We start from the raw sequence: 72,089 nt of genomic DNA on the forward strand, positions 1-72,089 counted from the left end.
TTACTTGGCTCCGTGTGTGCGACAGTCAACCGTGGATTGTCTGCAGTGTTGTTGCAGTTGTGTTGGCTCCGGGATGGGAGAGACAAGGTGGCTGAGCTAATATCTTTTATTGGACCAACTTGTGTTGGTGCAAGAGACAAGCTTTCAAACTCCACAGAGCTCTTCTTCAGGTCTGTCAGAAATGGTATTTGTGTCGGCAATGGGGTTGTTTTCATTTACAATAAACTGCTCTCACCTTCTTTTCTTAGCTGTCCTACCCCTTGCATTTTTTTACCTCCTCCCCCCCTCTCAATTTTATCATAACCCCTTGTCATCATTCTGGGTTACTCTGTATTGGGGGTTTTGTAACTGATGGCCTCTCCTGCCCTGTTTTCTCTTAGGGCTTGTCTACACAAGGAAGTTAATTAAAGATTAAAGTAGGATATGAATTCAAAGAGGAATTTTAATCCACTTCCAAAGTGGATTAAACTAATTCAGAATAAAGCACTCTTATTCTGGAATAAGAGCACCCAGACAGAGAGTTAATCAGAAATAGCCCTTACAAACATATACCACAGAGAGAGAGAAGTGGGAAGAAACAGTCTTCAATTTTATTTCAAGTGCCATAGAGCCATTTCCTATAGTACAGAGGGAATGAGAGCTTACTACAGTAGCACACAGGACATAGATATAAAACATGCAGTGTATCAGTTTCGCCAATTACACTTCCAGATAACATGTTAATGAGACTTTTCTCATGAGTTAGTTGACATTTTACAGATCAGGGGAATGTTGGGTGATATGATGATGGAATTTTCACATGACCCAAAGTTTCATTGCATCATATAGTTAGTATATAGGCTTTCACTGAGGACTTTGTTTAACATATTAATCATGAACAGCTGGTTGCATTGCAGCCCTCTGTGTCAGAATGGATGTAGTCAAAATATGATGTTAGTCTAGTCTAAAACATCATTACATTTTTTGTAGATTGGCCAACATATATTGAAAGAATGAGCAAAACAAGGAGATGACATTGCAATAGTGGAAATAAAATGTCAAACATAATGAGAGTCTGAACAACATGTAGAAGAAATATTGGCATGAAAGGTGTTAGAAGGATTTCTCTTCGTTAAGGAATATAGGTTATAAACACATCCAGTTTCCAAGACTGTGTTGCAACCTAACGTAACTTGAATGAAGCTAAGAGTTATATATGCAATATTGTTCACATCATTGCTCTGATCATTCTGGTTTGACTTGCCTGAAAAGACCATCGTTAAAAAGTGCCAGGTATTAGCTACTTCCTATCTCTGTGAATTTAGTGGGGATACTCAGCCATTCCTGAAACAGATTGATAGAGCCAGAAGAGTTCCCAGAAGTCACCTACTACAGGACAGGCCTAACAAAGAAAATAACAGAACGCCACTAGCCGTCACCTTCAGCCCCCAACTAAAACCCCTCCAACGCATTATTAAGGATCTACAACCTATCCTGAAGGATGACCCAACACTCTCACAAATCTTGGGAGACAGGCCAGTCCTTGCCTACAGACAGCCCCGCAACCTGAAGCAAATACTCACCAACAACCACATACCACACAACAGAACCACTAACCCAGGAACCTATCCTTGCAACAAAGCCCGTTGCCAACTGTGCCCACATATCTATTCAGGGGACACCATCACAGGGCCTAATAACATCAGCCACACTATCAGAGGCTCGTTCACCTGCACATCCACCAATGTGATATATGCCATCATGTGCCAGCAATGCCCCTCTGCCATTTACATTGGTCAAACTGGACAGTCTCTACGTAAAAGAATAAATGGACACAAATCAGATGTCAAGAATTATAACATTCATAAACCGGTCGGAGAACACTTCAATCTCTCTGGTCACGCAATTACAGACATGAAGGTCGCTATCTTACAACAAAAAAACTTCAAATCCAGACTCCAGCGAGAAACTGCTGAATTGGAATTCATTTGCAAATTGGATACTATTAATTTAGGCTTAAATAGAGACTGGGAGTGGCTAAGTCATTATGCAAGGTAGCCTGTTTCCCCCTGTTTTTTCCTACCCCCTCCCCCCCAGACGTTCTGGTTAAACTTGGATTTAAACTTAGAGAGTGGTCAGTTTGGATGAGCTATTGCCAGCAGGAGAGTGAGTTTGTTTGTGTGTGTGTGTGTGTGTTTCCGGGGGGGTGGGGTGAGAAAACCTGGATTTGTGCTGGAAATGGCCCACCTTGATTATCATGCACATTGCAGGGAGAGTGGTCACTTTGGATAAGCTATTACCAGCAGGAGAGTGAGTTTGTGTGTGTGTGTGTATGGGGGTGGGGGTGGGGGTGGGGGTGGGGGTGAGAAAACCTGGATTTGTGCTGAAAATGACCCACCTTGATTATCATGCACATTGTAGGGAGAGTGGTCACTTTGGATAAGCTATTACCAGCAGGAGAGTGAGTTTGTGTGTGTGGTTTTTGGAGGGGGGTGAGGGGGTGAGAGAACCTGGATTTGTGCAGGAAATGGCCCACCTTGATTATCATACACATTGTGAAGAGAGTGGTCACTTTGGATGGGCTATTACCAGCAGGAGAGTGAGTTTGTGTGTGTGGGGGGGGGGGAGGTGGAGGGTGAGAAAACCTGGATTTGTGCTGGAAATGGCCCAACTTGATGATCACTTTAGATAAGCTATTACCAGCAGGAGAGTGGGGTGGGAGGAGGTATTGTTTCATGGTCTCTGTGTGTATATAATGTCTTCTGCAGTTTCCACGGTATGCATCCGATGAAGTGAGCTGTAGCTCACGAAAGCTCATGCTCAAATAAATTGGTTAGTCTCTAAGGTGCCACAAGTACTCCTTTTCTTTTTACTACATGTGGACTCGTTACACAAGCTCCACCCTCCCCCCAAACACATCTATGAAAATATCTTGCTCCCTTAGTGAGATCTCTGGTCCTCCGTCACCAGTTTTGACTTGTATAACAATGGTGAGTCTAGAATCACTTGCCATCTGACATTATTCAATGTATACAAGAAGAAGCTTCATTTTAGAATGTGTGGTTGTAAGTGGTTAGCGTAAAGGATCCATCAGTCCTGTCATTGTCATTGGTTTGTTGTGTCTCTTTGAGTAAGCATCTTAGGGTACATTTACACTGCAATCAGGATGTGTGTGGGATGTTACACCCCCATATTCTTCATAGAAATAATATGATATGAATATAACATAACTAAGTTGTATTTAATGCAATATGGGTCTTGTGAGATATCATTGGAAAGGTTATGATTTACTGAATGTGATTATCCTATTTGTATGCATGTATCATTTCTGTATCTGAAGTTAGGAATATTGACTATGTAACAATTACAACTGGGTGTGTATCTCGGGGAATGCCCACCAGACAATCAGCCTGAATGGGCCATTTAAGAAGGACAATAGAATTTTGATGATACTAATCTCCCACTTCCCTGGGATGTTGCTTTGACAGGACAGGGTCAAGTGATGATGTCACCTGGTACAGAATACCACCTTGGACACTGCTGGTATTTTTCCACTGGAAACAAAGGATTCCTGCCTTATGTAAATTCTATTTAAGGCTGGGATGTAAGTCAATCAGGGCTCTTCTCCATTGCCTCCCCACCCAAGAAGGAAGACTGCTAAAAACACCTGAAGAAACAAAGGAACTAAGCAGGAGAAAGGCAAGGACTGAGTACAGGCTGAGACAAGGGTCTAGCCTGTAAAGAGACGTAACTGGAACTCTGAGCTGCAAAAACTCTGCAACCTGCCTAAAACAACATTAAGGCTTTGTCTACACCACACAGCTTTTAGCGACATGGCTGAGTCACCACAACCGTGCTGCTAAAAGTTGTGCAGTGTCAGCTCTCCTGCTGACAAAAAATGTCCACCCCCAAAGACAGCTTTGTCGACAACACACTGTTCTCACTGGCACTTGTCACGGCAAAACTTTTGTTTTCCGGAGGGAGGGGGGATGTGAACACCTCTGAAAGACAAATGTTTTGTTGTTCAATTGCCAGTGTAGACATAGCCTTAGGGTGAGAAATTAAACTCAAGAAACAGATTACAAATAGTATTAAGCTTAGTTTCTGTGGTTTATTTGCTCAGTAATCAGCATTGTTCTATTAGCTATCCCTTATAATCACTTAAGTTTAACTACAAAAAGGTAAATTTTATTTCTTGTTTATTCCAAAACCCAGTTTGTGCAATTCATATCTGGGGGGGCAAAAAGCTGTGCATATCTCCCTCCACACTGAGGGAGAGGGTGATTTTCAGGAGCTTACGCTATATGGATTTCTATACAGCGTAAGACCTTATAATTTTGGGTTTACACTCCAGAGGGGGTGTGCCTAGGAGTGCTGGCCTATTCCCCTAGCTGAGTCCTCCCACAGAGAGCTGATCACAGACTGTGTGTGAGTCTACACTTGGGTACGTCCCTAGTTGTGTGTGTGCTGGAAAGGGGCTTGAGAGCCAGTCACAGCAACACAGAAGGAGGGAAACCCAGGCTGGTGAGATGGGCAGGCTCAGATGGCACCCCAGAAGGGGGGATCCAGCCCATCACAGTGATTGCAGCATGCGTAGACATACCTGAGCTAGTTTAAGTGCCAGTAGTAATGAAGCCGCAGCAACATGGGCTTCAGCGCAGGCTGTACGACGCCACCCAGGACACATACCCAAGCCGCTGGTTTGCTCTGAAGTCCATGCTGCTGAGGCTTCATTGTACTTGTACTAGCTAGATTAAATCTAGTGTAGGTGTGTCTACCCATGATTGCAGTACAGATATATCCTTAACCTTTCTAACCTCTGATTATCGAGTAATAAGATGAATTTAAGCACTATTTACCTATGAATTTTATAGGAGGGATATAATTCTCTAATACATTCTATCGGATGATTTACTAATTTCTCTTCAAAAGTTCTCATTCTCTGTTAAATTCTGCAGGAATATATAATATTACACAAATTAGAGATGGGGGAGGGAACTTTAAGGTCATCCCCTGCCAATTCAGGTTATTCCATAGTGCTTAATCCGTGTATGTTTAAAGGTCCTAATTGATCTGGGCTTTTCCTACTTCCCATAGAAGACTATCCTCTGAACTAACAGAGAACATTAGCAGGAAACTTTTCTTGATGGTCAGCCTAAATTTTCCCTTAATTTCATCCTGTTGCACTTATGCCCTTGTAAGCACCCAAAATAATATTTTTTTTTCTTGTGATGGTAACTGTCTACATACAAGTATTGGAAAGACGTACTCTTCCTCCTTGTCATTCAGCTTAACTATATTCAGATCTTCTAACCTTAATAAAACATTGTCAGATAATCTGATGAAAGGTGCTCTATAAGCCCCAATGGTGAAAGACAAATAACAAGTTGCCATGCACTGTCAGTTTCAGAAGAAAAAGTACTGAAATTAAAAAATCCACAATGTTCAGTTGTATGTTAGAATTAGAAATAGCAGTGAATAGTGTTTTCTGGGAATTTCCCCCCATGACTCTTTTGCTGGATGATGACAGTTTGGGATAAATGCTGCCTTCGCTCCACTGAAAAAACTGGCTGTCTTCAGAGACTGACAATGTATCTATTATCTACTGTATTTGACCTAGAGACTGGGCACTGAGTGCTGTTAAGATTGTAGTTTTATTAGGCAAAATTTCCTGAAAATAGCACTAACTCCACACGGCATTGTACCACTAACTGGCAAGTGTTGGCTTAGAAGCAGACTGTGAAATGTAAAGCATTAAAGTCCCGTCTGCTTTCACCTGGAAAACCACATTCACCCCTTTCAAGCAAGAGCTAATTGAAACACAAAGCTATGCTTAAGCCCCATTTTGCCAAGAGGTGCTAAAACGGTTTCTTTAGCTACTGTAGACATGACCAGAGTCTGTGCTGAGGAACATGTGGTGGTATATTTGGTGTGTGCTTTCCAGCTGATGGAAGAGACAGAGAGAGAACCACAGATGGAGACTGTTAAAGAGAAAGGAAAAGGAAACAAAACATAAAATATAGGATTAAGTGTGCTGGGCATCTTGATTGGAATGAGTGACTTCAAACAACAGCAGTGTGGTGTTTTTATGTTGGCTCAGATAACATAAAAGGGAGAGACTGAGGACACAAGTATAATAAAAGGTTTTCTGCCTTCAAAAGAATTGATGGCTATTTATTATAGCTTTTTCTTAGTAAGGAATGCTGCAGTTCGTAACAGAGAAACAATTGTGATAAAGACCATTTTCAAATCCTCAAACTTTCTGACAAATTCTCCTTTTGAGATGCCTGGTCTCCATCCAAAGAGTGGTGGAGTTTTTTTGTTTTTTTTTTTAGGGAAAGTTTGGGCAAAATAGCTGAAGCTGATTGTGAATTGGGAAGAGACTTTTTCTTTCTTTAGTGAAGATAGCCACCCACTCTTCTACACAGATAACTAAAAGCAGCAAAAGTTTGGAACTTGGTATGGATGTGGTCACTAGGGATTAAGTTTTAATTAAAAATTGGTTAGAAGTTATAAATCCTTGAAATACATAAGGATTTGTATGTAATACAAACTCTGTTCTGAGTTTGGATATGTATTTTGTGCATACATCTTCCCCAAAGTGTACACTTATTACTGTAGGTCTCTAAGCACCAGTCAGCCTTCCGGACTTGAACCGGCTTAAAAGCTTATACAGATTTCACTGTTTTTTTCCCACTATGAAGTGGCTTTGGCATGTTTTGCCTATATGGGATAAACAAAAATCCCACTCACAAGCCTTTTGGTTCTTTAAAGAAATTTCTAGCAAATAAGGTGGGTAAGAATGTGTTAATTCAATGTTGCAGTTGCTTAATAAGAATAAAAAGGCCAAGAAATGCAAAATTAGGTTTAATCAAAATAACATAGCCCCATTGAACATATGTATTTTCTATCCCTACTTTGCTTGTTAAAGGAATAGCTTAATACATTGCTGTCTAAAAACATGCATCATAAAACACGTCTACTGCCACTGGAACCTTAACTTTTGTAGTTCCTGATAGTTTGATTTTTTTTTTTAACTGTGCCACCTTAACATTGTATTAAATCCCAATTCAGCAAAACACTTAAGCAAACACACACTTAAACGCTTTGCTAAGTACGGAGGGACTTAAGCATGTGCAAGAGTGACTTGTTGAGTCAAGTAAGACCGTATTTTCTCTCTCTCTGATGTATTTGAGTAACATACCTAATCAGTACAGTACTTATCACTCCAATCCTTAGTGTTCTGGCATTTAGCAAGTGTTCTGATAACTAGCTGAGCCCTCACATCTACTGGAAAGATGTTCAGAAGTTACAGCTGTAATGCTAACATTCCACTTTACAAGCAAAACATTTCATAAAACAGAACATGTGTGAATCGTAAGCCTTCTACTTCCATCGTAGCTTTTCTCCCCAGACTCCAGAACCTTAACTTATTTTGAAAAGGGGATGCCACATGAATAAACTGTGGCAGATCTCTTAATTATTTGTAAACATTACACATTTCATCACTGAAAGAGCTGTACCAAATCTTTATACAGGATATTGAACTTAGTACTGCTAAGGGAAAATGATCCATCTTCCCTATACAGAAGGCATTACATCACAGAAGGGATGGAAACAGAGAGCTCTGAGGGACTGGGATAGGCAAACTTTCCTCCTTTTACAGGAAATGGGTGAAGCCTTGCTTGAAATTATTACTCAGACGTTTTGTGCTGTGAAGGAAATGTCTCCTGATAGCACAAGCTATTGGTTTCCTGTTGTGAACTAACAGTTTTTGGCATAACCAGGAATGGACAGGAAGGGCAGATGATGGGGGGTCACTTGGAGATCCTTGTTTTAATGACAAGTAAGTTGGAAGAAATTTGGGCAGCAGAGACACTAAAATGAAAAGAGGAGGATCAATTGCTGATTAGTAGGACGTTGCTGTGGAAACAGACAATACATCAAGTGCTACCAGGCTTGTCAGAGAAGCAGGTGTGACACTATTGTTTAAAAGGAAGTATACTGTGGGAGAAATCCCTTTGTATGCTCCATAATTAAGAGCCTGATTCAACAAAATATACATCTGGTTTCCACACAGAGGCAATTTTTGGAAGTTTCCACAGATGCTGGATTTTTTTCTTCTTTCAGTGGGACCCTACAACTGAGGCACTTGCAAATGCAATTTTCCAATTGTAATATAACTAGCACTGCTAATTGCTCCCTCCTCACTTGATCACCTTACTTATTGTCTTACGAGGCTGGAGAAAGCGGTTGTGCATGGCCTTTCTTTTGCCTAGGATCAGCTAGTTCTGGATGGCTACTTGGGAGCTCATCACAGGGACAGAAGGGAGGAGCTGATACTGTGGACTAGTTCAGCCTCCGGTGCTTGTTTAAGGCATCTCTGAAGGCTGTCCTAACTTTTACCTAAGGTACCCTAGCCCCATGGGCAATGCAGCAGCCTCCTGAACTGAACTAAGGGTCCTGTGTGAAGGGAGGAATGCACAGCTGGCTATGAACCTGCCAGAGAGGCACCCTCTGTCAGGGGTATACTCCAGAGCCTTATTAACCCTGTTGCAGCAAAATAGCTAGTACAAAATAGCCTCAGTACAGGGGCCATTTCTCCCTTTCGGGACTAGTCTTGTAAGGTGCTAAGCACCCTCTGGAGCCATTGGAATCCTGCTTATCGGAATGAGAGCTGAGGCCTCTCAAAGGACTGCACTTTAATTAAACTATGAGTAAGGGACATAAAATCAGGAAAAATTGTCTCAAAGTACATCTTTAAACAAAACTTTTTTTTTAAAATAAGTGAGCAGATTCTCTGACATAAAATAATTGGTGGTCATATTTGGTGGTCACAAATTTCATCCTTGTGAAAGCATTATTTTGATTGTGTGGAAATTCAGTTATAGAAAACTGCCTCTTTCACAGAACTAAAATGAATTATAAAAGTGAATCCATGTTTGCTGACACTGAAACAAACTTTCCAGAAGTATTGTTTGTTTTTATGGTGCCAAACGCGCAACAGTTTGTAAAAATGTGCCTTCGCTTTCCTTTTGGATTTACTAAAGACAGATCTACAAAATCCATGTACAACAACATTTCTGCTTTCTGCTCTAAAAAAAACACAAACTTCAGTCATCTTTGAATCATGCTCTTTTTTTAAAAACATCTCCTTTTAAATATTTTTGTTTCCATTTCAGACTGCCAGCATTTCCATGGAAACCCCCAAAAATAAAGACTTTCCCAGCCTTGTGAGAACACACCTGCAAGAACCAGAACCACATTTAGCCTTTGGCCTGTCAAAAATGACTCTCCTTCATTTTGGTGTCACCTAAGGACATTTATTTGTACACTATGTATGGAAATGTTCTCTCAAAATTTGCGGGAGTATATATTAATTTAAAATTGCTATCATTTGAACTCTTGCCATTGAATAGTAACAAATGTGTTTTGCTATCCAACAACTCTCTCTTTAAAATGTTACTTCATTCTCTTTTTAAGGGAAAATAAACAAACAAAAGGAACTGCTCTAAAGACCGTAGAGCTGAGGTTTACAGTCCTGAGACAACAGAACTAAGAATCTTTAGAAATAAGAATTGTGTTTAGATCTTTTTAAATTGCTAATCTTGTACAGATAAGTTTTTAGATAACAAGCCAAATTTTCAGCATCCCAGTTTCAAATTTTTCATGCCCAACCAGTTGTACCAGGTAACTGCCCCATACTTAAAGAAAACATGAATTGGCATGTGCAAAATGACTGCACACCATTCCCCCGCGCCGCCCCCCCCCCCCCCCCCCCCCGCGCCACATGTCTACATTTTTCCAAACACAGTCAGTTGCAGATGCAAAGCTGGATTCACAAAATTGGAAACTGGCTAAAACAATTGCCCCTTGGTGGTTTTGTTTGCTATGTAGCAAAGCTGTTGATTTTCACATATTTCTAAAGGTACTCTGTCAGTACTACAGCACTAAGGAGCAACCTTACATCAACCAAACTTGCAAATGAACACTAAAGGAAAGTGGGGAGATTTTTTGCTAAGGAAATCTTCTCCGAGGATCCCTTACACAGTGAGTGAAAAAAGGAACGTTTTAGATAAGACAATCTCCAGGTGTCTTTCTTAAATTAATTCAGTAGTGGCAAAGTAAATACTTTCAGAATCATTTCCATGAATATTTGGTCAAATAAAACAGCTGAACTGAACTCAGCCTTGTCCACACCCCAATTTGTTTGCTTTTCACAAATATTCTAACAAGTGAGTTCAGTGGCAAGATTATCTGAGGTTACCTTTACTCACATTGAATAGTGAATCCATGAATAATCGTACTGAAGGTAATTGGCTGTTTTGTGAAGTAAGGCACTACTCAACATAAGTAAGGATATCAACAGCTGCCTCTACATTAATATTAAAGAATATTCACGGAAACCAAATTTTGATCTCAAACACTTCCAAACTGTATCAATGCAACTACATAGAATTAAAGAGTACAACTGAAATTTTGAACAGCAGATGTAGCGAATGGCTGACAAGCAATCTGCAGACTCAGAATTATTTGCACAAATTATATGGTGAATAATTTCAAATAATGAATAGACTAGAGAAAATCTTACGGTGCTTGTGGGACAATCCACAAGCAGAAAAAGATGCTCAATTCAAATGTTATTTATGCACTCAGCTATACTTTGATAACCAAGAGTTACTCTCTGATAACAACTCGCTTCATCGGATGCATCCGATCAAGTGAGCTGTAGCTCACGAAAGCTTATGCTCAAATAAATTTGTTAGTCTCTAAGGTGCCACAAGTACTCCTTTTCTTTCTCTGATAATGTTTGATCTGGTTGAGTGTATTTTGAACATAAATTTATATATAGACTGAGCCCTAATTGTGATACATCTATATATAGCTTACTGTTATGCATAAGAGAGACAAGGTGGGTGAGGTAGTATCTTTTAGTGGACCAATTTCTGTTGGTGGAAGGGACAAGCTTTGGAGCATGGAACAAGAATGTCCAAGTTAAATACAAGGTGGGACAGACTGTTTAAGAATAGGGGGTTCATACACATTGTCGGAGACCACTTAAAACGAAGTGGGCAATTAACATCTTTGCAGTCATAGGACAATGAAGGGTTTAAATAACAGGGTGTGTTGCAAATTGTTGTAATGGGACATAAAACCGGCGTCTCTGTTAAGTCCATTGTTTTTACTTCCAGCAGAGTTATGAATTGAAATTCCCAGGCTTGTCTCTTGAAGATGTTGTGCAGGTTTCCTTTGAAGATGAGGACTGAGAGGATAGATATGAAGTTATTGCTTTGTAAGAAGTGTTTGCTCCTGGGTGATACGGTGTTTTTGTCATTTATAATTTTTTACAACACACCTTTCAAGATCCATAAGTCCTACACATGCCTATCACAATAAGTGGTGTATCTCATCCAATGCATCAAATGCCCCAACAACAACTATATGGGTGAAACCAATCACTATGCTCTCAAATGAACTCTCAGAAAAAAATGAAAAACGCCATGTTTTGTCTATCACCCATGCGAGAACACTTTTCACAAAGCGATCACTCCCTATCTGACCTCTCAGTCTTCATCCTCACAGGAAGCCTGTGCAACACCTTCAAGAGATGAGCATGGGAACTTAGGCCTGATCTACACTAGATAATTAAGTTAGCTTAACTACATCGCCCAGGGGTGTGAAAAAAATCTACACCCCTGAACAGACCAGTTAAACTGACCTAACTCCCAGGTGTAGACAGCACTGGCTCTACAGAAGAATTCTCCTAGCTACTGCCTCTCTGGCAGGTGGATTACCTATACTGATGGGAGAATCCCTCCTGTCAGCATTGGTAGTGTCTATATTGAAGTGCTAGAGCAGTGTAGCTATGCCACTATAGCAGGGGTTCTCAAACTGGGGGTCTGGACCCCTCAGGGGGTCATGAGGTTATTACATGGGGGGTCACGAGCTGTCTGCCTCCACCCCAAACCCTGCTTTGCCTCCAGCATCTAAAATGGTGTTAAATATATAAAACAGTGTTTTTAATTTATTGGGGGGGGGGGGTCACACTCAGAGGCTTGCTATGTGAAAGGGGTCACCAGTACAAAACTGCACTATAGCATTTCAAATGTAGACAAGCCCTTAAATTCATAATTGCTGGACACTAAAAAACCATGGACTTGAGACACTGATTTTATGGCCCATTTCAACAATCTGTAACATACCCTGCTACCTCCACTGTCTAACCCTCCCACTACTACCTTTCCATTTTCCTAGGAGTGCAGGGTGTTACTTGCCCACTTCATTTGAAGTGGTCTCCTACAACTGTGAACCCGTTATGTTTAACAATCTGTCCCCCCCTTGTATTTCGCTTGGCCACCTCCAGTACCTTCTCCAGACCTGAGGAAGAGTTCTGTGAAGCCTGAAAGCTTGTCCCTTCTACCAACAGAAGCTGGTCCAATAAAAGATATTACCTCACCTGCCTTGTCTCTCTTATATCTGTCAATATAGCTACAACGCTACCACAACCAACCAGTCACTCTCAAGTGTGCTGTACCATCTCAGACTGATTGCATCAGGGCTGGACTTGTCTGATACTCATATAAGAGATCTTCATGAAAAATACAGGTGGATGCACAAAATGGTGTCGACAATTTTGGATAAGACAAATCTCAAGGTCCTGAATACTTGCAGTCCTTAAAGTTCTTAAGTCATTTTCTGCAATAACAGGAATGTAATCCAACATCCTGGCCAAACTCCAGATCATGCAATTATACATTCTATTTGCTGAAAGTCCCCATACGGTTTCAGTATGCTTCACTTCCTGTCCTAAGTAGCTACTTATTTAGTGTTGCTACATGGTGTTTAATTTCTGTTGCTCACCGTCGAGGTTGGTTGCATTTCAGTGGTAGGTCAAGTAATTCCTGTATATGTATTCGTACATAAAATGACAATTTCAAAGTTGTTCTGATGTATGTTTATTGCAGTACTCCTAAAGATTGATTAGTAAATATGGTAAAACTTGATCATCAATGTAGATGACAGGTGTGGTTTTACAACAAAAGTATAAGAATAAACCATACAGTGTTTGAGTATGGTTTTTAGTTATTCAGTTGGAGCAGATGAAGTAAAATCCACATGCAGAAAATAAATTCACATGGGCTAAATCTTTTTTTTTTTTTTTGGGCGGGGGGGGGGAGTGAGGGCAGGAAATAAGTTTTATAAAAATGTTGTAAAGTTAGTGTTGATTTAAACTCCATTATAGTAAAATTGCAGTAGGCTACATTAGCTGTATAGTCTTCCTTCGAATGTATTAAAATCAGTCCTTTCATTTGTGCGTGCTTGTTGTAGCTGAGGAGATTAAACAGCAGCACAATACAGCTCCAGCTCAATAGTGAGAGACTTCAGCTGAAAAGCATTCATTTATATGTTGTGATTCACTCTGTTTTCAGTGTCACGTCACTTGGATTTTGAATAGGAGGTTTGTGTTCCTTTTAACAGTTTACTTAAACAGGAGGAACAGCAAGAACTGTATCTGGCCACCTTTATGTTAATAATATAACCGGCATATGCTACGTTTTCGGTTCTGAGGTATTGTACAAGGATATGTGAGAGGTTCGATTGCTACAATGGGTGCCATTAAAAAGAAACCCTAGCTTTTGCCATCAGTCACCACAAGAGTGGTATTTGAGAACAGATAATAATAATAGAATAGAGTGGTAACATAGAACAGGAAATAAGCATACAGAAAAACTCTGGTGTCTGTGGGTAAATGTTAATGTTTTAATAGCCACCGTTCAAAACAAATCAAAGTCACTTTGGTGACTTTCAGTAAAATAACCTCAAAATTAAAATTGTTATAAAAGTGAAAGAAAGCCAACAAAATTTTTCTAGCCATTCATGTACTGCTCTGCCTTTTAAGCTCAAACTGGGTTTGGTTTTGTATAACTCTACATTTCTTTGGCTGGTTTGTATCCCAGTGTGAACTAGAATGACGAACTGCAGCCTAAAACAAAAGGCCTCTTCTACTGACCTTTACATTAGGCCTTGAATGGCATTTATAACTAGTTTAGCTTTCAGTCCTATTTGAGCTGTACCTGGAAAGGCGGCTGTTCCTGTGTGAGCCTGGACAGTCTCATCTCACAAGAGGACTTCAAAGCCAAAACTTCAGGCACTTTGCCTTCCATTTCTAATGCTGTCTTGAGGGAGAGAATTTTTGATAGAAAGCTGCAGATCCTAGAGCTTGATGTATGAGAACAGCTCAGTGCTCCATCTACTCCCATTTCCTGTCTCTGATATTGACTAATGCCACATGCTGTAAAGGAGGCGTACCTTGCCAACCCCTCCAAGCCTTACAGCATGTGAAATATTGTATCCTTAGGGATGGGCCATTTCTTCTTGACCCCAGCTGGTCAGTAGTTTATGCCCTGATGCACAGGGAGCAACAGCCCTTTATTTTATTATTGCTAGTGATAATGTTCAGATGCCTCTAGTCTTATTCACATAAAGGTCAAATCCTTTGAATATTACTACAAGTATTCGTTGCAATAATATTCTGCGGCACGTTATGGTGCAAGGAAAGCTACGTGAGCCAGTAATAAGTTTTCAGATGGGCTTCCTGAGGAGAAAGTCCCTGACTTCCGATTCCCTCCTCACATTTGGCCAGAGGAGGGAATCCTCTGCATGTGCAGCATACCACAGGGATGGCGTTCATGGCCTTTGCTATTTAAATGGCACCATGCAACAGCTGCACATAGGGCTCAGTTGTGCCTGATGGACACAATAACGGGATGTGCAGAGCTGCCGATCATCCTCTGAGAAGGACTATCCTCGTGAGGCTCAATACTCAGAATGCCTATGAAAATGCAGTATGCTACTCCCTGTATATCCACCCGGGAGACCTGGATCCTCTGGGACAGCTAGTGCCTTCAGGGGCACTATTAGCTAGACAACTGTATGGATTACCTCTAGGTGTTGCCATTTGGCTCCTCTGCGTGTACTGTTGCTGTCACCCTTATTTTTCATCTAGATGGCATAATTATTGTGGCAATGACTCTGGCAGCTCCTGTTTGCTCTTCTAACAATTTCCATTCTCCTAGTCCATTACTAGCTCTTACTGTCAGAGACTTTTTTTGCGTCATGATGTCAAGTATTGATTTATAAAACTATAACCCCCTTCCTTCTTCGTGGCTGTTTCTCATCTGCTTTTAGTAGTTTTAAATATAACAATTATCCCTTTTGATCATACTTTTGACAAAGTCACTCACCCAATTCCTCTTTAAGTAACCCTCCTTCCCCCCCCAGCCAACAAGGAAACAAGTGTTCATGGTCCATTTGCTGGACGGTACATGCAAACTAAGCATAGGTGCGCGCACACACAGTCACCTAGGGAAGGCAAAGTATTTGTTAGGAGAGTTATGTGTAAAACACTACCCATCTCTTCCCCAGGAGACGGTGTGCACTGGGACGGTTTCCATTCTATCTTATTGTTATGGCTGTAACTCTGATATTTTGTCAGGCATCTACAACTGGGGACAGCCTTCTTCTTGTATATTTTATATTAAAAGAAGAATCCATAAGCAAGCGCTGCTAGATTCTATATAACTATCCAGAAAAGGCTGGTACCATGGAATAAGTAAGCACTTTTGAGGCTTTGTTAGTCTTGTTCTCTCAAATCTTCCCATGTCTACTTCTGATCCCAGCCCTCTTGGAAGTGGGAGGAGGGAAGGAGGAGTTCCCCAATGTGCCTGAAATATTGAACTACTCCCAAGGGACAAAACCTAAACAAACAGTATCCTGCTGCTGGTCACACCCAATCCTTCCCTAACCTAAAGAGCCACTGACCCGCTTATCGCCCTCAGTCAACAACTTTGTGAAGGTTTTATTGTGAGAGGGGAAAGCCTTTTACTGCTTTCACTGGTTTTATTGCTATCTCTGTACATTGCATGCCTTAAACAGCCAGCTGTGTGTGCTTGCCATTTAGAAAGCTAGGCATGCACAGAAACGGATGCCAAATTAGTCAGTTACTGCAATAGTCTTAGGACATCCTGTGCTGAAGTGGGGGGGAGGGGGAGAGAAATCATGACAGAGAGCAACCTTTGATTGACATACTTCCCCTTCTTGGGACATCCTGTCCGTTCAAATATTAGAGTCAGGATTAAACCCCTCCTCTATTTTGAACTGATCCGTTGAGCTTTTCATAGGCAACCAATCACTAATGCGTCCTTTGGCTCCTGCAAGGTATCCACATCACAATGAAAACAAACCATGCACCTCTAATTCCAACTGCTAACTCACCACAAAAGTAAACAGGGATTGGCAGCCTTGATATGAGATGCCACAAGAATTCAGGACTAGCTGAAAAAAAATTATGATCACTTAACACAAAACATAAAGCTCTTGAGATCAGATGTCAAATCCTTGAATGCCATCTCCAACAGTCCCATGTCAGTCTTTTAAGAAGTGCACCAGCCCCTTCCCCATCACACAGCTATATTGAACCTATGGCATTTAACTTCAGTTCAGAGCTATTTCCAAGGTGATAAGAACTTTTTCTACCCTACCGTCAAGCAGACGTTCTTAGCATTGTATAAAGCCCTTTTCACCGATGGCTCTTAAAGCACTTCATAAAAGATGGATTAGTGTCGGCAAGTCTCTGGCTGAGCCAGTCTCAAGACTCCAAGTCCTATGCCCAATCCACTAAACCATGCATTGCAGACACAGCAAAATATGCATCAGGTGTGAACAGTTTAATAGTAAATGCAAATACATATTTTAAATTTCGTATCAATCCAATGGACCAAAAGTGGAAAGTACTGCCATACTAGATAATTAGCAGTTACTTTTTAAAATGTGTGTATAATATATAATGTCCAACTACCTTTGTAAAGTGCTTTGAGATCTGTGGACAAAAAGCACTATTTAGTATACATGTGCAAGAATAAGAACATCAGGAGAGAAGAGGGAAAGCAATTCACCCAATACAGATGGAGTGCACAAGGCCCTAAATCCACATAGCTCCCACTTAAACCCTTAATGAAGAGTTTACATGGGGTGCGGTCCCTCTACACTGATGTAAATTTCATCCTTACATTATTTTTATGGTCTAGACTGAAGTGTGAATAAAGTAGTAATATAACAAAAGTTTACTGTTCCTTCGGCATAAGGAACTGAACTTGGAACAAACTCGGTTAAATGCATGTAACTGTAAAAGGGCTGCTTGCCAATTCTTGGAGAGGAAAGATTTTTAAAAGGCCACTGCACTACAGCTCTGGCCTACAGAGCAAATAGGGTAGGCTGAATTTACTATGATTTTCAGGTCTGAGTGCACAGTAAATGGAATTCATGCGCCTTTCCAAGTCACCTCCTGTGCCCTGAACAGACAGCCCCGAAGTGATGTGATGTATAGAACAATTTCCCGCGCAACCCCTTAAAGTAGTGCAAACCCATGCTCTTAGCAGTAGCTAAAGGAGAAAAACACCTACCTCCACTTCACTGCAATTGAGGAAAGAATGGAAATGAGAAACTGGTAAGTTGCTGAGCTAATTTTGCATACAAAGCAACTTCCAACTCTCTTCACTGATGATTTTTAAGAGCAAAATTTTTTACTTGTATTCCATTAAAAAAACTTGGCCCACAACTACTCGCTATATACACGGATGAAAGCAGCAAAATGCCTTAAATGACTTCAGCAGGAAACTACTGGGAAGTGGAGTGGTGTGTTGTCTGACAGACCCATTGCACGTTTCTAGGAAAAACTTTTCAAGCTCTGTGTCCTGAAATGAAACAGAATTTTACAGGACTGTCTCACTACAGAGGTTTTTCTACAACACTCCTTCCCTGGATCCCAGGCTATACTGCCCTAGATGAACTCCTTTAAAACACACCCCAGCATCAGTGGCTCTGAAAAAAGAGATAGGAAGAAAGCTATAAAGACAGCAAGTTTAAAATCTGCACCAACAGGACCAAAACCTGTCTCTGATAAAATGCATATTTTGTTCTGCTCACATTCATAAACCCTTCTCTCACCTGCCATACACACGCATACCCTCATATAAAGTGCTCAATGCTCAGAATCTACCCACATAGTAGTGATGACAAAGCATGAGACGACTGCAGTCTCCATGATGGAGAAGCTGAGTAATAACTGACTCCAGCCAACTAGATCACTGGAGTGTAAGGTCATCCTCGAACTCTATTTCCATGATTTCTTCTGGGTAAATTGCTCCGGGAACAATCCTCTTTTCTAGCATAACGTAATCAAGAACTAGAAAGTCACTGCCACTTACCACAGGGTTGCAATTCCTGGCCTGACGGGCCGTGCTGGGAATTTAAATGATGTCTCCACCCTAGCAGCATGTGGAACCAATGTAATGGCTAACACAAATCAGACTTAAAATGGAGTGATGCTGCAGTTCCTGCTCTTTTTGTAAGCCAGCAAGAATGATTTTTGGACAAAACGGTAAGCATTAAAAAGAACCAAAAAAAAAAAAAAAAAAATCAGCAGAAGTGAGGAATGGCTTCTAATCTAACAACACACACCAAGGAACATCCTAGTGACCAAAAACAAGACACAATGCAACCCACCCTCATTGGGATGTATTACATACTACCATGCTCAGGAGCAAGTCAATGAAAAGAATGCATTTTTTTCACCTAGCCTCGATTATTTTGTAGGAGAGAGATGTACATTTCTTTACCTGAATTTTAAACAATGCTCAGAACCCTTTACCTCTGAAAAGGATAAGACATGTGGCCTAAGGGTGAACAGAATCTACATGATAGTCTTGTACTCATTGAGGTCAATGCAAAACTTTCATTTGTTTTCAGTGAGACTGGATCTAGCCCAGATGTCCCCAAACAGTTTGGGGACATCTGGGCTAGATCCAGTCTCACTGAAAACAAATGAAAGGTTTGCATTGACCTCAATGGGTACAAGACTATCATGTGGCTCACCAGTGAAACTTTCACTCCAGTAAGTGAGGTAGTTTCTTGACTCTAAGCTAGGTTTGGCTAAAAGTGTTGTTAACCAACATTAACAGAGCTCTACAGTACAGTTCCCTTGCTCAGCTGTGGGCCACATTTCCCTGTTCAACATATGCCAGATCCCAGCATTTAGCGTACCATCTTGATCCAAGCTAACACTGGAAGAGCACTGAGTCTCCAATTTACATCTCTAGATCACACAATGAGTCACAAGAGTTAACACACAAATTAATTCTGCCCATGAAGAAATTAGCATAGATGTTGCCTTTCTCCTAACAGCCAGAGACCGTCTTTCTTTGTTACGGTTGAAGTCTCTGGCAGGACATGTTGAGAAAGACCATACATTTTATTACCAGAGTTGCCTCTTCAAAACTCTCTGCCTATGCACAGAAGTCCTCAGTCTACTGCTAATGTAAAGCCATACTTTTAGCATGTCATAGTTTCCCCATTGTCTCCCTTCTTCCTGGGCGTCCTTTAGCACAGTTCTCCCACTCATGGGTAACTGAGTAGACTGCCACAAGGGCTGCCTGCCTGATACAGAACCCTGCCTTGCAGTTGTTGGATCTTTTGGATCTCATGGAGGAGACGTGATTTCTGGGCTTTGGAATGAGTGACAGTTCTCTCCAAGTATGTTGAATGAAAGGAAAGGCTATCACAAAACACGTTAGATTAAGTACTGCTGAAGGGGTTAAACTCCCTTTGACAAATAGATCTCCAGGTCTACATTAATCCATCTTAAAATTACATGTTTCTCACACGTTCCAGGAGCAATTCTCAAGGGTCTATTTAATTGTATAATGGGGGATTATGAAAAGTCCTACCAATTTTACCTGGCTCTCTCTACTCTGTCTTTTTAAGAAACATTTTCAATGGACAACTTGACCAATCTCAGGCTTCCTGCCCAGCCAAGGTCCCTATCCCTCCTGCCTAGGATCTGCTATTCCCCAGGGAGAAGGTACCCTTTTGGGGTCACAAAGGTGTGGGGAGTGAAGCTTTAATCACACGCCACAGGAAGGACCACAACACCCCAGCAGCCCAAAATGTTCCTGACTAGATTCCTCCATGTCCCTTCTGCAGGAATATCTTCAGACCATGTCCCATGCCAGTTAAGTGGAACCCCTGCCTATACGCTGCTTGCTGGGATCGTAGGCAAAGCCAATCATTTTCAAAGCTCATCCTCCATCTCAACATCACCAGTAAGGACTGAAGGTCAGTGGTGAAAACTATGGGCGAGATCACTGGTCCTCAAACTTGTCAGGGTTGCGCCCCCCTCATCCTGTCCGCACGGAGCCATGGCTTGGAAGTGAGGATGCAGACAGGGGTAAAGAGGCCTAGGATGGGGCTGCAACTGGGGGTGGGGCTGGTGCTGGGAGTAGGAATGGAGCTGCAGACAGGGGCTGAGGCTGGGGGCAGAGCGGGGCTGGGTGGCACTCCCTCCCTGTCCCCCATGGGGTCTGGCCCAGGCCCAGCCATGCCTCCCTCGAACAGTCCTCTGTGCCCCTCAAGAGGGGGGGCACACCCCACAGTTTGGGGACATCTGGGCTAGATCCAGTCTCACTGAAAACAAATGAAAGTTTTGCATTGACTTCAATGGGTACAAGACTATCATGTAGGCACAAGGCAGTTAATTTTTGTTTAGGTAATGCCAAGGGTTAACAAGGGGACGTGACTGGCCTTGACAATATACACCCCCACTCAAAAAGCTCCCAGGAGCATTTTATAATTCCACAAACAGATGGGGAAGGGTAAGGAGGTTGAGAGAACTCTTACAAGCATAGGAGTCTGGAATTCTTTGGGACACATGGAATTTTTCAATCAATCTCAATAAGATGCAGAATGCCTTATCCAACATTAAACACAAACACTACACACACTAAATCTGTCCAAAACAGAATAACTCTAGGTAGAAACCACTGCAAACTAGATCAGAATGACTTGTTTGTTTGTTTTTTACTGAATATACTCCACTAAACATTAATTCCTAAATAGCTGGAGAGTGGGGGATGAGACAGTGATGCACTCTCAGGAGGTTGTGGCAAAAGGAAATAGTTTAAAAATAATTTGCTTCAGGCTTGAAAAAATCCTAAAACAAGCTTCTACAAATGCAACTACCATTACAATTATTAAGCTAAACCTCTCATCTTCTGACCTGGGCAATTTTCCCCTCCAGAATTAATCTTAATAAAAATGATTAGGTAGGGTGTTATTTTGTTGTGAGTAAAGAGGATTCAGATAGGATGTGACTGAAGTATTTAAACTAGGTAAGACTTTTTAGAAAATGAAGCCAGGTGATCTATTTGATGTCAGCAGACAGACTGGAACTAGGGGACAGATATAAGTGAAGGGGGAATGTATGGAAAATGACTTTAAGGAAGTATTATCTTACTGAGTGCAATAAGTAAGTGGAGTTAAGCTGTAAGTATATGGCCTCTAGTATGTGAAAGGGGTATTAATTACATTTGAACCCTTTGCTCTTTCTGAGGGATCAGGAGGGAGTGTCTCACTGATCATGCTTCCCCACTACAACTGGCAATGGGTTTTCTTCCAACTTCTGGCACCAAAAAAATAAATAAAGAGAAAACATGAAAATTTTTATTTAAAAATATGTCTGGACTAGAGATGGTAATGAAACAGCCCTTCAGCTCATTTCTTACTTCTGATCCTACATAATCACACTATATGGAAAAAGCTGCATTTATTTTTTAAAAAGATTGGATGAATCCAGGTCTTACCATATTTTAAACTTAATTATTCTGTAGGAGTAAAAAGGTATTCTATATAAATAAAATAAACATCTGAACTGGGGCATCTGAAAGAGTCTCTTTTAGACTTGTCCTAAAATATTTTTGATGTTTTATTCCCTGTCTATATTTGTTTGTACCGTGGTACCATGAATTATTAGATTCATTTTAAAAACAGTGCAAACAACCAGAACACCAAAGGCTCCCATGAGAGCAGAGGATATTCAGCACCTTGCAGGGTAGGGCCCTGAGTGAGTTATTTAAAAGGGATATAATGTGAGCCAATGATTACAATGGATAAATCTTCCTTAAGTAAAACAAACTCTTACTATAACAGTCTCTCGGGGAGGGAAATATCAAACATAGTTTAAGTTAAATGAGCACAACAAAGAAGCGATCGCTAAAATAATATTCCTGGAGAGGCTTTGAAAAATCCACTACTGGCAACTCATATTTTTATTAGATGGGTATATTGGTTTAAAAAAAAAAAACTACTTCTACTCAGCAAACCACTCAGCCCCATGTTGTGCTACACTGTAAAGCATATTTATCCCCCAAAGAGCCATTCACAGACTGCATTGTCATTTTCCAAATAAAAGGAAAAGACAAAGGATTTCAGAGATATTTGAGTGGGTTATTTCATTCCATCACTACAGAGCAAGTGTAGCACGTGCACAGCACAGAATACAAGATGTAATTAAAACATTTCCTTTATCAAATGAGCGAGATCTTATAAAACAATTAGCAGATAATTCAGGCTTGAGCCTTCTTGCCTTATTCAAGGAAAACTTTCAACTAAAGTCAATGAAGAATTTTGTCTGTGTAAAGCATGCAGGATCAGATCCGTGGATGGAAGTTCTCAGTATTACAAGTACATACAATTGCATCTGCACAGGAAGACCCATTGTGTCCACACAGAAAACCCACTGAAGTCACAACACACTTTTGCAGATTATAATACTAGCCTCACATAAATCAATCCAAGCAGCCCATCTGAGTTTTAGTTGTGTCATGCAAATAAACTAAATCCTGTATAGTAAATAACATGCACTTTTCCCCTTCATATCCAAACAATAGATATGTTAAACAAACAAACACCCTACACAACCTTCACGCAGGGCTTTTGAAAATTAAAATGAAAAGGAAGTGTTTTGGGGCTATTTATGATGATAGTGTCCTTTAAAGACTGGTAGGGAAATGGATAATTACACAAAGCACTTTTTTCCTAATTGGAAAAAAATGAAGACAATCTTGAAAAACTACTCTAGAAATCCCATGAGATGACGACAAAGGCAGGAGCTAAGAATTTTTGCTCCTGTAAGATTTAGAACAAAACCAAACTCAAAGCAAGCAGATTTCGAGCCCAACATAGAGATCTATTAGGAGATGCAGCAATAAACAGAAACTGTTGTTAGACTTTACAAGGTGGTGTGGATCCAGGCACTGGTTCTCTATTACTAAATCTAAAGTTCAGAATCAAGCCAAGACAAAAAGCTTTTCGGGATACCCAGCCACTTAAAAATGTGTGTGTACAGTTATAGTTAAACAGACAAAACAAAAAAACTAAATGCTACACAGTTTGAACATTTGCACTTGAAGCTTCAACATCAACAACCTTAATTTAGTCACTAACACCCGTTTTCTCTCCACCTGCAGGCTAGAGAGCCAATCCCAAACAACCTCCTCTGCAAAACAGATGAGCCAACACCAAAAAAGTTGCCACATAAAAGAAATGTAAGTCTGCTTTGTGTATTGGAATTGCATTGTTATTGGCTGTTGACATACTACGGAAAGCACACATCTAGGGTGGTATACTGACTACAGGAGAATTTCTATCCTGCATTGTAGAAGGATGCATGAGGTGGAATCTGGAACCAGTACATATGGAGCAGAGGTATACTTCCAGCCTGATCTAGATGGTGTAGTGTCAGACCTTAATTTGCAGGGGAAATGAAGTACCCTGGAGCATACAATATAGGGAGAGTGCATGGAGTACAGTGTTCCACATCAGGGTGTTGTACTGGGCATGAAAGATGGAGGAGGTAAAGCCTCCGGCTCATAAATGAATGTAATATGCAAGGTGCTGGCACGTGAACCATGAGAAGCAAGTTGGGTGGAACAGTCAGCCAGAAACACAGCACAGGCAGGGGCAGTGCCACTGACCCATATTGGAAAGGCAGGATAGGGGGCAGGAATTCAAGGGTAGTTTACAATGGAACCTTAATTGCACTTGCAACACAACCTTGTAGTGTTTTATTTTTACCACAACAGTCTGTTAGCTTTTGTTTTTAAAACCCACATACCGTCAAACTTACCACAGAATTCAGAGTTTTTCTTCCTTAATAGTCACATCACATTCCCATGCCCACCGATCTCAAACAACTTCATCTTAATCTTGCTTGTTAAGATTTTTTCAGACCTGTCTTTCATTACGAGAGCGGACGAATGTTACAGACTCCAGTGACGCAGCCAGCAGAACTTAAATTGGTGTCATTTCAAATGCGATTCTCGTGATTTCACAAAACCTCACGGGCCAGTCCTCTGGAGCTTGTACCACTCTTCAGGCCTCTCTGAGTGTTTCTACACTGCAGCTGAGAGTGAGCCTCCCAACCTGGCTAGACAGACTCCTGCTAGCAGGGCTTGAGCTAGTGCACAAAACCCAACAGTGTGGATGCTGTCGCACCAATGGAGGCTCAGTCTAACCACCCAAGCTCGGCCCCACTGGGTCAGAGCTCGGGTGGCTAGACTGAGACTCTAGCAGCGCAGCAGTGTCCACACTGCTGTTCTGAGTGTACTAGCTCAAGCCATGCTGGTGAAAGTCTTTCTGACCAGGCTGGGACGCTCACTCCCAGCTGCAGTGTAGACATAGCCCACGAAGTCACAAGCTCCACAGGCAGAGACTGTTGGGAGAAGCTCCTCTAACACGGCGTTCACAGGATTTATTTACCAGGTTTCTGATAGAAGTTACAATACATCCCTGTATAAGTGCCTGACAGAATCCCCAACATTAAAGGACTCTGAACATGTGTACCTTTAGTATACTGGTCCAGTGCACAAGTTTTCTTTAAGGACTTATGCGTAAGGCCAATTTCAATTTTACAAAGTAACCATTTTTTTAAAAACTACAAGAAACAATAGTTCACTTTCCCATCAAAAACACACCCCTATTTTTCTGTGTCCCATAATTCAGAAGTGATTGGTCCAATTAACTTCCAACTTAAAAATAAAAAAGGGCTCACACTTTTTTTTTTTTTTTGGCCAGGCACATAGCAAGAGAAGTTTCATTCTTACAGGTGTCTCAAGACAGCAAAAAGGAGTCAAAAGTATGGCCTAAAATTAAAACTTTCAGTTTTAATTATGGAGTTGCTACTGTGACTAATATTGTAAAGTCATATTTATTCTGTGGTAAATTTTTTAATGAGATCAATTTTAACATCAAGGTTACAGATTCAAGAACACAACAGGCAGTATATGCAAAAGTTAAGCTTCCCATAGTAATCTTAACTTCCCACCCTGCACATGCAGCTCTGTGCAACTCTTCTAAAAGGCAATCCGGTAGTGCATGTTCAGAGTGCAAAACTGAGCCCCAGACACATTAAGGTTACATTGGCTAGTACAGTGGTTCTCAGACTTCTGTACTGGTGACCCCTTTCACACAGGAAGCCTCTGATGGCGACCCCCCCCCCTTATGCATTAAAAACACTTTTTTATATATTTAACACCATTATAAAATGCTGGAGGTAAAGCGGGATTTGGGGTGGAGGCTGACAGTTCACGATCCCCTGAGGGGTCCCAACCCCCAGTTTGAGAACCACTGGACTAGTAATTCAAGGGAGAGTCCATGTGTAATGTGGACAAATTAAAATCCTAGCATACTGAGAAAAGTCTTTATGGGAAATGGCAGGTTTTTACTTGATGCATCTGCAGCTGCTCTACAAACATGATCCCAGGGACCCACGTACCTGCTGCAACACCTATGAGATGATTCATGGCCAATGGATCGACATCATAATGGATCCAGTGGTCATCCTCTTATAACTTTCCCTAGCACCTTCTAAACAACTTTCAGGGATGGTCTTGGTATACATGGTCCTGGCTCAGCGTGGGAGGATGGACTAGATGGCCTCTCGAGGTCCCTTCCAGCCCTACGTTTCTATGTGGGGATCCTAGTTCCACTGTTTGGGGGCAGGGAGTCCCACAGTACATCCACTCCACAGCCATCTAACTCCCTTCAACAGACCCACTCAGGTCTTGCTGCTTTAGGAACCATCAGCACCCCTTTACTAATGAATGAATATTAACCAAACAGAAACCAAGCTAACAATGCCCATATAAAGAAAAAGGTACCGTCCACTAAAAGCTAAACAAAGGCAAATTAACACTGGTCTGACATTATTGCTGCTGATCCACTGCACTAGTGTACCCTGTGGTCCTGAATGACTGATCATTGCAAAAAATAAGCATTTGAAAAAGTGTAGGAGGTAAAGGTGGTTTCCATTCCCTTGATTTTAGGGCTGTCTAGACACTGGTCTGTTCTCTAGTGTAAATTACACTCACTACAAATGGCCTCCAGGGGCGATTCTGGTACCTGGGAATCTTGGGGAATGGGGGTGCCCAGGCTATGCCTTCTTTATAATGGCCATAACCCAAACCTTCAGCCAGGAAGGTGGAAGACACAGGACCTGCCATGGAGGTTCTAAATCACCCAATATGGCTAATTAAGCTAATTCAGGACTATTCTGTGATGCTGGAGCTGCACATGCAGCTTAACATACCAATGTATCAGGCCCTATGAATTATTTAGAGCGATACCAGCAGCCACTATAGTCCAGACTGTACTGGAGTTTCCATTTTAAGCCCTGATCCTGCAACAGGATCTGCGCTGGGAAATCTCTGAGCCTGTGCAGAGTCCCATTGACTTCAGTGGAACTCTGTATGGGCACAGGGGTCCAGTCATGTGGATCTTGTTGCAGGACTGTTCCTGATCTGTGCTTTTTAGGATTCTGTATATTTATTGACTAGACCAGTGTTAGGAAGTGCCGTTTCCCTGCCTTCCAAACAAACATACCTGAAAGACAACTATGAAATATTTGAGTATAAACAAAAACCCAGGAAAAAAACAACTACTTTGAGACATCCTTGGTTTCAATCACTTCACCTCAAACTAATTCAATTTTAAAATAAAACTAAGCAAGTTGTTAGTAATAATCACTTTTGATAGTCTGGAAAAAAAACCTTCAAAATATTTAGCTTTCAAAAGCATTTAACAACACAAACCAAAAGAGCCGCATCTGGCAACCAAGCAGGATTTCAAAATATATTAAATGGTATTTACATAAAAGTGAGGCTTTCGATACAGTACGACAATCACAACTTTTACAGCCAGGAGAAACCTTTAACATAAAAGAGAAATGATAAAAATTAAATTAGAACAGTATCAAGGGGCTGGCAAACCACCAAAAAGCCAGGAAATTCTGAGTTAATGCTGACACTCCTTTCTTGACTGTGCCTAAATATAGTACCATGTAGTGTATTGTATGGTAAAAATTATTTACTGCTCAGAGAACTTTGCAATTGTGTGATAGACTACAGCATGTTGTTAATGTGAGTCTGAATCTGTGTCCATACATTTCCGAGTTGGCAATATAAGTCAGAATCTTGATGTTATTTTAACATAGTTTGTGAAAACAACATTATTTTATTAAGAATATCAATGGACATTGACTTCAATGGGCTACGGATCAGGCCCTTAATACCCATAGGAAGCCTTTCAAAAGCATTTATAATTATGCTAATTATTAGGCCAATGTATACAAATTCAAAAAGGTCTTATAGAATAACTCTTTACACAATCTTTTTAGAGTCAACAACTTCCTACAAATAAATCATAGAAATTTGGGGGGGGTGGGGGTGTCTGATTTCTTAAGGGATCTATAATGGAAGAAAAAGCCGTTCACTTAGTAGTTGGCCAGTTTGATTTTTGGCCAAGAGTGGGAGTTACCCAAAAATATAGATGTTTGGTGGCCTACATAAAATGAATGGATGGTCTCAGTCCAGTTTCCAATAGACAGCTGTCCATGTCACCACTGAGAGTCTTTGCTGGCTTCTCAGCAGTGAGCCAAAGGATTTAACTGAATGGACCGGAGACCAATCTAGGAGGTCTATGGTTTGGTATCACTGTTCTGTGGAAGGGGACTTTTGTCTTCCTAGCCGTAAATCTGGCATTTTTCACAGGCATGAAGATAACATAAAATTTTAAAGAAATCTACGACACAGGCCCTTCTCATACCCTTCCACTTCTAAAGCCCTGAGAGCTAAAGGTAGGCTAGCAAAGACTACAATTTCTAACAAATCGTCCTGTCAAGGTAACAGTGTTTGCCACCCTCACAAACTTGTGGATATCCTGAGACAAATTCCACAAATGCCTCACGGCTACTCTACAGGCCCCTTGTTCCCTATGGCAGCACAGATTCCAATAGCAGCCAGGATGTACCTAATCCAAGACTTCCATACAGAGAGCAATCGGATAGCTTGGAAAGGGCATCCGTATCATTTACTGGATCAGTCCCAGCATTAGCTAGCATAGTGAAATTCCTGGTGGTTTACAAGAGATATTACCCCTGTGGAGCATTTCCTCTTTCTTGGCTCCACCCCCTCTCTAATCAGGCATACCCCCTAACACTACAGAGCTCCAGACACCATGACGGCTCAACCCCTTCTTCTCCGTCTGACAGAAGTCTGGATAAGAGCAGGTTTTCTGCCACTTTGATCATTTCCTGTAGCAAAATGTGAAGGGGATGGTAAGACCCATTCCTCCCCCCCAGTTTTTCAAATAGCAAGGATAGCCTTAAATAGTCAACCTTACTTACTTTTCATTTATACTTTTGTGACTAGTTTACAGGTTCTCCTGCAATTTTTACATTTGTTGAAAACAACAAGCGAATTGCTCTTAACTTCTAAGCCCTTTCAGTTACTTATTTAGTCAAACTGCATTATAATGGCGAAACAAACAAGGTAATTGTCAACCTACAGACAATACGAAAGCACTTTTTCCCCCGTTAAAAAACCCTCTATTTTTTAAAATAAATTGAATCTTCATCTGGTGGCGATAGCGTTCTTTTTGGCTGACATGATATTCCTTGCACAGTGAGCTTCAAAAAAATGGGTTAACCCTTTTACTCAACATACTAGTAGAATAGATCTGCTATAAATGGGACACAAACTGCCTGAAAAATTAAGTTTGCTGCTGTCAAATAACATTAAGGCCCTGATCCAGCAAACACTCTCACACACCTGACTTGACGATGAAATCAACAGCACTACTTGTTTGCATAGAGCTAAGCACACGAGTAAGTATTTGGACGACTGGGGCCTAAAGTATGAAATGCAAAAGCAGGAGATAATCAAAGACCCTCTATAATGGCTCTCTACCTACAAAGGTGAAAGGAAAAAAACCCAAACTAAATCACCCTCACCACACAGACACACACACACCCATATAGAAATACTTCCTTCTATGACTCATTTTCTCTGACTTGGAAAATCCAAAGGGTATCAACAACGTAAATACATTGCTGGAATACTTCCTCCTATACCACACTTGACTATTCCATGATAATTATCACAATATATGTTAATTTTTTTTATAAACATGAGACTAAATCTTTTTTTTTTTTGCTTTGTAATTAAATCATGCTTTTTCCAGCTGAAAAGCTGCTGTTTTTTTGGTTCCTCATTAACTCCATACACAAAAATATCTGTTTGTATCAGTTCATATCAAAAGTCTCCCGCTCCCCCCCCCCCCCCAAATTTTTTTACATTCCAAGTCTGTGAATCCATTTTCAGGGATATACTCTGAACTCAATCCATAGGCATGCAGTTCCCTTTGCCATCTGGGGACGTTCTGCTATGGAACGAAATTAGTACATGGCCTATCCTGAGTATTTTGAGAGGTGTTTAAATAATTAGTTTTTAAATTTATGGTAAATTATTTTTGCCAAGTTACTGATTACATTTTTTTTAAATCTCCACTAATGAAAATCATGACCCTGACAACTGTATTTCTCAGATTTTATTCCCAGGTTTCATTTAACAGTGAAACATAATTCACGCTTCACAAGAAAAAGTAATCTAGAGCAGCACATTTTACTACAGAACGTCTAGAAAAACTAAATTCTGAAGTAAGTTACATCAGTACATCACAGAGAGTGGAGAATACTCTGCGGCATTACTGTTAAAACTAAAGTAATATACTAAACCACTAAACCACTAAAAAAAAAAATCTCACCACAACAAAATCGACACTATTGTGATTAATAATAAATATATTGCCTTTCATATTCAGAGGTAATAGGAAGGCTTTACTGTGTTTCATATAACCTCACTAACAACACATAAATGCATCAAAATGAGTCTAATTATACAGCAATGCCAATAATTATTAAGTTCACACATCAAAAGATGCTTTAGGACATTACTTTTCTTTCAGTTACACTACAGAGCTGCCCTTCAGAATCCTTGGCTTTTATATCTGGAAGCAGGCCTGGGAAATTTAGGTCATAGCAAATTAAAATAAATTAGAGCTAGATGATACCACCTAGACACATGCACAGAGGGGACCCTCTGAAAGATGTCTCGTGGGAGGGAGAAGCAGGTTGAGTCGGTTGCTGCCTTCCCAGCACCATTCCTACAGATCCTACAGTCACCTCTCACTTGGTCAAGGGTCTGTGCTAAAGAAAAGGGTGGCGCCCACTTCTCATCCCCTATCCCTCCTCAGGGAAGTTAGTCAAAAAAGATAATAGCTGCTGAGACTTATCTTTTCCCCTGAACCATCTCTCCTTCTGCCCTAAGGGTGGCTGTAATCGGGGGAGGCCCTAGTAGCTTAGTTTTAATGGAGGCAGGCTACTATGAAGACAAGGAAGGAAGGGCCATATAAATCACTGACAGTGCAGCGGCATAGCACACCATATAGATGCCCCTGGCCTGCTGTGGGTTCCCCAGGGCCTCCAAAACCATTCCTGAGAAAGACAAACCCTGCCATCCTAATGGGAATGTGCATGTGGGGAATCTGAGGGAATCCTCATGGAGATTTCCTCCAAGGGAGTTTCCTCATGTGGGCTCTTCCTGGGGGAGAGGATTATCTGAGCCAAAATTAGAAAGTTACGCCTGAAGAAACCATCAGATTGCATTAAGAGGGTTTACGCGAGAGTTATATAGCTGCAGTCACCTATACCGGTGTTGCATAAATGACACAAAATAAAGTAGTAACTTAGTGAGGAACACACAAGGCTCCTCAGGGCTGCTCCTCCAAAAATAAAAATCCTAGCCACAAAGGTTGCTGAACTCAAATTAGTTTCAATGAGGAAAATACCCTAATTTCAGGATCCACTGAATTTCACTAAGGAGAAAACTATAGCAAGCATCCTTCCAAACCCAATGAAATGCTGTACAAACAGATACATATAATCTCATCTAAAAAAAAGCTCAAACTGTTAGGGCCTAGTGAATCAATTGATCTTTTTCTTATGTTTGAAGCTAGGAAAATAAAAGCACCATATCTGCCACCAGCCTTTAAACAGTGATGTAATAGGAAGACACTTCAGTAGTCTAGGATGGTTTATATTCTAATGCAGACACCAGCTTTACTTCTTATTAAACAAATACAATAGTCTATGGCAGTGGTCCAAAACATGGTAGTCATATTTTTAAGGTCCAGTTTTAGACAATTACTGTAAAATTCTACAGTACTGTTTATAGGCCAAGTCTAACTTCCATTGCTGGACCAGACCTAGCGTAGGTCTCTGAGTCAGCAAACCTTTAATTGTACATGCATTATCAAACTTGTTATACATGACCTATGTCAAAGAATTACAAATGCAAGTCTTTGTGGGATCATAGGGCCCAATCTTGCAAACCTTTATGCACAAAGCAGGCCCAATGAAATCAATGGGACTTCATGTGCAGGTAAAAGTTTCCAGGAATATGTGTTCCTACCAAAACTTACAGGCTTAACACATTAGAATCCATAATACCAACAAAAGCTAAAATACACAGTAAAACTTCTCAAAGACTACATGAAATTTACTTAACTTGACAATATAGATTTGCAAACCCTCCCTGTGCCACCCAAAACCAACAACCACTTCTTTACAAGTGTGTGATCTCTACACATAGTACAGTCCAGCTTTTAAAAAAAACAGACTAATTCAATGGATTATCTTTTGAGGGGAGGAACAGGAGTGGGGAAAACAGAGGAAGAAAAGTATTTGTTAGAATAAAATAATTGAATTCAAGTCTGCATGCTGCTCTGTCTAAATTACAGTTGCATTTGTACCAGGCATTCCCTGGGGAAAGTGACATACAATGCAAACAGGCCTAGCTGTTCAATTATTCAGGTTTTAAGAGATTCACAGAAAGACATCTGAGAAACATAATATTTTAATAAATGAAATAAATACTCCAGTACATGCAAGATAAAAACTGACATTGGAAAAAATTAAAAATCATTTTAGTTATAGTGTAATTTTTTGTTTGTTTAAACACTCACAGTAGCTTTTCCCCCAGTTTGGAAATCAACACAAGGAAAACATAATCACAATCTCCACTCCTGCACACCAAATGCACTTCTCTAACCTAACACTTGATTCAAAAGAAATTAGATCCCCCATTCTCCCCACTCCCACCCCAAAAGTAGCTACATCCATCATCTAGGTGGTGTTGGTTTGTTTTTGTTTTTAATACGTGAAAACTGAGGTAACTTCTTTTTCCTGCACAACTGAACAGTGGAATTTAGAAGGGAAATTTTGGAAGACAAGACAAGACAAACTTTAAAAACCGCATCCAGCGCGATTAAAGCTTTTTAGATTCCCCCACCTCCTCAGGTATAAAACTTTTTTGATTACCTTTTGTTTGTATATAGACCTTATTGATAGATGGAAATGTATCTGTGAATAATTACTCAATTACAAAAATCCCTAAACTGGCCACTAATTATTTTGACCACATCTTCTTGTGTATATATAGTTTAAAGTATGTTGCCGCTGTGTTCCCTCACCACATAAAATCAAAGGATTGGGCTCATCTAAGCAAATTCTTTGGTATACAAAAACTAGGGCTTGGGGAGGTGGGATATTATTTTCCTTTAGCAATGACTGAGATCTAAACCGGGGTGGAGGTTAATTCACAGAATTGGAGTTCACTGGCGGTAAAGTCCTGGGTGAAGATCGTTCTCTTAGTGCCTGAGATAGCAGGTTGCAACCTTCTGAGACGGCGCAAGCCGAGTTCCTCAACCTTTCCCTGTAATCTGTCATTTTGGTGCTACTTTCTGGGTGTTGGGCTATATCCCTGAGGCATTGGGTCAGGAGCACGCAAGCAGATACCACGCTCATGGCCCCTCCTAGAATGGCAGTTTGCACAGCTTTGCCCTCTGGATTAATGGTGGCAGCTTTACCCAAAAACTGGGGCTCAGTGGCAAAGCCCACCAGAGCATAGACAGATTGCACCAAGGGTCCACTGAACAAGACGCACCGGTTCCTGGTCAGCTCACTGGGTGAAGTCTTGACCTCCTTGACACATGCCAGGAGGGCAGAGGCGCTGGTGCTCATGCACTTGACGCTGAGTTTGAACTGCTCCTTGGCAAACCTATCCTTGGATTTCTCACTGGCCAAGACACAGGCGTCTGTCAGGAATTTCAAGTTCTTGGACATGTTCTGGGAAACCTCCAGCAGGAGCTGAGGGCTCATGTCTGCCAAAGGGGTGTTTTTTAAGATCCCACAGCCATGCTCCACCTCATGCCTGCATCTGGTCACCTTGTAGCGATCCACCAAGCCGGGCAGGGCAGGCTGAGCCCCTGGGGTCTCCACAGCAGCCAGGTAGGCAGCATGGGCAGAGCACTCAGTGAGGGAGACCACCAGGTCCCCCATCTCCACCAGGCTGTCCCCCACTTCCCCGAAGCGCCCCATGTTGAGCTGGCTCTGGACATCGTGGGTCAGGATGGAGAGCCCCTTGGTCCTGGCAATGATCGTGTCCCTGCACTTCTCGAAGGACTCCCCGAAGACCGAGAGGCTCTCGGTGTTCACCGGCCTGGTCTCGCTGGACAGCAGGAGCAGATCCGCCACCAGTTGCATCTTGATCTTGCAGTGGTCGCAGATTGAGACGAGTTTCTTCCTCTGCAGCGAGCTGCTGCTGGGGACGGCGCTGCTGGACACCTCGCTAATGGACTTGCCAGAGCCACCGCTAGCCATCGCGCCGGGGGGGCACTCGCATGCCGCTTGCGACCCCACTGCCACCGCCTCTCCCGCCGCCCGAGCAGTCCCGACTGAGCCCGGCAGGATCGCTCTGCCTTTTCCGCACCATCATTCCATTAATCTCCGCGAGTAAAAAAAAACCCTCTGGGCGCCGGGGCTGGGGCTGCTGGGAGTGGGTGGGTGGAAAACAAAATCCTCCCCACTTGATCAAGCCCCGGCCTCTCCCCTTTGCAATGCACTGGCTAGACCTCCGGGCCAGCGGCGGGCTGCTGCTCTGGGGGAGCCACCGGGTCCCTTCCCGGCATGATCTATTTTTTTTTTTAATTTTATTTTGCACGCTGATCTGTGCTGTGGGGGTTGGTTTGCTTCCCGGCAGCGGGATTTTGCAAAGTTCCCTCTTCCAGGTGAATAAATTACAGATGCAAACCAGTTTACATGAATTAGACAAGAAACATCCAACTTACTACCGCTTAACTCCTTCAAAACAAAAACCCCACTGGTCCGAAAGGAGGTGACTGCGGACCATGTGCTCCTCCTTTACATGCCCCCGAGAAGTCAGTCGCAGGCGGCGGCAGACCCGCATCTCCTGCTATCAGGAAGCACAGCCGCGGGTGTGGCCCGGTCGCTCTGCACGAGCCCAGGAGGAGCCGGGCACAGACTTAGTGTTTGCGCCGCTGGGATCTCGAACCGTTCGCAGTGCACACACCCCAGCTCGGTGCAACGGGGGAGGGGAGCCAAAGAGCCACCGGATCCGGCTGCGGGCGGGGAAGAGAGGGATCCTCTCCCCTTCCCTCTGTGGCTTGCCTCACGCCTTCCTCCCTTGCTCATGCATCCAGCCGCCCCGAGCTCGCTCCCTGCCGCCTGGCTCCATCCCCTCCTCTCCGCGGGCCCTCCGGACGTGGGCGCATCCGATCCGACTCCCCGGTGGCCTCTGGCTGCCGCGGCACGAACTTAGACTCTCCCCGCAAACAAGGGTGGTGGCTCCGGGCTGCAGCAGCGGCAGATGCTGCGACCCGCTCGGCCTCGCTCTCCTCCTGCCATTTTTCTGGCGGAATCACCAACTTCCAGGGAGGAGGCGGAGGGAACAACCCTTCGGCCGCCTTCTCTCCGCCGATTCCTCTGCCCGGGCCCTAAAACAAACTACCGGGAAGAGGCGGCTGCTGCGGATCTGCCAGCCAGACGCTGCATGGCTCTAAGGGAGGCTGCTTGCTGCGCCCACTCCTCCCCCTCCGCCTCCCTCCCCGTTGCCTTTGCTGTAACCTCACTTCAGCCTATAGAAATCTTTTGTGCGGTGTCACCGCCCTTCGTTCAAATCCTGCCCTCCCCCCTTCCGCGCTCTCCCCGCCCGCTGCTTGACGCTCCTCCCAGGGAAAGGGGGCAGCAGCGCCTTGCTGTGGCCGGCCCCATCCCATTCATCCGCCCGGCTGCTGCCCTGGCGGCGCGCTGTGCACAGCAATGGCTCCAGACGCTGCTGTTTTTAGCATCCCCCCCGCCCGGGTCTTGTCGCTGGTGCATCAGGAGCTTTCCTGGCTAGAAGCAGGTTCACGTGATCCCTAGGGAAGGTGATTAAAAAGGAGGTGGTCGTTCTTAATTTATTAATCAAGCTCACATAAACACAAGAGGGAGGAGATTAAAGGGACTGCAGAACAGCAGGGAAATGAAATACACAAGGAAAGGGGGCTTGCCTCATGAGATCAGCCTGTATGGATTGGCTTATGGTTCTTCCCTGACCTCTTGGGTGAAAGCACATAACATGCAAGACAGTCGTATCAGTTGGAGATGGAAAAGACGCTATGGTGAAAAAAGACAATTGGTAGAAAAAAACATTCCCACACCCACACGCAAATTGACCAGTTCACAAAGAGGACTGTGTCAGATGAATATAGCAAAGGCTCTGCCACAGGTACATGTACAGTTCCCTTGCTGCAGATTTCCATGGCGGAGTGATTCATTCTATCTGCAACTACAGTACTGCTACTCTGAGTAGGAAGTTTTTAGTGGGAGTTTGATATGCCCATTAAATTCCCAGCATTATCACAACGTGTTCTGCATTATACAATGAAATAAAATACTTTGTGCAAGCATGGTCTAAAGCTTAATAGTATATCAGGTTTGCAATATGGAATGCAATTTGTGAATTAGTAAATTGTAGTAGAAGAATCTGGTTCATAGTTCAGTTAATATTGTAATAATTTATTGAAAACTTTTCATTGGGTTATTTTGTTGTAATGGGTTGGACCCTGTCAAGTCAGTTTAGGATCCAAACGTAGTTTTTATAAAAGGTAGGTGTTGTAAAACCAAATATAAATAGAAAAAAATAGACTGTATTTATAATGCCAATTATTACCTTTTTCTGTTTATATCTAAACTTCCCCTGCACTGTTTGCAGTGGCCTTGTGCATTGGCTGAGGCAGGGACAAGTTTGAATCCTATTTTGGTTTGGTGTGAAAATTAATTTTGCTGTTCTCCTTACATATGTGCACATCACATTTTAAAGATCTGTTTATATTTGTCAGAACTTTTTCATTGGGGAAGGCAGGATCCTGCCTCTGATAACTTTAAGGGTTTTTGGAAGGGCTGTGAGAAAAAAAACCTCTTTTCTCTGGCTGATTTCCCTTCCAGAACTTATCAAGGGCAGTATAATAAGATTCTTGGCATAACATCTCATCCAATACAAGAAAGTTTTGGAGGCAATAGAATAAAGTCTTAAATAAGAATGAAATGAGAATTACTTATTTTAAAGATACAACTGTCATATTTAATGGGACATTTCCATAGAAAATTTACATTTTAATGAAGTGGTGATGAATGATGCAAAATATTTGAAGTCCATAGGTCTGATTCTCAGCTATTACACCATTTTTATGTTAGTGTAATTCTGTTGAAGTGACTGGATTTCCGGCATAAAACTGGTGTAATGCAATGGAGACTCAGGCCCAAAGTGTGATCACAGCTTATGTTTTTATATATTTTGCTGCTGCTGTTAACTCAGCAAAGCAAGGGTTAACTGATAATATTAATCTTTTGACTTCTTTCATATCACTTTGACTTTCCTATAAGTCAGACTCCTTGTTATATATGTGTATAATTTATTTTGCAATGTAACGAAGGCTACCAGATACATAAGTCTAACTCAGTACATAGGGCCTGATTGTCATTTAGACTGAAGTCCTTTACATTTATACTGCCAGAGTGGTGTATCCTTGGTTTAGAGGCAAATCAGGCCCATGCTGTAACATCTGCATTCTCGACCCAGCAGTTTTTACCAACTGCCAGTTACTGCTTTTTGAAAAGCTCTATAACGGGTGGCCAAACTTACTGACCTGTCAAGCCACATACAACAATCTTGAGAAGTTTGAGAGCCAGGGCACACCTGCCAGGAGTCGGGGCTTCAGGACCTCAGGAGGCGCTTGCCGGGGCTCGGGGTTTCAGCCCTGTGGGGCTGAAGTCCTGAGACCTCCCCTCCCCGCTGAGCAGCCCCTATCTCACCACGCTGCTGCAAGGCAGAGGTTCTTAGTGCCCTCCCCCGCCACAGTCTAGTAGGTGGAGAATGGGGGTTGGGGGGGCATGCGGGACTACAAGATTCACACTTTAAAAGAGCTGCATGTGGCTTGGGAGCCACAGTTTGGCCACCCCTGCTCTATAAAATTGATTTCAAAATAATCTGAAGAATAAGAATCAATGGCCAGGTTCTGAATTAGTTTATATTTTCAAATATTTCCAGCCATACTCTTAAAGGAAAACCATATATTTTATGTACCAAGATGGGCACCTATTATTGAAATATGAACTTAGTTAATTGTTGAGGATGGCCAAGTTTGAAGAAGGCTTTGAAAGGTCATCTTGGAAGCTGTTTAGTCTCTGCACTGGCAGAAAGAACTAGTAGATGACCTATTAGGTCTTCTCCATTATATTAAGTCTGCTTTGTGCCATTCCTCCTGGGCCAAAGCAGACAGATCCTTGGGTTGGGTAGAATCTCTGTACCATCTCCTATATCACCTTTCCTCCCAGCTGCCAGCACAAGGGACATGGCTGATCTTTATAATCCTGATGATTCCTAGCTGCTGGAATGTCCCATGGGGCCATTAGAAACCCACACAATTTAAAGCAGACAACCTTTAGGCTTCTCTAAGTTGCCCCAGAAGACTGGACCACTGTTCACTAGCCTCAGGATTGGTGATGAGCAAAAATAGCAAATGTTGCCCTTCAATGTGTTGTTGATACTGTCTCCAAATTACCATCTGTCCTTTACAGTGTATTTTTCCTCCCCAGTGACAGTTGATGTTCTGCTCCTCTGCAATCGAAATGTATGACCATGACCTAATGATCGTGTATGACCATGATCTGATTTGATCTATTGCTAATCATAGAGCTGGGAGTATTTGTTTAGTGTCTCCTCTAATTTCTATACTAGGACATGCATAAATCTCTTGAGGCATCTGCTACTGAGTTCTTCCCATTGATGTGCTGCATCAGTGCCTCTGTAAGCACCATACATTCTGCACCACAAGCCAGATAGAGCGCAAGCATTTGTAGACAGAGATTTCGATTGATCTTGCAACAGATTTGTTTGCTCAGATTTTCAGCAGTTGACTGAATGCCCTATTGGCCTTTTTGACTCACCTGATCATTTTTATCTGAGAGTGATGTTAGCAGGATGAACAACCATTCTGAAAGCAATTATGTTAGCAGGATGCACACCGTTCTGAACAAAGAAAGTGTTGCCTCAGAGCTGGTGGGGGAACGTGGACACTGTGTTTTGGGTAGGTCCAGAATATGGCAGTTCTTCACCCCTCTATGCACCCTCTCTTCATAGTGACAATGCTGGTTATTATAGCAGTTTTGGGGGACATCATAATTTGAGTTTAAACAATGTCTTATTTTAAGACAGATTCTCAGTAGGTATTAATAGGATTAGCTCCTGTGACTTAAGTGGGGCTACACCAATTTACACTAGCTAAAGATCTGCTCCTTACATTTTTAGGATCCAGTAGATGTATCTACCTTGTTTAAGATTAAACTTTTAAATGACTCAATAGTGTCTGTATGGGCTCTTTAGAAAGATCTCTGCACCTCTCTTCCAAAGAGAGCCTCTGCAGATCTGCTGGGCTCCACAGCTGCAGCGTTCAAAGAGTAACTCTAGGACATTTTTTAATAGTCCGTCTGACAAACTGGTCAACAAAGATGTCATACCTCCTATTTTGTGCTTCCTAGCTTGATTATCAGACATGGAAGTCAGGTGGCAGCGCTTGAGAGATTCCACTGAGTGCGTACAAGGCTCAAACGACTCTCAAGGCTAATAATTGCTTGCATAGCTACACTGGAAGGGATTAAAAATGCTTTTTAATATGGATTAGCAGTGTGTGGGAGGCTGACTCACTTGTGTGAGCTCTTCTCTTTGGCCACTTTCATGCTTCCCTTTCCTTGTGCTTAATACAACAACAAAAATGAAAAGCTTTAACTAGCTGGGTGGAGTTTTGTGTCCTGAGTCTTTCGATCATGTTTTAAAGTTAATTTCTCTAGATCACCTTGGGCTTCCGTATTGCAGAAACTTGAACTTTTTTATTGCTTTATAGAAATGTGAAAGAAAGATTGATTTTCCAATAAGAAAAGGAGTCCTTGTGGCAATGTGACAGATATGGAGATGCTATTTAATAATCTAAGAATATTGAGATATAACAATTTGATAAATTGTTCCCTGGTCAGTGAGGGGAGGGTATTATAAATTGGGTATAGATTATAAAATTTTCCTGAATGAAGGCACTCAGATAGTTTAATAGGGGCCTGTGGGAAGAAGAAATAGGAAGGCAACACAATGGCTCCCCAGATAAGTAACCTCTGACAAAACACTTGAGGTGGCAATTACAAGACAATGGCACTGGGATCCAGATTGAAATTATACAGCTGTTTTGCCAGGCTGGAGATTAAAATGACATTAAACAGTTAAAAAGCCCTTTTCAGAAGAAGACAGGAGCATGTGTGTGTGTGCGTGAGAGAGAGAGAATTCTCAGAAGGACAGGCTAACTGACACAGAGAGAGGGTCTGCAGAGCAGTCTGAAAGAAATTGGATCTTCCTAGATCCAGGAAATGGTAAGCCTTAGGGAAACACAGGCAAGTGTGTAGACTACTTTCTTGTTTTTAAGATCTGTTTTCTTTTACATACTTTGATTCTAAATAAATAATACTTTACTTTAAGAAAGCTGTCTGGTCACTGGTTACAACTGTCATTGCTCCCTGAGCCTGAGGGAACACAATGGCAGGGTCAAAGCCCAAGTCAGATCTGCTGAAGTAATCATGGTTGATACACCAGGGATTGCAACCCAAAGCCTGGTTTGAGAGCAAGAGAATCCCATGATTTCATCCCATGAGACATGATGGCCCAAGTCCTGAGACCTGGATTGGGGGTGCACTCAGAGACACCAGGAGGAGTCAGGGACCCAGTTAAACTGGTAACTGTGACAGTGAGCAAAATACAAATAACATAAATGTTATATCTTTGCACAAGTTTGATTTTTCATATTCTAAAATAATTGTATGTCTTTAGTTTTTGGCATAGTAGCAGTGTTCTTTAAAAAAAAAAAAAGACCTGATTTTTCACATTTTGAGCAACTTTAGTTTCACGCTGTATAATCAAAAGTTCTATTTGTGACATGAGAAAAATACAATTAAAGGAAAATACCAGCACCTTAAACATCAGTTATGTTTGAAATATGTTTAGCTCCTGTTGCTGCCCATGACATCTAAGATTACTTTAAACTGAAAGAGATCGGAAGAAAAAAAAACTTTTTCATTTTGTGCTCTTTATGTGACACAACTTTGTGGAAAGTTGTTTTCACTGTTTCCCATATATAGTCAGTTTCCCCCTACTCTTAGTGTGGGTCTTTCACACAGCAACAGAGAAAAGAAAAACATTTAATTAAAAAGAAAATGTAGCTCTAAAACTGCTCTGCCACTCTTTGGAATGCTGCAGCATACATTTTCTATGCTGGCCCAATCTGCGAGCTCTAATGACCTCCACCTCATGTTTCCATCTTCCTTCCCTATAAGCCATTTCATGAGGCTAGCACCTAGGGGTAGGCAGAGGGCAAAGTGGTTCCTTGTGGCCTCTCTCTTCTCTTTGCACACCCAAACAGGGCCAGACACAATCTAGCATGCTTGTAGACACAGACTGGTTTGAAATTCCAAAGCACTTTATACAGTTGTGAATACCAGATTGGTAAGAATGGTCCAGCATAAATAGGAATCCCAGACCTTCCCTTAAAACCCTTAGGTCTGTTTTTGTTAAGATCAAAGTGTTTGCTACAAAATGTGCAGAGGCCCACCCTTCCTGGATTGCTCTTTTGGTAAATGGGTTGTGTCCTGCAGCTGTACAGCTCTGAAAGGTTTTTGTTTTTTTTAATATATACCATCAGCCTGCTTTAATAGATGTTTTTCATGTTATCATTGCAGAAATTCCCCAATCCTACAATCTCCCCACTTTGTGTGTGTTCTGTAAGGAGAGCTGCTAATAATTAGAGGTACCTCATTCTGGCACCTTAACTCCCATTTAGTAGTAATTTACTCTGCAAGTAGTCCTACTAAAAATCAATGGGACTCCTTGCAAAGTAAGGTACTACTTACTCTGAGTAAGGGTGCCAGAACTGGGCTGTAAATAACCTAAAACCAAACTGAGACTCTAAAATTAATTTAACTTGGAATGGGAAATTAGACTACAACCTGAGTCCCTAGGGGAGATGCATGAGCCTCATCCAACATTCATTTCCCCTAATTCTTTCCTAACATGATAATCAGAATCTACATGATCAATATGTAGGTATAATCCGTGAAAATTTGCAGTTGAAATAAAAGCAAATTTTACAATGAGACTAACATTAACATGGATATTCTACAGCATTGCAGAGATTAAAGATAACAGTGTCTAGCCCTACTGGAGCTGATTGAATAATGCAGCACTTGGACAGAATTTATATCTATGGAATTTGTGCCAACTGGTGAAATCAATGGATTCCAGCAACAAAAATGGCACAGCACTTCCCCCAAAAGCTTGGCTTAGTCAGTCAGGATGCAGTTAATTCATAGTGTCATTATATACATAAAATACATTACTGTGTATGTATGTGTATGGTTAATTGTAAAGATATGGCCAAGTCTAAACTCCAGATCAGTATAGCCCTGAATTTTGGAGAAATCAATGGCTGAATCAGAGCTTCATGACTGGCTCAGACTATGAGCTAGATCACAACCCTAACTTTGAAGAAGTTTGGATTCAGTCCTGAATTTTGCAGCTTGAGCCTATATCTGGGCTCTGGCTAGCTGTGGCAAACAACATATCTGTTCTCTAAACTTAACCAATCTACTTAGTGTGTATTCTCACTTCATGAGTGAAATGGATTCAAGGCTCCTGAAGTGATACTGAGGTCATGGCTAGACTACAAACTTTTGCTGCTGCAAGTTATATGGGCATAAAGCAACCACAGTTAGTTTATTGCTTGTGTGCATGTATACTTGGCTCCCCGTGTTGATGGTGTGCATACTCACCAGGAGCGCTTTTGTTGATGCACCATTGGTAGGTATCCCAGTGTGCAACTCGTCTATGTTCAACACATTGTCTTTTAGGATGTTTTGGCAATGCATGGTGGGGCAGAAACGTGCAGGGGGGACTGGGAGCTAGAGGTTAACTTCCCAGCATGCATCTTTCTCCATCCCATAATATCATCCATATCCAATCATTTAAAAAAAAAATCTCACACATCCATGTAACCCTGCTTGTTGTCCACCATCTCTGACAGAAGCTCGTGAACATTGCAAACACAGGACGCATGATCCTCCAGCATTGTTATGGAACATAGTGAAAACCAATTCAAGGTTGTTGGTAGCATTCACAGAGCAGCTGCAGATGTTGGCGTGCCGCTTCTGTCCCTCAGAAACAAGCACTGACTGATGGGGTTGCATTGTAATGCAGGTTTTGGCCGACAAGCAGTGGCTGCAAAACTTTCAGATGCACAACTTACAAGGCCAAGATTCCTGGATCTCACCCCAGCCCTCCAGTTCAGGGACACCAGAATGAGAGTTGCATTGACAATAGAGAATTGAGTGGTGACTGCACTGTGGAAACTTGTAACTTTGCATTGATTCTGGTCAGTGGGAAAACATTCTGGAAGTGGAAAATCCATTGTGGGGGCCATTAAAAGTCTCCTGTTATGCAGCAGTGTGACTCTTGGCAATGCAGGACATAGTGAATGGAGTTGCAGCAACGTGTTTCCTGAACTGCAGTGGAGCAACAGGCAGCACGTGTATTCCTATTCTGGCACTGGACCAACTTGCCTCAGAGTATGTCAACAAAAAGTGCTACTTTTCTATGATTATGCAAGCATTGGTGTATCACCAGCGATGCTTCAGTGACATCAGTAATGGCTGGTCAGGGAAGGTGCATGATACTTGCATCTTTAAGAACACAGAACTGTTCAGAAAGCTGCAAGCCAGGACTTCCTTTTCCAACCGGTGTATTACCATTGGCAATGTTGAAATAATGGTGATCCTGGTGAACTCAGTCTACCCTTGCTTCCCTGGCTCATAAAGCCATATACTTGCCACGACAGCACCAAAGAAAGATTCAATGACCAGCTCAGCAGGGGCAGAATGACAGTTGAATGTACTTTTGGTAGAATGAAAGGATACTGGCACTGTTTACTCCTAAGACTGGATATCAGTGAAAAAAATATCCCAATGGTTATAGCTACCAGTTGTGTCCTGCACAGTATCTTGTGAAGCAAAGGGGAGAAGGGCGCAGGTGAAGCAGCTATATGCTGAGTTCAAACAGCCTGACACAAGGGCATTAGAAAAGCTCAATGCAAAGCTATAGGGCTCAGGGAGGCTTTGAAGAAGCACTTTAAGAGCCAGTCACAGTAATGTGTTATGGTGGGCTGTGATCTACCTGGCCCTGCAGTTTTGAGGGCTATTAGCAATTGTGTGGTGCTTGGTGTGCATCTATGAATATAACACGGTCAATGCACCTATTCATTTTGTGGTGCTCACTGTACATTTATGATTATTACACTGTCACTGATCCTATGAGTTGTCATACTGTACAATAACCCGTAAATGGGTGCTTTCAGTACCACCAGGCATTCTGCAGCACATGGAACAGAACTTAACAAGGGGAAACATCCATTTTGGGGACACCCCTATAGCAACCATGGCTCTCACCGGTCAACGTGTGTGAAGCTGTGGTTGTCCTAACTGTCTCCCAGTATGGAGTGAGAGCGATGCAACCCCTGATGCCACATGGAATACTGAGGGGGATGTAGGGAGGTGCTAAAATTGAGTTATCCAGGGATTGCAAAGGGGGGGGCGAGCCCATGATTGTTGAACCTGTAGGTCCACAAGAGTCTGCAGCATCTGTGTTTGCTGCTGGAAAAACCCCATTATGTCCTGGCGAATCTCCCTCTCCTTTTCCTGTTGGAACTCCTGGGCCTTTCTCCTGTCCACTCTTTCTTTCTCCATATAGTCTGCAATATTCATCCTCCAGGCCCTCTGCTCGTGATCTGATGAAGCACCAGCTTGTAGGATCTTGCTCAACGTGTCATCTCAAGACCTCTTCTTTCTCCTCCTTATCTGGCTCAGGCATTCCAGGAGGTGTGGAGGGGGAACCCCTCAAGGCCACTACAGCAGCAGCTACAGATAAAACACAGAGAGGTATCATTGTCAGTATAGTCACAATGGAAAGTGAAAGTTAAGATTCAGAACTCCCTTCCCTTGGTCCCCTAAAGTTTTAACCATACATGCCTATGAACGCTTTGCATGACACCACTCACAACACCAGCGACGGTAAGTATGGCTCGCCAGGGATAAGGGAAATGAGGAAGGAATTGTTCAACTGCATAATACTATGAGTATAGGGCAATGGCATTGAATACTGGCACCGTTTTCCACCAGCAGTGGTGATTTTAGCTGATATCTCACTTCTGAGGGTAACAAAGGCATGGAGAGCACAGCTGCTTCTGGCATCCCGAAGCCACCCAGACTCATATTCTGCTAGCCTGTTTATTACAATGGTGCCTTCCGAAGTTATCACTGACTGGCGTGGGAGAGCATCCTACCACGGAGGAAAAAATAAGGCTGCCATCCCTAGGAACCTTTGTGAAAGGATTGCAGAGAACATGAAAGTTTCATCAAGCTCTCTCAGGATTCAAGGGGCATCCTTGTGTACATAAACAAACTGCTCCACATCTCTCCCCACTCGCCTAAATCTACAGGGAAATAGAAGCAGATAACAACTCTACCTCTCTCTGTTGTACTGCTATCTTTTCTAGTACAAATTAATCAAATGTCGATAGTTGCGCCCTATTAAGTTGGGGACACCATCATTGTAATGGGAACTACTCGTATACACTTAGCTCGAGCTTCCTTCCCCTGCATCAAACTCACCTGTGCTCGACTGCCAGGACTGACTGGACTGTGGTGGAGTCTCAAACAGGTCCTGGCTTGCAGCATAGCTGGACCTCCAGTTGCATGTCCTCCAGCTGCCGCCTCTTCCTCCTTCTAATATTTAGGAAACAGAAAAACAGAGAGTCTTTCTTCAGCCAAAAACCAGGTTCTTTAATCTTCGAGTTCCAAAGGAACACGGTATACGCAACACATTTTGCACATGGGAAATAATTTGAGAGTTAAAAATATAGATACCAATTTAAATCAAGTAAAAAGAAAAACCCAATTTGGGATTCTTAAGGGATAAATTTAAGAACATCCTGACTTCTCTCAAAGGTCCACTTCCTGGCCAGCCCACAGTAGATAATTTTGTTTTACATTAACAAGAGGGTATAGATTTACAATCCTAGTAACTTTCTACCATAGCTCTACACTAACTGTAAAGGTAACCTGTTGCACACGTTGTCTGGTACGACTGCATCTGAACAGCTCTCTAAGCCATTGGATAGACCACTGAATCTTCAGTTGGGGAGATGGAATGCCTTACTTTTTGCTGTGATCTGCAGAGAAAATGCATAGGCAACTTGACTGTAAGTGAAAGTTTTTAAAAAGCCTTTTCAAGTAATGTGAATGTTTTTAGATTTTAAAGTGTGCCTAATTTTTAAAGGTGCTCTTTGTAAATCCATGTGATTTGCTGAACATAACCAATTCACTAAATAAAAAAACTTATCCCTGAGTAAAAATAAATGAAGTTAGAAGTTAATCAATTATTTACATGCACATCAATCTTCTATGGTATATATTTAGGATTGCATTATTCTTGTTTTCCATGAGTATCACTGGGGTAGGAAGAACCATAAAGCTCAGAAACATTCCCTTGCTAAGACCCTGATCCTGCAAATGGCTCCATGCAAGCCATGATTGATTTGAGTGGGGTTCTGCCCACACGGAGCCAGTTGTAAGATCCCAACCTTGTATAAGAAACATTCCTTTCCCTGAAATGTAGAATACAGCATACAAAAGCTTTAGTACATTTAGAAGGAATGCATAATATTGTGCACTATAGGATATTCAGAAGTACCTACTCACCTGACTCATACAAGTAGTTATATTTAGGTAAAGTGAGAGTAAGGCAAGCAGAACTTGTATGTGGAATAGGAGCAACAGAAGACAAAGTAAAGAGGGTTTTTTTGTTTTTATGAGAGAGAATGTGTTAGTAGAGACAATATTTCAAATTAGAAACTTAGTGGACTGTATTTTTTATTTACATACACCAAAATCAGAGACAGAGATCCAGCTTTCTAAACTTTGAATATTTAGTCTGTAAATGTGAATGTTTTCAGTAAATGTAAACATCTTCCAGCAATAAGAATGTTACCAGAATCATCTTTAATAAAAGCAACATTAACTATGGCAACCTGATATACCAGACCAGATATTAGATACAGTGCCAAATCCTTGAACAAATATGTAAATTAATAATTTGTGGAACAGCTTTGTGAAATGGCAGCTAATTAAAACACTGCTTTGGTTACTGTTCATTTAACAAACTACAGGAATAGGCTTATGGTTTAACAGCTTCCTGTTTCTTCTGCACATTTGTAGTAAAAACGTAAGAAAATGATCACATATTATATGGTTTTTACAGCCCTAGCTGAGCACACCTTGGCAGACCAAGGCAGCTGTACCAGACCCAAGCCTTGGATCCCATGGGTTCTTAGATTTGCTGGCTCTGGAATAGAGGCCAGTCACTTCCTTAAACTCTGGACTTCTGGGCATACACTCAGACACATCCTCTATCCAGCTGCCCTTCCTGTCATATGGACTCCAGTCCACCTGCCAAGGTCCTGAAAGCAGTGCTGGCCCTCTCCAAGCTGCCTTAGAAGCTATGGCCCCTCCATCGATTACTGTTTCACCCTGCAGAGACTACATGTCAGTTAAAGCAAGTCTTCTACTACAAATGCATGAGATCTCTGGGACGAGTTCCAGAAGCTCTCCAACACTGGGAGCCAATCCTTACAGCACAGACTAAACACATCTGCAGTATTGCCAACTCCCATGCTTTTGTCCTGAGTCTCATGATAATTATTGTTTTCTTTAAAGCTCCAGCTCCTGGAGTCAAGTGGATATGTGATGATGTCAGCCTTGGCTCTTAAGGAAACAGTACATTTCTTGCCCTTGTGGCTGTGGAGAAAGCTTTCAAATGTGACACCACCACCCCCCCCCCCCCCCCGTGCGTCTAAAAGGCTCAAAAAGCAGATAGCAAATAAAAACACTACAGCTATTATTTTTACATAGTCTCATGATTTTAAAGCCAATCTCAAGCTTGACTCATGATTTTTGAACATTTGGGGCAGCCGTTCACCCTACTGAAGGGAAGGAGAGCGGTGAGCAACCTCTCAAAGACGTTAAACGTTTACATCACTTTTTGAACGGTCTTTTCAAACCTTGGGTGTCTTTTCATTACAGCGACCGGGCCAAATTCCGCCCTGGGTTACGCCCAGGCAGTCCCTCGGCCTCCAGGAGGGCTTGAGCTGGGCCTACGCGTGCAGAGGCTGGCCCCCAGTGTCACGCCCGGCTGGGAATGGAGGCGTGACCCCTTCCTGATAAGGGCGGGCGGGCGGCCCTCCTGCCCCGGGTTTCCCATCCCTGACCGCTATTCGGCCAGCCGCTGCTCCAGCTCCCTCGGGCTTCCACGCAGGCCGGGGGCAGCTGCTGCCCTACCGCCATCTCCCGCCGCCTCCCGCTCCAGGATCTCAGGCCGGGCCCCCGGGCAGAGGCCGAGCCGCTGTTGCCCCCGCCCCCGGAGGCGGGACGCGGAGGAGGCACCTCCTCCCCGCGGAGCTTCGGAGAAGATGGCGGCGGCCGCGAGCTGGGCCCGCCTGGGCCTGGTGGTGCTGTTGTTGGTCGCGGCCGCCGGGGCCGGCGAGCCGGAGGGGAAGCGGCGGGCCCAGCCCGCCAAGAAGAAGAAGGACATTCGGGATTATAACGATGCGGACATGGCGCGGCTGCTGGAGCAGTGGGAGGTACGGGCTGGGCCGGCGACCCGCGGCGCCCCGCTCAGGCCACATGGTGCCCCCGTCACTGAGCTCCCCTCAGTCCCTCACCGCTCCCCGTGTCCACGTCCCCGCTCAGCTTCCCCGCCCCCCACCGCTTAGCACCAACTGACGTGTGCTCCCCGCTGGCCCCTCGGCCGCCTCCGGTCTCTCGGATCCTCCCCCCGCCATCGCTGTTCGCTGCCCGCCCGCGCCCCGGGGCGCCGCGCAGCTCGGGCGCGACCGATGGGAGGGCGCTCTCCTGCCCCAACGGGCGGCGGCGCCCGTCCCGCAAAGCCGCTGTTGGAGCCGGTGTCCGCCTGGGCGGGGAGCGCGATGGCCAGTTCCCGCCGCTGGGCGGGGGAGAACGGGCCGGGGTTCCCCTGGCAAGGGGGGGGGGGGCGAACTGTGCTAGTGGCGTCGGGGTTCCCCTGCCGATCAAGGGGTTCGGCCCCGCTGTGACATGTTCCACCTCCATCAGGTAGTTGCGTTAAAAGGTTGGAGGGGGGGTATTGATGGAATAGGTAGGACCCTAGTCACCCTTGACCCCCCCCCCCTTCCCTCATCTTCCTGAAACCCCCAGTTACAGTTTGGGCTGAGTACAAGTAACCCTGGGAGTGAGCAGTTTGAGCCCTGTCCACTTCACTATGGCCAGTACTTGATTCCCTCCCTGCTTGAGAGCTCTGCTGTGGTCAACGCTAGTGAGCAAGTAGATTGTTATTTTGTGAGATTGAATGAACGGATAAATGACTTCTACTAGGTAGTTGTGGTTAAGAGCACAAATTAAGGTACCACATATCACTCAGTTCAACTAATTGTTGCCCACTTTGTTCTCCACTGTCTCTTCCCAACTAGACTGACTTTCAAACTGGTTCCTATTTGAGGCCCCAATCTTGCAGACATGTACAACTCATACATGTTAATAACTTTATTTATTAAACAGTAATAAGTCACCGGGACCAGAAGATATTCACTCAAGAGTTCTGAAGGAACTCAAATATGAAATTGCAGAACTACTAAGTGTGGTATGTAACCTATTGCTTAAATTAGCCTGTTACATTAGCTATCCATCAGTCAGCTGGTAAAAGCCAGTTTTTTTTAAAAAAGGCTTCTGAGGTGTTCCTGGCAATTACAGGCTGGTAAGCCTAACTTCAGTACCAGGCAAATTGATTGATTGAAATTATACTAAAGGATAGAATTATCAGACACACAGATGAACACAGTTAGTTGGGGAAGAGTCACTCTGAGAGGATCCAGTGGATATAGTGTACTTGGACTTTCAGAAAGTCTTTGACAAGGTCCCTCACCAAGGGCTCTTAAGCAGACTAAGCCGTTATGGGCTAAGAGGGATGGATCAGTAACTGGCTAAAAGGAAACAATGGGAAGGAGTAAATGGTGATTTTTCACAATGGAGAGAGGTGAATAGCAGTGTCTTCCAAGGATCTGTTCTGGGGCTATTGCTGTTCAAACATATTCATACGAGATCTGGAAAATGGGGTAAACAGTGAGGTGGCAAAGTTTGGGGATGATACAAAATTACTCAAGACAGATTACTTAGGGTTAGGGTTAAGACCAAAGCTGACTGCAGCGAGTTACAAAGCTGACTGCAGCTCTTACAAAACTTGGTGGTTTGGGCAACAAAATGGTAGATGAAATTCAATGCTGTTAAATGCAAAGTAATGCACGCTAGAAAACATAATCCCAGCTATACATACAAAATGATGACTGCTAGATAATGGGATGGATCACTTAGTAATTGCCGGTTTTAGAGTAACAGCTGTGTTAGTCTGTATTCGCAAAAAGAAAAGGAGTACTTGTGGCACCTTAGAGACTAAGCTCACGAAAGCTCATGCTCAAATAAATTGGTTAGTCTCTAAGGTGCCACAAGTACTCCTTTTCTTTTAGTAATTGCCGGTTCTGTTCATTCCCTCTGAAGAATCTGACATCGGCCACTATAGGAAGAAAGGATACTGGGCTAGATGGATCATTGGCCATACTAGGTCAGATGGTTCTTATGTTCTGTTAACTTTCCTTTATTGCCTGTTCCCTGTCTCTCCATGGACCCTTCTGTTGCTACACACTCTTCTATTTCTTTCCTCCCCATCTGCTGTCTTTTCTATTTGCCTCTCCCAAATGCCACAGAGCCTTCTGATTCCATTCCTTCCCCTATGGTTCTTATCCAGAATGTTTTGTTCAGTTTTTGAAAACAGTAGAGGTGAAAATATATCACTTTTGTCTGTACCCAGTTACACAAGGTTCCAAGTCAAAGTGTGGGAACTGGTTTTTGCATGTGCCTTTCACACAGGAGATTTTTGCAGAGAAGAGAAAAGCCACCTGATTCTGCTGAATTGAGTATTTTTGTTGAACAGCTTCTGGACTTCTCGTTCTATGAACTCGCACTAAGGCCTTGTCTACAGGAAAAAAGCGTTGCATTAGAAATTATGTAACCTAATATGTTTTAACTAAAATGATGTTAAAACATGATTTAACCCTTGGTTTAAAATGATGGTAATCATGACTAGCTAATATATTTCCTTGTGAACAGCCTTATTTTTTTAGTGTTTCCTATCTCTATGGTAACCAACAGCAAGGATTGGAAAGTGGGAGTCACACCCTGCCTTCCCAGGGGGCTGCCAAAAGAGCACACAGGCCTTGCGAGGCTGAAGAGTTTGTAAGAGGGCTATATGTGCACTCTCCTCCTCCTCTTCATGTCCCCCTGCCTTTGTCACCCCCTCCCCCAACCTTCTGGGTGTCGGAAGGGAAATTTGAAGTAGTTGTGAATGTGTGGGATGAGGAAACTGGAAGTGGCAGATAAAGGGCAGGGAAGAAAAGGAGCGTTATAACAGAGAATGTGATTGATAAAAATGAGACCATATGGAAGAATGGTTATGGTGTTCGCTGAGCCAGGATTTGAATTTTAATACTTCCTGACTCCTCCTAACTTACTGGGTGGCTTTGAACAAGTTATTTTACGGCCCTCCCACCCCCAGCTTTCCCACTTGTATAATGAGAATATTTGCCAGTCTCACCGGGATGTTGAGGATTAATTCCTGATTATTAAATAAAGTTTGCATTCATCCTAAAATAATCTACCATATATCTTTTTATATACACAGGGCATAATCTTCAACTGTTCTGAACTCATTCTTGACACAGATGAGGAAGGCAAAGTTACCACTAAGCCCCCTTTATGCCTGTCTCAAACCTGCGAGCACATGGGACTGAACCAGACATGTAACAGTTAAAGGAGTTTAAGGGGTTTTAATTTATGCTTTTAATGGCTCCAGGGGGAGTTAAAGAGGGCAGTGATTGGCCAGCACGCATTGTGCTCAGGCCTTTCCCATTATACTAGGGGGGGCAAGTAGCATAGAGCACACTACATCTTCTTTATGCCACCCAAGGGTTCCAAAATGTCAGGGTAATCTCTAACAGCCCCTCCATGGTTGCTTTCCTTCTACTTTGTATAGCCTGAAGAGCATAAGAGAGCTAGAAGTGGAGCCAAAATCTGCGCCAGAATTCTTTTCCATGGCTAAAACCTGTATTCTTTAAAACCATTTATTCTTGCACTAATTTTAAACTTCGGCATTCCCCAGACTTGGCTCAGAGCTAAAATCATAAATCATCGTAGTTTCTTTGGCTAATTCTGTAATAGAAATATATACAATACAGTATGTGGAAATCAATAATAGAGAGAGTTCATTTTAGGAAGAGGTATGTGAGGAGAAAACAGATAAAGAAGAAATGTATGTGTATCATTTAATCCATTTAGTACTTTCTTTGTGAAACTTCATGTTCATACTTGCCTGGCAGACGTACGTATTCATTTTAAACTTGAAAATCACTTATTTGTCTTGCTTTCAGTTAGTAGTTTTGGACTTCACAATATGTATCTCTTATAAAGCTTTCTGAGAGGTCTTCAAGTGCCGAAGTGCCATGTGGAGAAGCTGTCAATCACTCCTTTTGATGGAAGGTTACACTTACTCAAACCAAAGCAATACTACTTTGAGAAAATGAATAAATGTTCACAGCCATTCAGCTAATGTATATTAACAGGCATGTGGTGTTACTGCAGTCTTAGCCAGTTTGTGTAATGTATAAGGGTTAGCTGAAACTTTGTATTCCTAGCTCCCCTTTTCACAAGTACAAAATAAGCTACATTTGTGGGGCTTAAGCTAATTTTAAAATTGTACTGAGAATTGCTTTTCTGTTTCCTAAAAATTATTTCTCAGTAATGTGCTTTATGCTTTCACAATACTTTACAAACATGGCTTTTCTCAGCATCCCCAAAAAATGCTATTCCCAATTTGCAGGAATGGGGACTAAGACAGAGAGAATAAAGATGGGATTTTCAGAAGTGTGGTTTTTTGTTTTTTCCCATGGGGTTTGTGGTATTAAATCACTTAATTGCTTGTGAAAAATCCACCATAAATGATTTACTCAAGGCTACACAATAAATCAGTAGCAGAGCTGGGAACACAGTTAGAATTTCTGAGCTCAATCCATTAGGCAACTATTCTCTCCTCCCTCCCGCCATGCTTTGTATACACAACTCATAAAAGTTCATTCAAAACTAGTTTGCAAGCACTGAAGAAGGGAAAGCTTAAATACCTATTTAAGAAGTGACACTCTAATTCCCTAAAGTAAAAGACTGGAGAACAACATTGTGATAGAGATTCAATTTAAAAACTTAGGTCAATCAGTATAAAAGCAAACTCCACTTGTTCCAGACAGGAAGACAGCTGCACTCATTCATCCGAACCAGCCCCTTTAAAGGGGAAGATACATTGCATTGTCTTTTCCTGTCTCCATCTTGTGGTCAGAGGATAATACCTGATACATAAGATGGTATAGGGCATGGTGTAGAAATGAAGGTAAATGTACAGGAGACCTAAATTAAAAAAAAAAAAAAAAAAGAGCTACTAACCCTTAAGAGGGTGGGTGGGTGGGTGTGTACATGTACATTGCAACACTGCCTTTGTTTGTTCCACAAAGTATACAAGATGCATTGAAGTGTTTATTGCTTCTTTGTGTCTTGCATAAATGAGTATATAGAGCATGTGGATGACGTAACTGTCTTGGTGCCAATTAAATTACATTTCTTATGTAGTATGCAATGAATGGGTCAAATTTTGTTTGTAGTTTTTTACCCTTGTATCCCTATTGAAGTCAGTGGGACTTCAGGGGTGTGAATAAGGGCAGAATTAATCCCTAAGCATGTGGCATATATAAGGTGATGGGGGAGGGAAGGGAAGGATTCACAGAAGGTCAGTAAATACAGCTTAAGAGTTGGAGCAGTCTCCCAGTAAAGAGTTCAGGAGATGCAATTTGCTATATTTGTCTTTATTTTGGAATCCTCATCATTAAATCAAACCCAATGTTCTCTTTATCACAAGCAGCGTCTAATAATTCTCTAAGCTAAACAGTGACAAATATCAAAAGAATAGTTTTGCAATAGGTTGGAGTTTATATCAAGGTGGCATCTTAAGTTTAATGTGTAATTAAAATCTGTTTGTTTCAAAACAGAAAGATGATGACATAGAAGAGGGAGATCTTCCTGAACACAAAAGGCCATCAGCACCAATAGACTTCTCCGAAATTGATCCAAGCAAGCCTGAAAGTATCCTGAAAATGACCAAAAAAGGGAAGACTCTTATGATGTTTGTCACAGTGTCAGGAAATCCCACTGAAAAGGAGACTGAGGAAATTACCAGCCTGTGGCAGGGCAGTCTCTTCAATGCAAACTATGATGTACAAAGGTAAACAATTGTCTTCAAAGTTCTGTATTGCTTTGACAGGACCCTGATGTTTCTTTCTCAGGGTGTTCTTCAAAGCTGTTCTGTTTCTCTCAGTCCCTTTGCTCTCCTAAATCACTGTTTATACCTTTTTAACCTTCCTTCAAGCCTCCTTGGTAGTAATGTGGTCAGTTATACAAAGCTTTTTAAGACTTAGGGTATGTGTAGACCAGGGATCGGCAACGTTTGTCCTGCGTTACCCTGGCGGGCCGGGCTGGTTTGTTTACCTGCCGCATCTGCAGGTTTGGCCGATCACAGCTCCCACTGGCTGCGGTTCGCCGCTGCAGGCCAGTGGGAGCTGCGGGAAGTCACGGCCAGCACATCCCTCAGCCTGCGCCGCTTCCCACAGCCCCCATTGGCCTGACATGGCGAACCGCGACCAATGGGAGCTGCGATCAGCTGAACCTGCGGATGCGGCAGGAAGACCGACCCGGCCTGCCGGGGGGCTTACCCTGCCAGGCCGCGGGCCAAACGTTGCCGATCCCTGATCTAGACTGTAAACATGAGTCAACCTTTATGAGGTCGACTTACAGCCACCGAAGTAATCTCTGTGGTGGTGCATGTCCACACTACCCTCTTTGGTTCAGTGGTGTGCATCCTCACCAGCAGTGCTTCCACCAACCTAAGAGGGGCAGTGTGGGGACCTGAGAACCCAGTCTCTCAGCTCCGCTGGTAGCTTCCTGCCAGTAGTGCCAGGAGGAGGCAGGGAGCCACCTGGGCTTCTTGCCCTGGCTCTCAGCCGGGGGCAGGGTCCAGCCGCCCAGCTCTGCAGGGAGCAGGGGGTTTCTTTTGCCTGCTGTGAAATTGACAAGACAGCCAGTGTAAGGGACGCAGCGTTTACACAGACACTGTGTTGCCCTAACTATACCAACTAACCCTTACACCTCTCATGGAGGTAGAGTTATTATATTGGCGTGGTAGGGCACTTTCATCAGTGGGAGGAAGGCTGTAATGTAGACGTTGACATAATTAGGTTGACATAAGCTGCCATATGTCGACCTAACTGTACAGTGTAGACCAGCCCTTAGTCATAGTGTCTGTATGGCCTAGCCTTTTTCTAACTCAATCCAGCCATATGTCTTTTTAATTGTAATTGTTTATGTGCTTGATGGGAAAGCATTGCACCTGGAAGTCTGTGTCACCACTAAGTTTTTAATTCCTTTTACTAAAAATAAACGTTCAGAGATCTTTTTGAAATAGAAGGATGATAGATTGTCTGTGCTGATGAGGAGGCAGACAAAGTTCTGTTGTTATATTGATCTTACAACCAGTAATGGAATACTGTTTATTTCTTTTTATGTGAAAGAATTTAATGCATGTTGGCAGTTTATTTATGAGCTACTTAATGGAATTTTGTAATATTTTTCATATATTCTTAAGTATTCATCAACCACATTTTTGAAACATAGGCAAATGTGTCTTTCTGTGGTTTCCTTGAAGGCACCAAGTCTCAATACAGCCACAAACATTAGATAATTTAATGTCCTGGTTCTTACTTAGTTTTTGAGCTTATATTCTTCACTTTCCTCTTTGCTTTGTTTTATACATATTAATGAGTATTTATTATAAGTAAGGCTATGTTTTAGTCACAGATATTTTTAGTAAAAGTCACGGGCAGTAAACAAAAATTCATGGCCCGTGACCAGTCTCTGACTTTTACTAAAAATACCCATGACTAAAACTTGCGGGGGTGCGTTTGCCTACCTGCCTCCACGCCTCTCCCCACCTCCCTCCCAGCATCAGTGGCAGCAGATTCAGTTTGGATGTGGGAGGGGGCAGGGGGTTGGGGCCCGGGACGGGGTGAGCCGGGCTCTGGGCGGTGCTTACCTGGGGGGCTCCCTGGAGGCGGCGACCCACTCCCTCCCCCCCCCCCCCCCTCCCGTGCTCAGCTCTGTCTTAAGCAGGGGGGCCAGGAAGCTCTGTCTGCTGCCTCAGCCTGCAGGCACTGGCCTCGAAGATCCCATTGGCCGTGGTTCCCTGCTAATGAGAGCTGCAAAGCCAGCGCTCTGAGCAGAGGCAGCCCGCAGAGCTGCCTGGCCATGCCTCCACCTAGCAGCTGAGCGAAGGGGATGTCACCACTTCTGGGGAGCCCCCAGGTAAGCGCTGCCCAGAATCTGCCTCACCCCATCCCATGCCCCAACCTCCTGCCCCATCCCACACCCAAACTCTGCTGCTGGGCACATGGTGGCCAGACTGCACCAGCAGCGGTTGATGCGACTGGCACAGGACTTCCTGAGCCGCCCCTGAGCCAGGCACACTGGCCGCTGCAGAAGTCATGGAGGTCATGGAAAGTCACAGAATCCGTGACCTCTGTGACAAACTCGCAGGCTTAATTATAAGATATCAACACTTTTATGTGTAGCTAATAGCCGTAGCTGTATAACAGCAAATTTCTTGAAGAGACTAATAAGAAATTGTACTTGCTGCCATGGTGTGTATTTAGGTTGAGCACTATCTGCTTTTTTTTAAAAAGCAGATGTACCACTTAATGCTACTAAGTGCACTGTACTCCTGGAATTGCTCTAAATGAAACATCATGTTTTTAGCACTTCAAAGACCTAATGCTAATTGACAGTATTTTTTCATCTAGGTTTATTGTTGGCTCAAATCGTGCCATCTATATGCTACGTGATGGGAGCTATGCGTGGGAGATCAAAGACTTTCTGGTAAATCAGGAGAGGTGTGCAGATGTAACTCTAGAAGGTCAAGTGTATCCTGGGAAAGGAGCAGAAGAAAATGAAAAAGTAAAAAATAAAACCAAACCAGAGAAAACTAACAAGAAAAAAAATGCAGACAAGAAATCAAAACCCCTCAAAGAAGACAACCGAGCTACCAAACAGAGAGAAGATCTATGACAAATAAATTAAGCATACTGAATATAGTAAATCAACACTTTTATGCTGTTCACAGAGGAAACTGTCTCTAAGTTTTGCAGCCTTACCTGTACAATTTCTGGCTCTTTAGGGGGGCAGGGGTGGGAATAAGAAGAGGAAGGATTACTGGGTTTAAGAGACTGTATGTATAAATGCACCGATTTACTTATTAATGTTGGGCATTTACTAAGTAACAGCAAAGTTAACGTTTACTGTCTTGGGATTGCCTACTTTAGATTGCAACATTTTTATGTTTTACTCAGTTGGTTTAAGGTTAAAATAGGTACCAATGCATCCAATTTTATGGACTTTGCTCATATAATGAGAAAGGAAAAAGACTTGCCATCCTTACAGTGCACCAAAGTTCATATTTAGTAGTAGTTGGCCATTGTGGCTAGGTAAGTCAGTTATGTCAATGATTCACTGCTAGGTAGTAGACTGAACTGGCACACTGTGTTCCTGGCAACCATTATACAGACTCTGCTCAGTGAGTAATATTTGCTATGATTTTAATGAATTGTACTCTGATTTCAGGCAGAGTATACCCTCAAAGTACCCCAGCTGGCATTGAAACAGGTGCCTGGATGCATAATATATAATTGTTTTGTTTGTACTCTGAATCGGCAAAAGCAAGGAGATTCTCAGGACCCGATTCTCTGGTCATCTGGATCTGCGTAAATGAGGCATAACCCTATGGGCATCAATGGAGTTACAATGCCAGTCTGAAAATGGTCGAAGTGAAAGAAGAATCAGGCCTTTGGCCAATCCCCAAACATATTTAGGTGCCTAACTGCCATTGAATTCAGTGGGAGCTAGATGCCTAAATACGTTTGGGGATCTGGGCCTTGGTGTATAAACTGCCAGTTTTTGTTTCAGCAAGCAGAGTTCTTGCAGAGTGAAAGACAAGTAAGTTAAAAGAGAAGCAGCCTTAACTCTGAATTTGTTTTTTATTGGTTTGAGAGCTTTTATAACTCTCTCTAAGTATTAATTGCAGTGCTGAGGAAAATTGATGTACTACTAGCCATCTAGGCCCTGACCATTCTGTCAGTTACATGCTAACAGCTCCCATTAAAATGAGTTAGGGGGAGCATTTGTTGGTTTTTAATACTTAGCCCAGTCTACTTGAATACTTCCTCATTAAAATAATTAAATCAGTCTCCCTTTGCAATAACCATAAATACTGGGAAAGTTGATTGGGGGTGGGGGATTTAAATCCTCTTCAAAAGACACTGGTTTAAATAAAAGTTGTTTATTCTAACTGTATCCGCATATATGTATGACTTTGAAGTTTTTCCTCAAATATGTTGAGGAATACATGCATAATGACCCAGAGCACACATTGATTTCAGGATAAGAGGCACAATATTAGATGTTTGATATTACTGAAATAAAGTTACTTTGATTTTTAAGGTGCCAAAATTCATGTGTTTTGAAGAATTAAAAGGTCCTAACTTGAACCATAATGGTTAATCTTTTTACATTGAAGTATTTTGTAAGTGGTTGACTTAGTGAGTGTTTGTTTCAGAATAAGAATGTAACTAAATTTGTACACAAATAGAACCTGGTTTAATTTGTTTCAAAATTCACCTTTTACAATTGTGGGCATGATATGTTAATTTCAGTAAACTTATCTTTGGGCCACAGGCTAATCCCTCTCTGGTTTCCATAATTACTCACAAATAAAGATTACATTATGTTGATGAAACATGCAGGTATTAATATGCATATCTTCACTCTTCCCCTTGCAGGTCTTTGTGTGAATTAAAGATTAGATTGTTGTGAATTGCAGTAGAAAAGATTGCTGTAAATGTATATCTGTGCAATACTTTGAGTGAAAAGCTATAAAGCATTTTTGTCTTGGGGATTAATTATACCGCTTTTCTGCGCTACTATTCATGGCAAAGATACAGAGCAGTGCAGACAACTCTGCAGATATTTGATATTCAGAATGTTTTCTGCTCTTGTAAACATTGTTGTCTCATCTATCATTGATCTGTTGCTTGCAAGTATTCATTCTGCATTGCCTTTATTTGGGGTATTGCATCATTTTTCAGGAAAGAATCAGAAGCAAACTGAAGTGAAAAACTGTAAGATCCAAAATGTTTCTTAGTGTATAACAAACAAGTTATAATTTACCTTGTAAATTATAGAATTCTCTTAACACAGGATTTGAATCCTTTAGAAACTAAGGATATTTTAGTATGGATATAGAGACTTTTAACATGGCTATTCTAATCTCTGAGGAGACTACGGAGTGTTTCAATTGTATAATATATACCAGATGCATGCTAGAACATTTTATCCAGTTTGACAAAAACTATGCAGTATAAGCACAAAAATGTAAATTTTAAAAATATTACAGACACTGTAAAAACAACTGAGTTTTTGTGTGTGTGCGGGGGGAAATCATTAAAAATTAAAACTATCCAAATACAACTTACAAATGAAACTTAAGCCAACATTTTAAAATTTGGATATCTAAAGTTAAATATCTAAATCCATATTTAGGTAAATAACAGTAGCCTGATTCAATAGTGCTAAACGCTCAACAGCAGGGGTCTGTCTAAAATGGGAAAAGGTGTTGTTTTATTTTAAACCTGATCTAGCTAACCTAATTTGAAACAACACTTACTTAGAGATGAGCTGTTACTGTCAGCTGTAGGTGCTAAATAGCGTTTCAAATCATGTTAGCTAGCTCGTTTTTGGGTTTTTTTAGTATATAAAAAGCATCTCTTTTTCTCTAGACACACTTAATAGGCATATAGCTAACTATTAATTAGTTAATGCTTTTTGATCCTCAAATAATTAAAAAGTATATGGTATTACATTCACCCAGATCTCCTATACTCCATTTTTCTTAACTCTCTCCTACCCACTCATTCCAGGGCCAACAGATAGTGTTATGTCTATTAATGTTACTTCACTGCACCTCTTAAATCTGTTATGAATGCCATGATCCTATTAAAAGCACAGGAAATTGTCACTGTTTATTTTCTTGACTGTTCCTTTTTCAATTTTAAAAGAAAAGGAGTACTTGTGGCACCTTAGAGACTAACAAATTTATTTGAGCACAAGCTTTCATGGGCTACAGCTCACTTCATCGGATGCTCAGATAAATTGGTTAGTCTCTAAGGTGCCACAAGTACTCTTCTTCTTTTTGCGAATACAGACTAACACGGCTGCTACTCTGAAACCTTTCAATTGTTAGTATCCTAACTAGTATCTCTAAAACAAAGGTATAGGGTTGGAAAGGAAGAAGAGAGAGCTGAGTACTTTTAGTTTTGAATGCTGTCCTGCCAGACTGTGAGAGTCCTGCGTGTGTTCTGGACATCCATTTTCTTTAATTCCATTTTAAGTTCTTGCACACAGTTCATGTGTATGTTTTCTTTCGATGACACTTTTGCATCAGATGTGATCTTGGAACAATGAGCAGAATATGTGTAATGAAGGGACAACTTACAACAGTGGCTGAATATCCTCAGTGAAGATGCTGTGGAGCAGTGAACTAAGCAGGAATCCAAGCCAACTGGTGGATCCCAACATGCAATTCTGCATTTGATATGCTGCTTTTAAGCTTAAATGGATGTCTGAGACAAGGTTGGCAGGTTTTGGCTACCGGCATAGCTTGTCTGGAAATATTCCCTGTACAGCCAAATGGATGATGTAATATGTATGTCAGTGAGCCACTTTAGAGAGAACTCTGTATCCTGATTTCCCCACCCCCTTATTGTTTACACAGTTGCATAAAACCAAATCTGTGCTTTTCATCAAAGCTAAATTGGTGCCTGCCTGCCTTTGTAGCAGACATGCTGTAGCAGTAATACTGCAAAAAGTTTTCCTGGAAGATATAACATGCGAGTATAAATTATTTCTGTGAATTGCAAGTTTTACAAAAGCTAAATGTCGTGCCTAAGTTAGCCAACTTTGAGGTTATACTACATAAAGATTCGTTACAGAACCTTTACAGGCAAGCTATATTGATAGTTCTAATTGTATAGTCAGCACTTACATCTCTGATAAATATAGGAATGAATTTTTACAGTACTTTCTAGAAACACAATGATGAACTGTTTTATCTGTTTCAGTGAGCATCATCATTGTACTGGACTTCTAACCAGGAAGTTTCAGAATAATGATGCAACTTCCATTGACAGAGGACTTGATCTTGTTTCCATTGGTTTCAATGGAAGCTTTGTCATGGACTTCAGTTGGAGCAGGATTGGGGCCCTTCGCCTTACACAAAAGAAATGCTGAATACAGGAGCTGAATTGAATGCCAGAGGCTGAACTTTTAGAGAAAGACTTCAGCATAATGCTGAAACACCATTGCCTATGGAGAAGTAGGTGGTGGTAGTGTTTACACAAATGATATTTCCAGGACAGCATTTGTGTATAATAATTTTTCAACAATGTAATGAATCATTTAAATAAAACTTACTGTAAAACTACTGTTAATTACTAGCCTTCTCTCCTTAGCTGTTGCACAGTACTCTACTATTACAAACCACTTGCAGACAAGGAAGGTGACTTCCCATTTCTTCAGTAAGTTCTATTTAGCTTGTTTATGCGTTTCCTTACACTTCCATCTAGTGGTGTAAATAAAAACATTTTAAAAACTCGACTTAACTCCATTATGGGACACCTAAAACTATACAGCCAATAATATTTTGTATTTTAACAGATGAATCTTATATCTCTTCTACAAAGAGTAAGGTTGGTGTCTGCCCCCAAAAAAGACTTTATCATTGCAGATGCAAAAGATATTTTCTAAACGTTATCTTCCATTTTTAAACTTTCAAAATTAAACTCTTAAAAGCTCAAATGTTTCACAAAGATTTGGAGGAGCCTAATGACATCAGGCTTTGGATGGTGCCCTATGATGATGGTCTGTGAACTTAAAGTGGCTATAGTGGGTTAAAGCAGTGGTTCATCTAGCTCAGTATCCTAATGTCTAGCGAGGGCTAGTGCCAGATGCCACAGAAGGAATTAACAGAACAGGGTAATTTACTGAGTGATCCATCGTGTCATCCAGTCCTAGCTCTTAGGGACAGCCAGAGCATGGGGTTGTGTCCTTGACCATCTTGGCTGACAGCTATTGGTGGACCTATCTTCCATGAATTTATCTAATTCTTTTTTAAAATCCAGTTATAGTTTTGACCTTCACAATATCCCCTGAGAATGAGTTCCACAGGTTGACTGTGTTGTATGAAAAAGTATTTTTGTTTGTTTTAAACCTGCTGCCTATTAATTTCATTGGGTGACCCCTGGTTCTGTGAAGGGGGAAATAACACTTCTTTACTCACTTTCTCCACACCATTCATGATTTTATAGACCTCTAACGTATCCTCTCTTAAGAGTCTCTTCTAAACTGAGCAGTAAGAGATTCCTTAATCTTTCCCCAAATGGAAGTTGTTCCATCTCCCTAATAATTTTTGTTGCCCTTCTCTGTACTTTTCCCAATTTTAATGCATCTTTTTTGAGATGGGGCAACCAGAACTGCATGCATTATTTGAGGTTTGGGAACACTGTAGACTTACATAGTGACATATTATTTTCTGTTTTATTATCTATCCGTTTCCTAATGGTTCCTAACATTGTTACTTTTTGACGGCTGCTGCACATTGAGCCGATGTTTTCAGAGAGCTATCTACAATGACTCCAAGATCTCTTTCATGAATGGTAACATCTAATTTAGACTCCATCATCTTGTGTGTATAGTTGGGCTTATGTTTTCCAGTGTGCATTACTTTGTATTTATCACCATTGAATTTCATCTACCAGATATTGTATCTAACTCTGCCTTAACATGGGCATAAATTGGGAGTAACTCCATTTTAGTCAATGGAGTCACATCAATCTAAAATCAGAAGTGGGCCCAGTAGCAATCTGAATTCCATAAAAGGCTTTCTGAACAAATTTACTTAGTAATACGTGATGAATTCAGGCTATATTGGACATTTCTGGCTCTTTTGCTTCAAATAGGATGTGGTGTGCTTCTAACGATTGATGCTTAGCAAATATTTTATGCAGTATGCATTTGGGAACATAAGCAGCTGCTTCATATAGACATATCAGTGGTTGCTGAAGTACACTATGACACTTAAATTTTACAACCACTAGTGATGCTAAATTGTCTGAGTCCACCATTTTGAATTTTAGCTTAAACTAAATATAGCATGGGTGTCATGCTCTAGTATAGAGCGGAATGTAGTTACTGCCAACTGCATATTTATATATATAATGTAGTGGGATTCATGCTGTTCAGCCTGATGTATTTTTAAACACCATTTGGCAATAGTTAACCCTGAAAGAGGATTGCTTGCATTATAAAAATAAAGGCCCCCAAATTTCCACACCCACTTGTCTACAGTGAGGTGCCTGAATCCACCTCTCAGCACCTACATACAAATAATCTGTTTTTCAAAGCTATGGTACATGTAAATATTTCCTGCTTACAAATTCTATGCAGTTCTCATCTATTTCAATAGACTTTCTGCATGCTCAGCTTACCTGAAAAAATTGGAGGTCCTTATATTTAGATGGCTAAATATGGTTTTAGAAACATAAATGTATGCATGCAGTATAGACCATTTTGGCACCTCTTTATAGATGGGTGGCATTTCACTTTTGAAGTTGCACTCTGTGTCGCTCGACAGCTTGTACCTTACACCACCAGAAGATAGTCCAATAAACAATACTAGCAGACCCACATTGTCTCTCACGGCCTTCCCCAGGGGAGCAGCAGGGCCTGGGACAAATCAGCCTGTATGGGCACCCCTCCCCACCCCCCCGCTTAACTTTTTTTATACTGGAGAAATCTCGTGTGGGGAGGGGATACCAGTGATGGCTCTGGTAGGTACCCAAATCCCCACCCCAAGTTGGCCTGAGCAGCACCTCCCCCGCCTCCGTGCAGAGCCCTCCCGAGTCCCTCTTCCCCACCCTCCAGGCTTCCCTCCCCTGAGCCTAGATACCTTTCCCTCCACCCCAGGCTCATCCCATTATCCTCTTGGGACGCTGGGCTCAGATTCCCTCCCCAAGGTCCCAAACTTGCTACCTTGGGTTTGCTGGAAGCGCCATGAGCAGCCACAGTCTGCCGCTTTGTGATGGTGCTCAGCCATGGCCTGGTACTGGCACCTCATCTGGGCACAAGCTGCTCGTGCAGAGGATGAGAACAAGCAGCATTGGGGTCAGGCGGAACCTTTGCAAGGGCTTTCCTTCCCTGCTCGGTATTCTCTATTGGGGCCTGAAGCGCCCTCCTTGTGCCCCAGCTGAGCAGGACCTTGTGGCCGCCCCATGAAATGGTGACTCACAGCGCAGCTTTGCTCTAGTGAGTGACTGTCAAACTCACCTCGCGGGGCCCTGTACTCATCATCTCAGTGACATAAATGCCTCAAATGCCCCAGGAGCTAAGGTCTTCCTAGCCTGGTAGCATCACCAAAAGGAATGCTTCAGCAGGCCACATCCTGAGCTCTGTGCAGTGCCCCACCCCAACTGTCCTGTCACCTTCAGGTCACACCCTCAGCTGATCCATGTGCAGCCACCCTCCCCCCGCCCATCACCTTTGGGTCCTGCCCCGAGGTGAGCCCCACATAGCCCTAACTCCATTGCCTTCATTAGCTTGCTCATGACTAAGAGCACTTGTCTCAGCTAACCATCCTGCTGGGGATGTGTGAGCCAGATTAGCTTCTGGTTCCCTCTCCCATCACTGGGCTGAGTCTATATGGCTAACAGGAGGGTTTATTTCCCTGAGCGGTCACTATTACCGCCAAGGGGCAGTCTGTGCAGCATAAAGGGGCTGTTATGCTAGATATATTTCTTGCTGCTAACTGCAACTGGTAACAGAGCTGACCTCTAGCCCCGCCCCGCCTTTCTGTGATGCCAGGTTTTTTGGGGCCCTGGTAGCCCCATATCCTCTCGCAGCAGCTCTACATGGAGGTTCCTGTTAGTGTGAGGCACCCCACCCGGCTTAGGTTTCAGCATGGCCAGACTCTGAGTGCCTTTGCAGGATTGGGAGATTGACGCCTGGGTTGGGGAGCTGTCTAGCTTGCTATCACAGGGTTTTGTCCTGCTGTCCATCACCATAGTAGCTGATAAGGAAGTCCCTAGTGACAGGCTCCTAAGTAGGGAGTTAGGTACCAGGCTGGTTCCCATTAGCACCCTCACAAGTGGGGACATCAAGGCAGGCATTCCATAACTGATCAGTGGATGCTCTATACTTCATGAACCCATCCTGCCCCCCGACCCCCCCGGTGTAGCAGCAAAGAGATGGGGAGTACACACCCCAAGTGACTGGCCCACGGTTGGGGGGGGGGGGAGGGCTGAAGAGATGGTAATTAATGACATTGGTTAAAGGACCCTATTGAGGAGAATCTGTACAGAATGGGAAAATAAATGCTCTAAAAATAATAGGCAGCAAGCCCAGGGGCACTTGTTCTTCGGGTGCGGCCTTGCGGGAGTCTAGGGGATTGGGTTTTATAGCAAACACTAACAACGTGATTTTTTTTTTTAAACTACCTGATTTGGCTTGGTAAGTGCAACGGTTCCACATCACTAGCCTCCTGGTATCAATCACATTCACTTTTAAGAATGATTGGAGCTCGTTGGAGTAGGCACCATCCTTTATTCTGCTATCTGTGTATTCTTATGAGATGGAGCCCTGATCCTGCTTTAAGCAAGGGAACCACTGAGTTAACCCCTGCCTCCAGAGCCAGAGAAGGGGACATGCTGAGATTGTGGCCCACTTAAGAGCCTGGGCCAGTGTGGGGAGCCCTGGACCCTTCACCTGCCCTGAGTGAGGGGCTGGGGAGCCTGAGAGCAGCCCCCAGCCTGTGTCTCTGCCACCCAGGGCAGGTGGAGGGTTGAGGGCTCCCCACAGCGGCCCCAGGCTCCCTGGGCAGCTCTTACAATGGCCCAGCTCCAACGTCTGGCCAGGCCAGGGGTTGGGGCCTTGTGGGGGATGGGGCAGAGAGAGAGAGAGAAAGTGTGTGTGTCTCTCTCTCTCTCTCTTACTCTCTCCCAGGTCCCAATGAATCTTACGCCGACTCTGTGTCTAGCTTCTGTGAAAAATTCTGGTGGGGAGAGACCGTGGGGAAAAGCTGCTGGAGCCTTTCACTGTAGCAAGGCTCTGCCAGGGTGGGAGGCAGCAGAGAAAGGATGGCGGAGCCTTTCCCCGCTGTCCTTCTGCGGCTGCAGCTTTGCCCTGTGGCTGGGACGGGCTGCAGCAGTGGGGCGCTGGCGCAGCCTTTCCCTGCAAAGTGAGTCTTTTCCTACGGAGGGGAGCATAGCAGGATAGCTGGGGAGGCATACTTGGGTGAGCAGAGAGCTGTGTAGGGTATATACTCACATACATCCCGTCACGCATCTTTCTTATTTATACCTGGGCTGGGTGGGGAGGGGAGTTATGCGGGTATGTATGCCGCACGCTGCTGAAAGAAGTATGCAGGGTAGGCATACCTGCGAGGAATGAAAGGGCTGTAAAACTTTGCCTAACCAGCCTTCTAAGGATTTCCCCGGGGTCAGGGGGAACCTTTTTGTGGCATACGGCTGCTGTAGCAGCTCAATGGCCTTGTCCTCCACCACTAGGGGGCATGGCTGAGGAAACCAGCATGTGAAGCACTGCTAAACTCCAGCAAATCTCCAGCTACCCGAATGGCTCCAAAGGGCCCTGGACAGCTGAATACAACTTAGAGCAGCCAAGTGTAAAGTTACTTTTGTGGCTTTCCTGCCAACTTCACCCTAGGCCTATGTCACGTGCACCTTGGGTGCACCAAACAATCCAGGCCTAACTAATCAAGTGCCTAAAGGGCACAGAAGTATATGGCACACCGGTCCTGTAACTCTTACTATAGCCAGCTAACAGTTGTATTTTAAATACATTCTAGAAAATGGTGTTGCCAAAGTGTAACACACAATGTTTTTCGCCTGTGTTAGCAGGGTCAAAATGCCATGCCCTCCAGTCATGTTGTTGGCTGAGCTTGCAAGGCTTTCCACTCAACTCGCCAGCATGCCTCGGCCTGCATGTGTCAGTAATGTACTCGTCAACTTTTGACTGGCCATATCTCATTAAGTCGAAAATTTCAGAGGATATGCTCATCATCAGTGGCCAGAACCCTAGTGATTGGGGGGCGGGGGGGGGGGGAGGGGGGAGGGAGGGAAGGGCACATGGGGGGGGGGGGGAGGCGCTTTCAAGCCCCTGCCTTCTGATTAGCACAGACCAGGTGAAGCACCTCTGCAACTCTCTAGAGAGCAAATTAAATAACAAACTGATTGACGGCTCCCATTAATGGCTTCAAACATACCACCACCCGCACCCTGAAGAGAGCTAAATGCATGCCCTGCTCGCAGCAACCAAACAGCTCAGCCAGTAGGAACAGTCCTTCTGTCCTGCCTCCCTCCTCGCAACCTGCCTCCTCACGTCTGTTCGGTGGTTGGGGAAGAGACAGAGGGCATCAGCCTGAGCCCACCCTTTCCAAACCAGAGGGAAGAAAGATACTTGACGGGTACACAGATCTCCTGATAAGGTGGGGAGGAGGATTTGGTGGAGAACAGAGCCCCTGCTGCTGGGAAAGGACCAGAGTCCCTGGCATAGTGAGGAGAGTGGGAGACCTGGCTGTGCCGCGGGGGAGGGGGGCACATGATATGGGAGAATGGGGGCTTACAGCACCCCTGGTGGGTCAGGGGTGTTGGGGGACTCTGCTATGGACAAGTGACACACAACCCCCACCAAGCGGGCATGGGGCATTTCAGTGAGACCATGAAACAGAGAGGGATGGGATGGGGGGCACACAAAGAGCTTGTGGAGGAGAAATGAAGGATTGCCAAGAGTCCCATGTCCATAAAATGAGCTTGGCTACAAAGTGTGTTTGATTCTGAATACAACTTACCACTGAAAAGGTAGACATTCCCCTATTCCACTTGCAAATGTATAGCACCTTCTTATGTAGTAAGGGGTGTTTTTTCTCCCTTTTTGGGTAAAATATTACACGAACTCGTCAGAGCAGTAGGAAAATGTTTAACTAGGACCGGGACTGTAGCCAGATCATTAGACCTGGAATGAAAGGCCTTTAAGCATTTTACAGTTACAGGTAGTGTAGCAGGGGACAGATTATGATGCTGCACTGTAAATAGAAGAAGTGGTTTCCCTCTGTACATTGTCTATTCCTAGGTTCGGCATCCGTCAGGAAATGGGCTGATGCGGGTAAAACTATTTGTTTGTATAATGTGACTGTATCACAGAAGGGCACTTATGGCCGCCAGTAAGTCCAAAGTCATAAAAACTACAGAAATATGTCCCTCTCCATGTTGACCAGCCCTCAGATAACCCCACGTAATCCTTTGCCTTAACTGCATCTAGGTCTGTAGGAGTAGATGTCAATGTGAAAGGTGCTATAATATGGCAGTAGTGATAAACTCAGCCTATTTCATGCAATGAGATGAGGAAGTCAACCTGGGGTTCTAACATGGAAGAGTGTTCAGGACAGGTCTGATTCTGACCTTAGCTGTACATTGAAATGCTGGAGAGGTACCTCACTGAGATTAAAAGGGGAGAATTGAAATGTTTACCAACAAAAGGCTGGAGCAATGATAAGTCTCCTTTCTGTGAAGTACCATCATTTTCAGTTTAAAATGGACTCTCTTTATTTCTTGAGTGAGAATAATTCCCCACCCTGTTGTATTCCATTGCACAGCAGCAACAAAGAATAAATGAGTCGGGGGGGGGGGGGGAGGAAGAGTGTGTTTGTGTGTGTGTTAAATGAGTCTGTTCTACAGCCTTAGTTAAGAGCCAGTTGGCTTTTAGCTCATGTGATAGAGGCTCATGCACTAAGCTCCAGAGGTCCCACATTCAATCCCACCCGCCGACGTCCGGGGTCTGTCAGTGTTATATTTGCACATCTTGGCAAAGCAGCAAAGCTATTGCTTTATGTTTTAAAATGACCTTCTGCAGGATTATGTGGAATCCCTGTCATTGGCGGGGTTTTTTAAAGAACAGGCTAAACAAACACCAGTCAAGGATGGTCTAGGTCAGTGGTGGGCAACCTGCGGGCCACGTGCAGCCCGCGGGCTGCAGGCTGCCCACCACTGGTCTAGGTTCTAGGGTGCTGGACTAGGTGAGGTCTCGATTTTCCTTCCAGTGCTACGTTTCTATGATTCTGTAATTTCCTTCGGAATCAGGGAATTACATCTGGAACCAATTGCAGCTGCTTGCACTGCTTCCCCCTTGCCTGGTGATTTACACCAGCTGATGATCTGGCCCCATATTGTCTAAAACTCATCATCAGCGATCCCTCGAAGTCAAAGATGATTGGCTTTCATGGTTTGTCCATTTCAAGTTAACTGTGGGTCCACTGATGGCTGCTACCACATTGCAGGCATGTTTTTCCGAGCAGGATGGGTGAACCTGCAATATTAGTTCGAGCCATGGTGTGCTCTTTCTGTTGCTCCTGTTTCACCCTTACATGTAGTCGTATCTGGTTCTCAGAGTGCTGAGATCCCTGCCTCAAGCAATTCCTCCAGGGTTGTTGCTTCTGGGATATACATTCCCATGAATTAATGTGGGTGATAAATGAGGTGGGGGGGGGCAATAGTTCCCGTTTATGGACACCCAGCTAGCCAGTTAGCTATCAAGTCCCTCTTGGTGGCCGTTCTCTGCTTGCTTTACCTGTAAAGGAGGGATCGGCAACCTTTGGCCTGTGGCCTGCCAGGGAAAGCCACTAATGGGCCGGGATGGTTTGTTTACCTACAGCATCTGTAGGTTCGGGCGATCGCAGCTCCCACTGGCCGGGGTTCACTGTGCCAGGCCAATGGGGGCTAAGGGAAGGGCGACCAGCACATCCCTTGGCCCGCGTCACTTCCCACAGCCCACATTGGCCTGGCACGGTGAACCGTGAACAGTGGGAGCTGCGATCGGCCGAACGCGCAGACGCTGCAGGTAAATAAACCGTCCCAGTCTGCCAGCAGATTTCCCTGGTGGGCTGCGTGCCAATGGTTGCTGATCCCTGCTGTAAAGGGTTAACGAAGTCCCCCAGGTAAAGGAAAGGGAGTGGGCACCTATCCAAAGGAGCCAATGGGAAGGCTAGAACTTTTTTAAATGGGGGAGTTTTGGTGTCCTAAGAGTTTTGTGCATGTTGTTTAATTAGCTGGGGGCAACAGCTAATTTCCTTGGTGTTATTTCTCAGCTCTTCCCCAGAGGGGTCTGTGAAAGGGCTTGAGGATACCCCACAGAAAGGAATTCCCAAGTGCGCCTTCCTGGGTTCCAAGGGGTTTGCATTTGGGTGGTGGCAGCATCTACCCATCCAAGCTCAGAAAGAACCTTGGGAGTTTAATACAAGCCTGTAGTGGCCAGTATTAATTTTTTTGAATCCTTGCAGGCCCCCACCTTCTGCACTCGAAGTGCCAGAGTGGGGAATCAGCCTTGACAATGTCAATATTACATTACCTCTCTGTAGTGCTTTTCATGCCCTCCTCTAGTACATTTGCCTTGGCTGAATTGAGAATTGAGATCGTGTTTTGGCAGTCTGAAATCAGGCATCCGGACAACATGACCTGTCCAGGGAATTTGATGACAGCTAATCATCATCACAATGCTCATGATATTGGCTTGCAAGAGGACACTGAGGTTAATGCATTTATCAGCCCATTTAATTCAAAGCATCTATGCACACAGCATTTATGATACTTCTCCAATGCCTTCAGATTACTCCTCTCTATTGTCCACGTTTCAGTCCCATACACTAGGGCTTTGTAAGCCATAAGTTTGGTTTTAATTCTGATGTCGCAATCGTCAAACACCCTCCTTCTCAAATGGCCAGAAGCTCAGCTGGCACATTTGAGCCGGTACTGGATTTCTTCATCAATATCAATTGTCTGTGACAGGTGGCCTTCAAAATATGGGAAATGCACAAGGGTCTCTAAAAGGTTATCATGGAGCTGCATTGCTGGTGTTGGAAGTTGTGTACCAGGAGCTTGCTGACAGAGCTTTGCTGTAGGTAAACAAACCATCCCGGCCCACCAGTGGCTTTCCCTGGCGGGCCATGGGCCAAAGGTTGCCGATCCCTCCTTTACAGGTAAAGCAAGCAGAGAACGGCCACCAAGAGGGACTTGATAGCTAACTGGCTAGCTGGGTGTCCATAAACGGGAACTATTGCCCCTCCCCACCTCATTTATCACCCACATTAATTCATGGGAATGTATATCCCAGAAGCAACAACCCTGGAGGAATTGCTTGAGGCAGGGATCTCAGCACTCTGAGAACCAGATACGACTACATGTAAGGGTGAAACAGGAGCAACAGAAAGAGCACACCATGGCTCGAACTAATATTGCATCCTGCTCGGAAAAACATGCCTGCAATGTGGTAGCAGCCATCAATAGACCCACAGTTAACTTGAAATGGACAAACCATGAAAGCCAATCATCTTTGACTTCGAGGGATCGTTGATGATGAGTTTTAGACAATATGGGGCCAGATCATCAGCTGGTGTAAATCACCAGGCAAGGGGGAAGCAGTGCAAGCAGCTGCAATTGGTTCCAGATGTAATTCCCTGATTCCGAAGGAAATTACAGAATCATAGAAACGTAGCACTGGAAGGAAAATCGAGACCTCACCTAGTCAGCAAGCTCCTGGTACACAAGCTCCTGGTACACAACTTTCTCTTCTGAATCATGAGTGTCAGTCCCATTTTCTGGTGTGCTTCCACAAAGACATTGATCATCACCTGAAGCTCTGTTTCCGAGTGAGCACATACTCCAGCATTGTCAGCATACTGAAGCTCAACGACTTGGATCAGCAGTGTTTTGGTTCTGGATTGGACGTGGCCCTGGTTGAACAGCTTACCATCCATTCGATAGGGGTAGCTACAACTACATGTGTTCTATATACACAGGTGATGGGATAAAACCAATTTCAGTCTCATTAGCATATGTACAGCTCTAGGCTGTACACTCTGAATTAGATCCAGAGCTGCACTGGGACACAAAGCTGTCCCGAAGCCAGCTTACCTGGCTCCTGGAAGATCCCAGTGTAGAGAGGAGCTCGT

General features: G+C 43.1%; 2 protein-coding genes and 1 long non-coding RNA gene across 4 annotated transcripts; 1 reads left to right on the forward strand and 2 right to left on the reverse strand.

Moving 5' to 3' along the window:
- Nucleotides 1–32,102: 32,102 nt before the first annotated feature.
- TLNRD1 (talin rod domain containing 1) lies at nucleotides 32,103–35,144 on the reverse strand. The gene has a single exon (XM_077828882.1). It carries the CDS (start codon nucleotides 33,923–33,925, stop codon nucleotides 32,858–32,860), a length of 1,068 nt encoding a protein of 355 aa, XP_077685008.1. The 5' UTR covers nucleotides 33,926–35,144; the 3' UTR covers nucleotides 32,103–32,857.
- An 8,424-nt stretch (nucleotides 35,145–43,568) lies between these two features.
- Nucleotides 43,569–48,697, reverse strand: LOC144270771 (uncharacterized). 2 transcript variants are annotated; one of them, XR_013347242.1, is made up of 3 exons: nucleotides 48,525–48,697; nucleotides 45,356–45,469; nucleotides 43,569–44,602 (listed from the first exon to the last, which is right to left on the reverse strand). It is a non-coding gene; the product is annotated as an uncharacterized LOC144270771 (long non-coding RNA). The 2 variants fall into 2 exon arrangements; XR_013347243.1 differs by lacking the exon at nucleotides 48,525–48,697 and adding an exon at nucleotides 47,803–48,090.
- MESD (mesoderm development LRP chaperone) lies at nucleotides 48,153–58,704 on the forward strand. The gene is made up of 3 exons (XM_077827456.1): nucleotides 48,153–48,381; nucleotides 53,914–54,146; nucleotides 56,773–58,704. Exons 1-3 carry the CDS (start codon nucleotides 48,211–48,213, stop codon nucleotides 57,035–57,037), a joined length of 669 nt encoding a protein of 222 aa, XP_077683582.1. The 5' UTR covers nucleotides 48,153–48,210; the 3' UTR covers nucleotides 57,038–58,704.
- Nucleotides 58,705–72,089: the final 13,385 nt, after the last annotated feature.

This window comes from Eretmochelys imbricata, chromosome 10 (assembly GCF_965152235.1).
Source record: "Eretmochelys imbricata isolate rEreImb1 chromosome 10, rEreImb1.hap1, whole genome shotgun sequence".
In the NCBI taxonomy this organism is placed as follows: Eukaryota; Metazoa; Chordata; order Testudines; family Cheloniidae; genus Eretmochelys; species Eretmochelys imbricata.

Bases quoted from the DNA above. Each gene is read 5' to 3' on its own strand.
- TLNRD1 (XM_077828882.1), bottom strand. From the start codon at position 33,925: ATGGCTAGCGGTGGCTCTGGCAAGTCCATTAGCGAGGTGTCCAGCAGC.
- MESD (XM_077827456.1), top strand. From the start codon at position 48,211: ATGGCGGCGGCCGCGAGCTGGGCCCGCCTGGGCCTGGTGGTGCTGTTG. The intron at 48,382-53,913 runs GTACGGGCTGGG...GTTTCAAAACAG, and splicing joins GGCTGCTGGAGCAGTGGGAG to AAAGATGATGACATAGAAGA. The intron at 54,147-56,772 runs GTAAACAATTGT...TTTTTCATCTAG, and splicing joins GCAAACTATGATGTACAAAG to GTTTATTGTTGGCTCAAATC.